This window comes from Syzygium oleosum, unplaced genomic scaffold (genome assembly GCF_021117445.2).
Source record: "Syzygium oleosum isolate NSW1041296 unplaced genomic scaffold, Sole_v2.1 Sole_v2.29, whole genome shotgun sequence".
In the NCBI taxonomy this organism is placed as follows: domain Eukaryota; kingdom Viridiplantae; phylum Streptophyta; class Magnoliopsida; order Myrtales; family Myrtaceae; genus Syzygium; species Syzygium oleosum.
Window position 1 is genome coordinate 1,314,005 of NW_026607513.1, and position 71,240 is coordinate 1,385,244.

Here is a 71,240-nt window from a genome sequence, read left to right on the forward strand (position 1 = left end):
GATCCGGTTTATTCTCGACCCTTTTCTCAGTCCTAGAAGCCTGCTGTCCAGTAGGCACATCACGTCGGAGCCCTTTCTGGGTTTTGTGATCACTCCCTATCCTCGTTGGAAGTCATTGTAATTTTCCTGAATATATCTAGTTGATAATAACAGATTTAACACTACCTATAAGTGATTAACATGTGTTATTGAGGTTCCCGGCGAGAGAGCCACCACCAGGTAGGATGCCAGATTGAAGGCGGTTTACACCCATCGGGTGCGCTCAGGAGAACCCACCTTGGGAACCCCGGTTGAAACCCTTGTTCTAGGCAAGCTGACCACACCGGAGCCGATGACAGTGTCCGCCACCCCAAGGCCAAGCTCCTAATGCACTGCATTCTAAATACTCTCTCTCTCTCTAACATCGGGTAGTTAGAGAGACTATATGAATGAGAACATGAATCTTGCTCGCGGCTTCCAAAGGAGTAGTTAGTCCCGTGGTGCACGGATTTCTTTATAGTCTACATGCATGGACGACCGGTGGGTCATTCATTATTCAAGTAAAGTTGAACTGGATCTATTCTTTAAACGAAGCGTTCGTTAGAATGCATTAGTTTATATTCTTTGTAGTATTCAATAGCCTTCAGCATATTCTTCCCAGCACACTTTCTTTGACATCACTCTTCTCCAGCTTACTTGCGTATATTTAACTTAATGGATAAGATGGGAACGAAATTGCACGCATATCAACAGGATTGAATCAACGGTTTGACATGAATGAGCCTGTCAAATCTTTGTGAAATGACCCCTCGATCAAAATACTTAAGATGGATGGTATTAAGGAGATAACGTCATGCTAGCCCAATCTAAAAAATTCTGACATCATAATAAATAAATCTATAGTAAAAGTACATGAGAGTTGGGGAATGAAGCATATGAGTTATGCGGGTCGGTTACAACTAATCAAATCGGTCCTTATATCTATATACACGTACTGGATGTAAATGTTTCTTCTTCCGAAGCAAACTATCTATGAGATTGAGAAGAAGATTCGCCACTTCCTATGGGTTGGGTCTTCAACAAACCGTGGATCGCACAAAGTTGCATGGCGTGTAGTATGCTCACCCAAAAAGGAAGGAGGTTAGGATTGCCTGATTTGAACCTATGGAACAAAGTGTTATTAGGGCGCACAATGTGGAATCTTATCATTCATCCATCTTCTTCACTTTGGAGCTCCTGGGTCCACAGTACAAAATGCAGAGGAACCCCATTTTTGCAGATGGACATGAAGGGTAGTATGGCCTAGAGTTGGCGATGTCTCCTCAAACTACGTCATGTCCTAACCCCAGTCATGTCTAATCTAAGATATTGCTGCCATGATGTCTTGGATGAACTTAGACACGAGAGTCCAGCTGTGGAGTGGTATAACTTAATATGGAGTAACGGCGTTAGCAAACACAATTTTATTGGTTGGCTAGTATGTAGGGATAGGCTTCCGACAGTAGAGATCATATCACGGTGGATGACCTCAGTCGATGTTCAATGTACCTTCTGTAGGGCAAGTATAGAGAACACGACTCACCTTTTCTTCCAATGCGAATGGACAGGTAGCATCTGGCGCAATATTCTTGCGCAACATGGGATCAGGCGTAATGTATGGGGATGGAATGAGGAGCTTCAATGGATGGTTAGAGCAACAAGAGGCAAAGATTTGACAGCGAAACTCCTCAATGTATCTTTCCTAGCGACTGTATATTGCACTTGGATGGAGCGCAACCATAGGCGGTTTCAAAACAATCCAATTGACATTCAGATTATTTTGGCGAAGGTGCGGAAAAATGTAAGAGGTAGAGCTTCGCTATACCAAAAAATCAAACCTTCGCAAGCTAATTTTGCTTTAGCTACTTTATGGAGACTTCCTACCTCCATATTCTCGAATTATTAGTACTAGTTGTAATACCGGGGAATGCCCCTAAGCTGCTGTACATCATCCGTTATATACTACTTACATTTTACACCAAAAAAAAAAAGTACATGAACATTGCATGCGAAAGGTGCAAATTTGGTGTATTGGGGAAAAAGGGCTATCATATGGAACAGCGGCAGATGAGCAAGTAGGGTTACCTCCTTAAGAAGGGCATGATCAAGTGCAAATTATCCCGCTAATTGAATCCAGATCGTCGGAAATGGACTAAATTTCTTCGATTGGGAATTAACAAAGATTTGGCTCGCAAAACATGCATTGACAAATTTAGTAGCCTTTTTTGGCCTCCATTTAGTTGACTTTTGGGTCGGAGAAATGGATAATATCAATAGCACTATGAAGTAGATAGTGTTAGTTTATAAAGTGACGGTCACTTTCGATGTGTTTGTCAGCTCATGAAATACATCGTTTTGAGCAATTGAGAGTGGCGTTATCAAAATTTTAATCCTCTCCTTCCACGCTAAAACTTGCATTAATAAATTTATTTCACACTACATCACGAGATGAGAGAATTTTCAAGAAAGAAACAAGAACTAATTTGAGATGTCGCTTTGATAATGTTAACTCAAAACATGCATGAGGCGCACATAAAAGAAACTCTCAATTTTTCATTTCTAAATCTATAACTAAATGGGAGCTGCTTTATAAAAGAGAACAACACGAATTAAATATTATAAAATTCTAAAGAAACTCGGATACGAGATAATTAGAAAACTATTCAAGAAAATAAAGAAAATCTCTAAGAATATTATCTCAAATCTAGTCGGATAACTAATGAAAAGAAAATAATAAGACATAACTAAATAAAATTTTAAATTAAGTTGATTTTAGAAAGAAAATGTCGAATAATATAATCATAAAAATGTCGGATAATGCAATAAAATATGTTCCATTCGTCACCACATCTTTGAAATTACTGAGATCCTCTTTCTTCGAGAAAACTTTCCAACCAAACTATGCAATTGATGAATCTTCAAATTTTTCAGTAATCGCAAAATCAAGTTTCATCTTCAAACCAACTTCCTCTTGAAATCCTGGCTTTCCTTCTTCAACTTCAACTATTCCATGAGAAACCTCATCCGATTTTGACTCTAGATTAACTTGAGAAAGCTTACACCCGAAATCTTCTTCTTGTTTTCATGAAAAACATCATCAACCGGAAACTAAGTCTCCGAATTCGAAATCACTATCTTTTCAAATGGAAAATGGGAACTCGTAAACAATATACTAATCTTGAAATGCAAAGCCATCAACTTTTGATTGCTGCCTTCAATAACATGTGGCACATGCATGGATTCGCTTGACCCACTAGCTTCCTTCTGTGGGTTACAGAAATGCATTCTCTCCATTATTGTATCAGTAAGAACTTAAAAAGTGTTTTATGCTAGAATAAAAGCAGAGAAACTCCGCGTGCCTTCAACATTCAATGAAAGATGGTCCGACCGTGTGGACCAATTTCAAAAGAGAAACTTCTCTTTTGATCTCTAGAGTGTTTTATATGGTTGTTCCGGGAATGGAAGCTTATAGACACAATTTCATGTCTTACTCATCAAATCTGACCATTTACTTTAGAAAGTTTGATATGGATAATTTGGATGTGATATTTTTTTTGTCAAATCCGAAGCTTCCCTGAAAACAAAAGATTGCCAAGGTAGTAGCACCAAACATCCTAGCCATATCAAGAGTCTTGAGATTTTCGTGTTTCATCTCATTATCGAGCAGAATGCTGCTGGATTAAGCCAAGAATCTTCGTGGAGGTAAAGAAGACCGCATGCCACCCCGACCATGGTCTTGTGACTTGCCGACCAGTCCATTGTCAACCTTGTTGAGGGTCTGCTTTGCCAGAATTCATGAATAGCTCCAAGTCAGTAGAGGTTGATGCTTCAAGTTTGTAACTAGCAAGAAATTGGTCATTGCGACGAGTATTTTTCTTTTAAAACTACATACTACTCTCAATGAGGTTCTACTTTTATTATTATAGAAATCATAAGTTACAATATATTTAAACGGAACTATCGTAACATTTATAAAGACCAAAAAGTAAAAAAGTAATAAATATATCGCATATTTCTTGATGATTTAGATAATGTATTGAAATGCAAATATAATTTAAAATCTAGACAATGTGTAACTATGGAAACTTATGAATAGTACCGAAGGATGACATTGAACATTTAGGAATAGTTGAGGGACTAGATCGAGTAAATTAAAAGTTTAGAGATTAAATTGAATATTCACAAATAGTTCAAATACTACATTGAACAAATTAAAAGATTAAGGATGACATTGAACATTCGGTCAAAGTTTAGAGACTATTAGTATCATTCTCCCACCTTTTGCTTAAACGTCATACACAATTCTGCTTGGTTATTAAGGATTGGAAAGAAAGAGCGAAGCAGAGAAGAATGGAATCATATTAAAGAAGATAAGAACGACGCATTTCAAATAGCAAGTGGTTGAGGCTTCCATTAGGCACGTAGTTGTAGACTAATAATGTTACTTCTCTTTCCAGGCAAAACCCTAATATCCTGACTAGGTTCTATGTGAAGCTTGGCTATCAGTTCAAATTCATTTTTGGATTCTCGAGCGCCTTGTCTGGAGCTTCGAGATGGCCTCTTTGCCGCAAGAATTTGTCCACAGATTGTTCTTTTCCGGAGTATCTAATTCATTTGCAGAAATTCTGAATCGATATTAATGGTGATCTTGGCCCATAGTCTAATTTACATCTGGTATTTTCCTATAAGAGTTCGTAAATTCTAAATGTCAGTAAGTTAAGCAAATAAAAATTAGTATTTTAGTATAAGTTGTTATTTTCAAACTGTCAAAGAAAGTTTATAGTTTCATAAAAATGTCGGCAAATTTCTAGCAAGTTACCTGGAAAAAAAGTTATCAATCCATTTTTTTTATCAACAATTCTTGACCCTTACTATCACTTAATAAAATTTACTAGTATGGAAAAGAATCTTTATTTAATATGCGGAACAATAGTATTCTGCTGTTGCAAAGAGCTATCCATTCCATTGTCTTGAAGAATAATATAAGATAAACGGTAATAAACTAAAGAGTTGAGAGAAATATGCTTCTCTAACATTCATAATTAAAGACAGAACAATGAGTTATCTACTTTATTCTTCGATTTGTTGCTATCTAAATAGTTACACTCTAATTTGGAGCTTAAAAATCTTGTTCCTTCCAAGAGAGAGCTTGCGTTCTTTGAATGATACTTGGTGTTGACCTCTTGGCTCAGGAATTGTACATTGATCAGTGGATTTCGAGTGTGCTCCATGATCTTTTCCCACTCTCTATCGAGGAGCCACATCAGTAAGACAGCCGCTGGTCACTGAACATTGCGGCGTTGTCTTGCTGCTATCGAGCTTCTCGCTAGATCGATTTGAGTTTCGATCTTGAGATTGTTGTTTGTGCTTCACACTTGTGATGGAGAATGAAGGTTCCTCGGGCACGGGAAGGCTAATGGAATCAGCACTACTAAGCATAAGAACAACTGTATCCATGGCAGGTCGGGCTTCTTTGTCGTTCTGAACGCAAAGCAAGCCAATGTGAATACATCGGATCACTTCGCTTTCCGAGCAAGATTCACTGACTGTTCGATCCACAATTTCCAACGGTGCTCCGATTCTCCAGTGTTCCCAAACCTAGAAAATATGTTGGTACTGTCATTAATTTACCAAAAATGAATGAAATTGTCGGATCAAACTGTACTCACGTAGTCGAGAAGGCCTGCGCCGTGATCTGATATGTAAGAATCCTGATTCTTCTTGCCCGTTATGATCTCAAGCATTAGCACACCAAAGCTGAACACGTCAGATTTTACTGAAAATTGTCCGTACATGGCATATTCAGGAGACATGTAGCCGCTGCGAAGTAGTTCAAAGAGGAAGACATAGTCGTGATTATCATGAATGAGCATAGTTCGCTTAAACATCAAGATGTTAAGGCTCAATATATTCTATGCATTAAAAAATCCAATTAAAGGCCGAATCTGTTAGCGTAATTATCGCAAATTATCCGGTGGGTTATTCCTACCATGAACCGAAGTAATATGAAATTGAACTTACTAAGTTCCGACGATTCTGTTTGTACTTCCTTGAGTCTGCTCAGCACCAAAAATCCTAGCCATACCAAAGTCTGAGATTTTCGGGTTCAGATTGTCATCAAGCAAAATGTTGCTAGCTTTGAGGTCACGATGGATAATTCGGAGCCGAGAATCTTCATGAAGGTAAAGAAGACCACGCGCCACCCCAATCAGGATCCTGTTGCGGGCCGACCAATCCAATTGTATGCTTTGCTGAGGGTCTGTGTAGGCCAGAATTTGCAAATGTTGTGTCAGAAGGAGCACTACACATGTCTGAACGTTATTGGCAGGTGGTCATTGTAACATGTAATTTTGTTTGAAATCATCATCAATGTGTTTAAAAAATGTTCCAAGACATACTACTCTACTACTGCTTAAATCTTGGATATATTTCTAGATCGTGACCAGGATTGGAACGAGACAACTAAACTGAGTGGAATGGAGTCACTTTTAAAGATGAAGAGAGAGGAGCGCACTGAAAAGCAACTGGTCGAGGCTTCCATTGGGAACATATTCATAGACTAGTATCGTTTCTTCTCTTTCCATGGCAAATCCTAATAGCCTCACTAAATTTCTGTGCTGAAGCTTGGCTACCAATTCGACTTCGTTTTTGAATTCCTGTAAGCCTTGTTTCGAGCTTTGAGACAACCTTTTTGCTGCGATATTTCTCCCACAAGGAAGTGTACCCTACAAAAGACAGAATATGAAAGAAATTCTCATGTTAAGACAGAATATGAATAGAGATTGAGTCTCTAGGTAGTGCTTTATGTCATATCTCTATGTTAAAAACTTCTTACCCGGTAAACTGGACCGAACCCGCCTTCGCCTAATTTATTGTAATTAGAGAAGTAAGCTGTGGCGTCTTCAATTGTGCCCACATCAAATTGCAGGGAATGTAGTTCCGTCATTTCGCTCTCAACTGTGTAGCAGTAAGCCATCAACTCTTCGATCCGAATAAACTATAAATGAAAAGACTAACGCAAGCAGTGTACACCTACACATTTCTCACCAATAGGATCTTCTTCGACATGGTTTCTCTTGTTCCTTTTTCTTTTGAGGGTAAAGCAGAGCACGATGCAAAGTAGCACAACTGCCAAAGTTGCAGAAGCGATCCCAACAACTAATCTTGATGAAGAATGCCTTTTCTTTTCGACTGTAATTTAATTAGTTGAAGGCTTCATTAGTATAATGGCATTACGTTTAGCAACTAGCAAGTATATGGTAAAGGCAATTGAGAACGGTAAAAACAGTAAAGAGAAAGGCACTATAACTAGTTAAAAAAAAGGGTCGAGTTTCTTACCTTTCGGGACGTTCAAGAGGTTTGTAGCGTTTTCATAGAACGGATACATCTCAAACCTGACGAAGCAACTCGGAAGCAAGAATCTGCCCCCGATTTTCCCGGTTTGATTTGTCAGGAGAATCGAAGTCACATTCTGCAGGCAATCCTTGCAGGGAGCCACCAAGAGATCAGGCCTGCACTGGGCAAATGTATATAGAATAGTGCCCGTTGAGTTTTCTAAGGCCTCTTTGTGAGCATACCTCTTATCGGATCGTTCAGTGGCGGTAGTTATCAACTGGTCCATTGTTTTGTTCAATAGCTCCATGAGCTCGGCGGGCTCTTTCACATTCTCTGGATTATACCCGCCCAGAAGAGGTGCTTTATCTGTGGCTGAAAAGAAGTTACGGTCCGAATACCGCAACACGCACTGGTCAAACCAGAGGATGGACTCTTTGGCCATAGGACACTTCTCTTTGATCCTGACACTAGCATCTGTCGCACATTCCATGCACACATCCTTAGTGACATCTCCCCTGCATAGGAAGCTACCGTATACGGCGTCGGCATTGCTTGGCTTCCCTTCGCTCGTGTTGAAGAATCCGTTGCTCGAGTTGGCGAGAGAGGGAAGGGACTGGAGGAGAAGGTTGATGTTTGCCTCGTAGGTGCTATTCCGAGTGAAAGTGCTTGAATTCGAGCAGTAATGCTCGCTGATAGTAACGATTGATTCGGTTTCTAGGGTGAGAAAGCTAAGCATAAAAATGAGGATTGCAAAAAGCTTTGTCATATTGTTTTTCTGGGGCTTGGCTGAAAGTGAAAGTTCTTTCCCTTTCATTTCAGCACCATGCTGTACAATGTACCTTGATATATTATTGGGGTCAAGATTAATGGTCTCCGATATATTAATTCTATGGTTATTTTATACTTCTGGTTGTTAGATAGCATCGAAATTCTCCATTAGGTATAGCCATGTCGGAAGTTTCCTTGAAAACACTAATACAAAAATTGGACGTTGGGATTATTTTTGTTGTTCTGCAAAGGGCATTGAATGCTTAAAATATAGGATAAATTTTGTCTTACATGCATGGACAACTAGCGGGTCATTTGCTATTCCAGTAAAGTTGAATTGGATGTATTCTTTAAACGATACGTTCGTTAACAAGCATTAGTTTATATCATTTGTAATAAATCAATAGCCCTGAGTATATTTTTCCCAGCACACCTTCTTTGACATCACTCTCCTCCAGCACACTCGCATATATTTAACTTGATGGACAAAATGGGAACGAAATTGCACACATAACAACAGCATTGAATCAACGGTTTGACATGAATGAGCCCGTCAAGTCTGTGTGAAATGACCCATCGATCAAGATACTTAAAATGAAAGTACATGAACATTGCATGCGAAAAGTGCAAATTTGGTGTATTGAGGTAAAAAGGGCTCTCATTTGGAAAATGGCCAGATAAGCAAGTAAGGTTACCTCCTTAAGAAGGGCATCATCAAGTGCAAAACCAAAAACTTACCTAAACCCTGGAAAACTAACTGTACATGGAAGAATCAATTTATTGGATCCGAATGTCCTCAATCTCAACAAGAGGGATCTCTTGGATGAGGTACCAATAGTCGTCATTGAGTTTTGAGTATCCATCTTTCAGAAAACTGACTTTAGTGTAGATGCACACATCAATTCATTGGATCCGAACCCGATCAATTTCGATGCTAGGGATCTCTTGGATAAGCAGCCAATAGTTGCCAAGGAGTTTTGAGCATTGATCTTTCAGAATCTCGCATCCATGTATCTCCGGATCGTCGGAAATGGATTAAATTACTTCGATTGGGAATTCATAAAAGATTTGGCTCGTAAAACATGCATTGACAAATTTAGTAGCCTTTTTTGGTATCTGTTTAATTGACTTTTGCTCTGGGCTCTTGGCAGCAGCAACTATTATTTCATACTTTTACCCGGCAAAAAGGCTTGGTCGGAGAAACGGAAAATATCGATAGCCTTTTGAAGATGAGGGTGACAGTTTATTAAGTGATAGTCTTTTTCGATGTGTTTTTCGGCTCATAAGAGACATCGTACGAGCAATCGAGAGTGGCACTATCAACGATCTGTTATCCTAGCTGATGTTTGAGAAATATGCAAGCGAAGCCACAAATGTTTGGAAGTTAGCATCCTCTAAAGCTCAATGCTCCCCTTCCGTGCTAAAACGCGAATCAACAATTTGCTTCTTACTGCACCATAAGATAAGAAAATTTTCAAGAAAGAAACAATTTCTTTTTTTGGGATTATCAACCAAATATATATCTACCAAATATAGGGATATCAGTTTTGGAAGATTTGGAATCTTATCTTTAGAAGTTAGAAAGTTTTCTATTTTATTTATTTCTTTTCTTGCTAGTAAATCTTCTAGAATGTACTCTTGGGTATTTATATACCCCAACTAAGGTTAGTAGAAATACAGAACGATTTCTTTCTCAACACAGTATCAAGAGCCATCTAGGGCTAACGCCCCATTCAACCCTAGCTTTCTTCTTCTTCTTCTTCTTCTTCTTCTTCTTCTTCTTCTTCTTCTTTTTTCATATGGTCAATATGGCCTTGGAGAATCCCCTGTGACATCCTGAAAATTGTCCATTTGGGATTTATGAAATGCTTGATTTTATGAACGTACTCGTAGTTAGTTCTCGCCCGGAACTGATCATTCCTGAGATACTAACCATTAGGGAAAGGCTAATCATGAATTTAAATTCGTCCAACTAAAGAAAATTCGATCATGAATTGATTTTCGACCATAAAATCGTCGATGTGACATTTTGAGCCACTGTTGGCCGATCCAATGATAACCAGGGGTCAGTTCGCCACTATCATAGTAGTGGATCGCAGGTGATTCCGCGGGACCACGAAATGAATTGACGAATGATCCTGAACCTATACCAAACGATCGTGCCCCTCGGATCTAGCGGTCGATCCTCGCGATTTAAATGACAACCGAAGTCGTCACGAACCGAATGAACTTGCACGTGACTCGATTTATTATCAGTCACGGGTCGAATACGTAAATTTCCCCAAAAAGCCGCCCGTTAGTCCGAGAAACGCTCGAGTTACGTTTAATAAAATTTAATTATTTATTTGAGCCCAATTTGGACATCGAAAAATTAGGAAGTCACAACGGGGCGTTAGGACGACGTTGTGGTGGGAACGTACAGCTTCGGATTTGCCCGAATCCTTCAGGAAAATTCAATTTCGACGAGAGATGAGGAAAGTGACCGTTTTACCCTTAGGAATTTGTTAAGGGCAAGTTTTAATAGGGAAGGGCATTTTGGTAATTTTGCCCTAACTTTTGAGTTGGACAATTTTGCCCTTGGAATTTTATGAAATTCCCAAAATTGCCCTTGGATATTTTTGGGAAAGATTCGATTTCGGCCGTCGGTTTCAAGATAAGATCGAATCCGAGCCATCGATTCGGATTGTGAGAGAGGGGCATGATCGTCATTTTGGCCTCTAAATTATTGGTTTGACCATTAAAAGACCAAGACCAATCTCTCTCTCCTGATTCTCTCTCTCTCATCTCACGGCTCCCTCCCCTCCCTCACCGTGAGCTCTCTCTCTCTCCCCTCTCCCTTGGCCATGACACACGGCAAGGAGGCCTTCGCCGTCCGCGCCACCGCTAAGCCTCGCCGCCGCTCGCCGCCGTCCCCGCTGATCGCCGCCGCTTTCCACTCTAGCCACGTTAGTCTAGAGTTTGGTAAGTCGCCCCCTAAACCCTATTTAGGATATCGGGTATTAACGGACTAGTTTAGACGCGGTTTAGTCGGTTTTAGGGGTTGATGGAAGTGATTATAGATGGATTAGAGGAGAGCTTGATCCCTTGTTGTGTTCATGGATGTTCATGTGTCTGTTGGATGATAGTTTGGACATGGTGGAATGAGTTTTGGTGGTTGAAATTCGGTAGAAATCAATTAGGGTTTGAATCCTTGAGGTTTGGTGTGATTCTCGGATTCGCGGTTACTGTATCCGTCGGGTTTGCTATTTTTGTGGAGAATTGTGTAGGCAGAATTTGAGGAAGTTTTCTTCATGAAGTTGCTTCCAACATCTTGAAGTATAACATATTTTAAATTTGGAATTTTTGGAGGCCATTTGGGTCGCACGAAAACCCATTTTCAAACCGTATTAAAACTGCCCGGAACACTGTTCATCCCGACCTTCTTGTCTGGTTGAATTTTTATAAAATTTTCCAGATCTATTTTCAATAAACTTCCTTCACAAAGGTTGTTGGCGACTTTCTTATCTATGACATATAAAAATTTCAAAGCTTTTCAAGATGATTTGTATGTTGAAAGAAATGTATTTTGAGGACAAAACAGTTTGTTAGAGCGAACTGATTTTGGTCTGATTTCGAGGGACAAAAAGGCATGATTATAGATTGAACCGGATTTCGTGTTCTCCGTAAGAAATGTTTATTAAGATGTTTTTTTATGATATATCCAAAATTTAGAATTTTTGGAGTTCGTTTACTATTTATTGTGATGGGATTTCGGTTACTGTGTAAACTGCCCAGATTTACCCTGATTCTATGGATGTTCATTTTTATGAGCGGAATTGTGGGGGTGTCGAGGTTGAATAGTTGCTGCCCTTGTGACTGGAATTGATGCTTGAATGTGTGTTATATGAGTTGATTTGAGGATGAAATGAGGATGTTTCGATGCTGGAGTGAGACTAAATAGAGTGTCGAATGTTGTGGGATGGAATTGACGAGCTTAGGGCTCGAGTTAAGGACAAATGGTGTCGGTTTGGTGTGTGGTAGTGTGGCTGGATTGTGGTGTTTAATATGGTTGGAAATGAGCTTGGAAATATCGAATTTATGTCTATGAACGTGGTTGTGTTTGTGGGCCCGTGAGTGGCCTTGTGTGTTTATTGTACCGTGATTTGATGGATTGAAATGTGCTTGTTATGTGCACGCTCAGGTCGAATTGAATTGATTGTCAATTGACCGTGTTGGATGCTTATTGAGCATGAGAAATGCATGGTTTGATGCGTGTACGGGCCAAGTGTGAATGGCCAATATGTTGGCATGTGAGTGTTGAGCATGTGAATGAGTAAGAAATGGTATGTGGTGTGGCATGCGTAATTGTGGAAATCCCTGAGGCGGTACCATTACGCGGGAAATTGTGCCGTCCTGAGGCGTGTACTTTAACGCGGGACGATACCCGGTATTACCGAAAGACTACCAACCTGAGGCGTGTACTTCAACGCAGGTTGTACCGTAGGTGGTAGGTGTTGAGCTTGAGGCGTGTACTGTAACGCGGGCAAGAGACATGGTCTGAGGCGTGTACTGTAACGCGGGTCACTGGCGAGAGTTGTAGAAAAGATGTGATGAGGTTGGAACAAATGCACGAAATATGATTATAACATGCATGTGAGTGAAATCGTGCTGTTATGCCTAACGTGCAGGTTGCATGCTGGAAAGGCCTAGATAAGCAGAATTGTCTGCTTGCGATGCTATGGTTGAATGTGATTGTGTGTTGTGATTGTCTGGAGGTACGTGATAGCCTAGGTGGGGTTTAGGGTGTGTGCTTATTGAGATGTGATCTCATGGTTGTTTCGACCAACATTTTCAGAACCCCGGCCTGAGCAATGAATCTTCCTCCGCCGCCGCAGTGTTTTGGGATACAGATGCACACCGACCATGACGTGGTAGAGTGCCCAACAGACGAGTCAGAGGTTCAGAGGGAATCAGATTTGGAGTGGACGCCAAGCAGAGGGCGTAGGGGCTAGTGTAGGGGTTGGGAATAGGCTTTTTGAAGCATACCATTTTTGGTGATAGGTATACCCAGGCTGCTGATCTTTTTGAACGTCTGTGATTTATAGAGTAAAAGTTCGGTGTGCTCATGTATATTATGGTGTGTAAATTGTGGATATTGTATAAGTTTGAATCAATAATAGATGTGGTTAATCTCCTCTGCTTACCCCAGTTATTATTGTCCGGGTATTGATTATGGCTTTCGCTGATTGATAAATCTCTGATAAGTTTAATTGGGTCGGCGATTTTCCGGGACGTCGCTTTATTCGACCAGAGAAGTGTGTTGCGTGCTCGATGGGGTTCGGGCCGTGACATCCCCCACCACCACCACCACCATAACCGCCATTACAAACCCATCTTCTACACTTCTTCCACTCGGATCTGCTCATCACTTTCTTTCTCTACGTCTCACGGCATCCAATTACTTGCTATGGAAAGCATAGGTTATCCCATTTCTCAAGGGACAAAACCTCTACGGTCATGTCGATGGAACCAAACCGTGTCCCTCTGATGCGGCTGAAGCAGCTCTCTAGCAAGAACAGGACACTTCCATCATGAGTCTTCTAATTGCGTCTCTCTCAGAATCAGTTTTACCTCTCATTATTGATAAATCAACCAGTAAAGCCATTTGGGATGCTCTCAATGCCTCTTTTGGCTTAGGTTCCGCTACATGTATGCTCTCTCTTCATCTCAGTCTCCAACGTCTACGACAAAAACAGGACGAATCAGTTATTGATTTCCTCCAGCGTGCTAAATCCATTGCCGATGAGATGAGTGCTATAGGCAAGCCTCTTGAACCGGAGGCTTTCAATGTCCACATCTTCCGTGATCTCCGATTTGATCTCTGAGACATTGTTCCTACATCACTTGGCTGTTCTAAACCAATCTCATTTACAGATCTTCAAGGTCTTCTCCTTAGTCACGAGAGTATTAATGCTTTCCAAAAGTTGCAGATATCTGAGCCTTCCTCTCAAGCTAATTCTACTACAGCCAACTTTGCTCAACGAAATGCCATCACCCATCCTGGTTTCTCTTTCTCTAGCCGTGGTCAGTCCAAAGGTCGTGGGGGTCATGGTGATCGCTTTGGCCGTGGTCGTGGTGCCCGTGGTGCTCAACAAGGTCAGTTATGGTGTTCCATCTATCAACATACAAATCACACTGCTGCTACATGCTACATCGCCCTCTAGGTATGCCTTATTACCCGCCCCCTATACATACCCCTTCAAATACTTCATCTTATCGACCCTCTTATTCTTCCAATGCCAACTTGAGCCATGCCTTTCCCCCTCTTTTACCTACACCTACCAACACTGTACCTTGGTACCCTGATACTGGTGCCTCCCATCATGTCACACCTGATATACAATCCCTCTCTTCCTACGAAGCCTATAATGGATTGGATCAACTATATGTAGGCAATGGTAAGGGTCTTCAAATCACTAAAATTGGTACTTCTTCTATTTCCTCTTCTATTTCAAATCTTTTGCACCAAATTTATTTGGTTTTATCCTCTTAAAGTAAAGTTAAATGTTTACTCTGTTTTTCATACATTCCAAGCTCTTGTTAAACGTCGATTTTCATGAAAAATAAAAGCCGTTCAAATGGACTGGGGTGGGGAATTTCGTGCATTCCCCTCCTTTTTCTCAAAAATTGGTATTGCTTATCGCATCTCTGCCCCTCATACTCATGAACAGCAAGGGGCGATTGAGCGTCATCATAGGCATATAGTTGAAACCGATTTAACATTATTAGTTCATGGCTCCGTCCCTCACCAATACTGGAACTACGCATTTGAAACGGCGGTCTGCCTTATCAATCGGATGCCGTCCAAGGTCACTAATCGCATCTCCCCCTTTCAAATGGTTTACAATTACCCTCCAAATTATTCCTTCTTAAAAATCTTTGGGTGTCGTTGTTTCTCATATTTAAGTCCGTATAATGCCCATAAGATGGATTTTCGCTCTGTTCCTTGTATTTTCTCGAGATATAGTTCATCTCACACAGGGTATCACTGCCTTAACCCTGGCACTAATCATTTATACATTGCTCGACATGTTCGTTTCGATGAAACTTGTTTTCCCTTTGAAACTCCTTCCATTCTTGGTCAATCACCTACTTTATCACTTCCTACACCTGTCCTGGTAACAGGGCTTCAGCCCCTATTGGTGTTCCTCCACCTACCAATATAGTGAGATCACAGATTCCTGCATCGACTCCCATAATGTCGTCTAATACCGATTCATTCATCTCCCCTACCCTAAGAACCATAACTCTCCATGAACTTTATCACTCCCCTTCCTCATCATCCTCTCCGCCTCTGCCGCCCCCACCTAGGCCACAATGCACCCACATCATGCAACTTCGCTCTCGTCCTCCTCAAATTAATATTGCCACCACCCCTCTCACCGAACCAATCTCATTCATCCAAGCCAACAAATTCCCTGAGTGGCATGCAGCTATGACCGATGAATTTAATGCCTTGTTAAAAAATGGTACGTGGTCTTTGGTGCCTCGCACTTCCTCCATGAACCCCATTGGGTGTAAGTAGGTTTATAGAGTTAAGCGCAAAGCGGATGGCAATCTTGAGTGCTACAAAGATCGTCTGGTCGCTAAAGGTTTTCATCAGCAACATGGCTTGGATTATACATAAATCTTCAGTCTAGTTGTGAAAATTACCACTATTCGCTCAATATTATCTCTAGCTGTCTCTCAAGGGTGGCAAGTGCAATAATTGGATGTGCACAACGCTTTCTTACATAGGGTTCTTTCTGAAGAGGTGTACATGGAACAACCACCTAGGTTTCAAGACCCAACTCGTCATGATTATGTTTGCAAGTTGCATCATTCTCTATATGGTCTCAAGCAGGCCCTGAGAGCCTGGTTTCAACGACTCTCACAGTTTTTACTTCATTTGGGATTCTCAACATCACAAACAGATCCCTCATATTTATCTATCGAAGAGGCACTAATGTCATTTATTTTTTGATCTATATTGATGATATTCTGGTTACAGGTAATGTATCTTCTATATCAGTGCAATATTAGAGAAATTATCTGCAGAGTTCTCCATTAAGGATCTCGGCCCGCTCCACTTCTTCCTTGGGATAGAGGCTGTCCCTCACTCTAACGAGTTGCTTCTCTCTCAAGGACGTTATATTGATGATCTTCTTCACAGGGCTAGGATGTATGAGTGCAAGCTTGTCCAAACTCCTATGGCCACGACTATAAATCATCTGCGAAAGGGGGTGCTCTGATGTCTGATCGTGCTCTGTATCGGTCTATAGTTGGTGCCTTGCAATATGTGACATTGACAAAACCAGATCTCTCCTTTGATGTTAATAAAGTTTATCAATTCATGCATGCACCTATTGAAGACCACTGGCAAATGGTGAAACGCATATTGCGCTATCTCAAACAGACAAGGTTGTTTGGTTTGCTTCTTTCCCGATCCATTGATAATCGCTTGGAAGCTTTTTCCAATGTGGATTGGGTTGGTAGCTTTGACGACAGGAAGGCAACTGGAGGGTATGCTATTTTTCTTGGTCCTAATTTGATATCTTGGAGCTCCAGAAAACAATGAACCGTAGCGTACTCTTCCACAGAGTTCGAGTATAAAGCTCTTGCCGATGCTGCAGCTGAACTCATTTAGCTTGAGTCACTATTTCAAAAGCTTGGGTTCCCTCTTCAAGGTCCTCCCATCCTTTGGTGCGATAATATTGAGGCCACTTATCTGTCTGCAAATCCGGTTTTCCATGCTTGTACCAAACATGTTGAATTGACTTCCACTTTGTTCGTAATCGCGTCACCAAACTACAACTCAATGTGCAATTTATCTCCACAGATGACCAACTAGCTGATGCTCTCACCAAAGTCCTTTCTAAAGCACGTTTTGCATTTTTACGAGACAAGTTGAAGATTCGCAGTCTCGACTCTTCCACTTGAGGGGGTGTATCAACCAAATATATATCTACCAAATATAGGGCTATTAGTTTTGGAAGATTTGGAATCTTATCTTTAGAAGTTAGAAAGTTTTCTATTTTATTTATTTCTTTTCTTGCTAGTAAATATTCTAGAATGTGCTCTTGGGTATTTATATACCCCAATTAAGGTTAATGGAAATACACAACGATTTCTGTCTCAACAAGGATGTAGCTCTGTTAATGTTAACTCGAAAACTGCACAAAGCGTAACACGCACAAAGCGCACATAAAAGAGGGATGATTACCCAATCAATTCTAAACCTATTGTATGGACGCCAATTCTGATGCACTTAGATTGGCGAGCTTGGAATGGGCTGAAATTGGAGTCGTTTAGATGGGTTTCAGGCTTTTGGGTTTTAGGCAGTTTTCATTATTTTAATGTTATTTTAATGGCGTTTTCGTAATTTTCGCGTTTTCTATTGTGATTAGGTTTAACACCATATAAAATGGTGTTTAGGGTTTCGTTTTAAAGAGAATTTGGATTTTTGATAATCACACCTGAGAGAACGAATTATTTCTCTATTAAATATTCTTGTTCAGTCAATTTTCTATCGCGATTCGGCATCATTTGGTATCAGAGCACAGGTTGCTTGAATTAATGGTCGAACAGAATCGCATTGGTCATGGACGACGGGCTCGTGGTGGCCGGGGGCGTAGAGTCGTTTCTGAAGCAGACGAACAACCGAGTCTAAGAGATCTATGAGACGTAGAAATTGAACAACAGAGAAGACGAATCTAGGATTTGGAGCGACAACTTGCGGAGGCGAGATTGGACATTCAATCCGAAGGAGCGGAATCTAAGGATCCATCCGATGATAAAGGGGAGGACATCAACCCTTTCGGGGTTCTGAACCAGGAACGGAATCGAGGAGTACGACCTAAAAATCAGCCCTTTTCTCATAATTTTGGGATGAAGATCGAGATTCATGAATTTCATGGTAAGGCTCATCCTGATGAATTTGTTGACTGGTTACATACAGTAGAGAGAATCTTTGATATTAAGGATCTGAATGAAGAGCATAAAGTTAAATTAGTGGCTATTAGGCTATGAAAACATGCCTCGATATGGTGGGAGTATGTAAAAAGGTAGCGTGCTAGAGAGGGGAAATCAAAAGTGAATCGCTGGGATAAGATGAAGAAATTGTTGCAAAAGAAATTTTTACCTACTCATTATAGACAGGAGGCGTTTATTGAGTATCACAACGTTAAGTAGGGAGATTTAATGGTCGACCAGTATACCGAGGAGTTTGATCGATTGCGGATGCGTTGTGATGTGACTGAGGAAGACGAGCAAACAATTGCTCGATATTTGGCGGGGCTGCAGTATGAAATTTCTGATGTTGTCCAATTACAGTAATATTGGACCTATGAGGATGTGTGCAGGCTGGTCTTGAAGGTGGAAGGTCAGTGTAAAAGGAAGGACGTGAGTTCCAAATTTCAGAATCGATGGTCAGGCAAAGAATCCCGAGGAAAAGCGGGAACATCTGCAACCAATTCGACATCAGCCGCAATTAAGGTTGCGAGTTCTAAACCTGCATCCAAGAAGGGGCAGAGTAGTGTTGGAACTAGCAGGGGAGGAGCTGTAGCCAAGCGATATTTCAAGTGTCAAGGACTCGGGCATTTTGCTGCTGATTGTCCTAACCGACAAATTGTGACGCTTGTTGATAATCCAGTCTTTGATGAAGGTTAAATCTATGATGAATCTGAAGGCGAACAAGAGGATGCAGAGGCGGAACAAGAAGGGATTGTCTATGCTGATTCTGGTGAGTCCTTAGTTGTTAGAAGAATCTTAAATGTTGCTGTGGCGGACGATGAATCGTGGCTTAGACATAATATTTTTCATACTAAGTACACTAGTGGAGGTAAACTATGCAGCATGATAATAGATAGGGGAAGCTGCGAGAATGTGGTGTCCACTATTATGGTGGAGAAGTTGGGGCTGAAAACAGAATATCATCCTCAATCATGCAAGCTATCGTGGCTTAGGAAAGGGAACGAGGTGAAGGTGAGCACGAGGTGTCTTATGCAATTTTCGATTGGGAAAAATTACATTGATGAAGTGTGGTGTGATGTGGTCCCAATGGATGCTTGTCATATTCTATTGGGAAGGCCGTGGCAGTTTGACAGAAAGACAGCATGATGGTTTCAGAAATACCTACACCTTCAAGAAGGATGGCCGGACTATTACCCTAGGTCCTTCAGATTTGAGAAAGGATGTGAAGAATAATCTGCTGTCCAGATCGGAATTTCAAGAAGAAACAGTGAACGCGCTTGAGCTTTTTGCCATTTTGGTGATGGAGCGGAATTCTGACAATCCCAAAATTCCTACCCATGTTCTGCCCTTGCTTGAGGAGTTTGCTGATGTCGTACCGGAAGAGATGCCACCTGGGTTGCCGCCCATGAGAGACGTTCAGCATTGTATTGGTTTCATCCCGAGAACTGTTATTCCCCATAAGGCAGCTTACAGAATGAGTCCTAAGGAACATGAGAAACTGCAGAGACAAGTGAAATAGCTGTTAGAGAAAGGCGCAATCCGAGAGAGCATGAGTCCCTGTGCAGTGTCGGCCTTGTTGGTTCCTAAGAAAGATGGGTCGTGGAGGATGTGCATAGATAGCAGAGCTGTCAACAAAATCACAATCAAGTATCGATTTCCTATCCCACGATTTGATGATTTGATTGATCAGTTACATGGGGCGACTATCTTTTCGAAGATAGACTTAAGAAGTGGTTATCATCAGATTAGGATGCGACCTGGAGATGAGTGGAAGATGGCGTTTAAGACTAGAGATGGTCTATATGAGTGGATGGTGATGCCCTTCGGGTTGTCTAACGCGCCGAGCAATTTTATGAGGCTGATGAATCAGGTTTTTCGTCCTTTTATTGGTCAATTTGTTGTCGTTTATTTTGATGATATTTTGGTTTTTAGTACTTCGATTGAGCAACACTTGCAGCACTTGAGAAAAGTATTTGAGACCTTGAGAGGGCAAAAATTGTATGCCAATACCAAGAAGTGTCACTTTTTAACTGATCATGTGACCTTTTTGGGTTATATTGTGTCGAAGGAAGGCATTCAGATGGATCCAGTTAAGGTCGAAGCCATTACGAATTGGGAGGTTTCGAAAAATATTCATGAGGTACGCAGCTTTCATGGACAAGCGTCCTTTTATAGGAGGTTTATTCGGGATTTCAGCACTATTATTGCGCCTCTTACGGATTGTCCAAAAGGAGGTAGATTTGTATGGACTAAAGAGGCAGACGCTGCGTTTCAGTTGTTGAAGGAAAAGGTGACTGAAGCCCCAGTTTTAGTGCTTCCAGATTTTGGTGAGGTTTTTGAGGTGCATTATGATGCCTCAGGCGTTGGTATTGGGGGCGTCCTGAGCCAGAAAAATAAACCTGTGGCGTTCTACAGTGAGAAGTCGAATGAAGTGAAGAGAAGATATTCGACTTATGACAAGAAGTTTTACGCCATAGTGAGGAGCTTGGAGCATTGGAGGCACTGTCTTATCTCGAAAGAATTTATTTTGTATTCTAATCATGAAGCCTTGAAGTACATTAATAAGTAGCATAAGCTGAATGCTAGGCATGCAAAGTGGGTGGAGTTTCTTCAGGTTTTCAGTTTTGCCATTAAACATACGGCAGGGGCGCTGAATAAAGTAGTAGATGCATTAAGCAGAAGATATTCTTTGCTGTCTATGATGCAGGTGAGAGTTTTGGGCTTTGATTCTTTTAAGGATTTGTATGTTGATGATCCTTTTTTTTGGGATATTTGGAGCAAGTGCAAAATAGGGCCCTTTCAACAGTTTCTAGTTGTGGAGGGTTTTCTTTTCAAAGGCAACAGGCTGTGCATCCCTCAGTGCTCTTTGAGGGAATCCATTATTACTGAGAGCCATGCAAGAGGTCTAGCTGGGCACTTTGGAGTGGATAAAATGATGGCCTTGCTATGTGAGCATTTTTATTGGCCCCGAATGAAGCGTGACGTGACTCGATTTGTAGAGAGGTGTAGAGTATGTCATGTGGCAAAAACCAGAGGTACTAATGCTAGTTTATATATGCCTCTACCTATACCCGATGCTCCCTGGGATGATGTTAGCCTTGATTTCGTCTTGGGATTGCCAAGAACACAGCGGAATAAGGACTCCATAATGGTGGTTGTCGACAGATTTTCGAAGATGGCTCACTTAATTCCCTGTAAAAAGACCTTTGATGCTTCACAGGTTGCTCGATTATTTTTGCAAGAGATTGTTAAGTTACATGGAGTCCCCAGGTCCATAACTTCAGATCGTGATGTGAAGTTTGTGAGTCACTTTTGGTGCACTCTTTGGAGGCACATGGGAACCATATTGCAGTTTAGTTCCTCTCACCACCCCCAGACTGATGGGCAGACCGAAGTTGTCAACCGAAGCTTAGGGAACTTGCTGCGAAGTTTGGTTGGAGATAGCCCGCGGCAATGGGACTTGGTGTTACCTCAGGCTGAATTTGCCTACAATAGGTCACAAAATCGAACTACAGGCAAGAGTCCTTTTGAGATAGTCTATGGAGGTAATCCAATTACTCCTTTGGATCTCACACCATTGCCAGTTCACAAGCAGTTCAGTTTAGATGCAGATGAGCATGCCAAGCAGATCAAAGAGCTACATTCATAGGTCCATAATCAGATCAACAAGCAAAACATGAAGTATAAGCAGCGAGTGGATAGGTGCAGGAAAAGAGTCGTTTTCAAAGATGGTGATCTAGTGTGGATTCACCTTAGAAAAGAGCGTTTTCCAACTAGCATGTTTGGCAAATTGCAACCTAGAGCTGAAGGACCATTCAAAGTTCTTGAGCGAATTAATGACAATGCTTATAAGATCGAGTTGCCGGGTGAGTACAATGTATCCGGGACTTTTAATGTAGCGGATTTGTCACCTTACCATGCAGATGGGGAAGAACTTGAGGAGATTGATATCAATGAAGACGAAAATGAAGCAGATTCAAGGGCGAATCTTTTTCCTAGCAGGGGAGGATGAAGCACTTAGATTGGCGAGCTTGGAATGGGCTGAAATTTGGAGTCGTTTAGATGGGTTTTCAGACTTTTGGGTTTTAGGCAATTTTCGTTATTTTAACGTTATTTTAATGGCGTTTTCGTAATTTTCGCGTTTCCTATTGTGATTAGGTTTAACACCATATAAAAGGGTGTTTAGGGTTTCGTTTTAAAGAGAATTTGGATTTTTTATAATCACACCTGAGAGAATGAATTGTTTCTCTATCAAATATTCTTGTTCAGTCAATTTTCTATCGCGATTCAGCATCAAATTCGGTCTTAAAATTTTGCCAACATAGTTCTAAATTTTTGCATGAAATTCCAACATATGTCTTTCCAGCCAATTGCAGCTAGAAATCGCTAACGTGACCCACGTCAACCCACATCAACTCGCCACATAGGATGGCTGGCGATGACTAGACACTATGTCAGCCATTTCCTGCAATAATTGGGCAAAAAGATTATCTTGAAATTTCGCTCGAAAGTTTAGGACTACGTTGGCAATATTAGATTTCTGAATCGAGCTACTAATGATATTGATTCATACTCTAATTTAGATTTGGTATTTTCCTATAAGAGTTCATAAATTTTAAATGTCGGTAAGTTAAGCAAATAAAAATTAGTATTTTAGTACAAGTATTTTCAAACTGTCAAAGAAAGTTGATAGCTTCCTAAAATGTCGGCAAATTTCTAACAATTTACCTGGAAAAAAACTTATCGATCCATTTTTCCATCAACAATTCTTGATGCTTACTATTACTTAATAAAATTTACTAGTATGGAAAAAAAATCCTTAGATTATATGTGGAACAATAGAATTCTGCTGTTACAAGAGCTATCCTTGCTATTTTCTTGAAGAAGAAAAAAAGATAAACGGCAATAAACTAAAGAGTAGAGAGAAATATGCTTCTCTAACACCTATAGTTAAAGATAGAAGAATGAGTTCTCTACTTTATTCTTCGATTTGTTGCTATTTAAATAGTTCCGGTTGCTCTCATAGAGAATGGACTTCAACGCACTCTGTAATTTGGAGCTTAAAATCTTGTTCCTTGCAAACGAGAGCTTGCATTCTTTGTCTGATACTTGGTGTTGACCTCTTGGCGCATGAATTGTACATTGATCTGTGGATTTCGAGTGTGCTCCATGATCTTTTCCCGCTCTCTATCGAGGTACCACATCAGTAAGACAGCCGCTGGTCACTGAACATTGCGGCATTATCTTGCTGCTATTGAGCTGCTTGCTGGATCGATTCGAGTTTCCATCTTGAGAATGTTGTTTGGGTTTCACATTTGGGACAGAGAATGTAGGTTGCTCAGGCACAGGGAGGCTAATGGAATCAGCACTACTAAGCATAAGAACAACCGTATCCATGGCAGGTCGGGCTTCTCTGTCGTTCTGAACGCAGAGCAAGCCAATGTGAAAACATCTGATCACTTCGTTTGCCAGGTAAGATTCACCGACCATCGGATCCACAATCTCCAATGGTGCTCCAGTTCTCCAATGTTCCCAAACCTAGAACATATGTTGGTACTGTCATTAATTTACCAAAAATGAATGAAAATGCAGGATCAAACTGTACTCACGTAGTCGAGAAGGCCGGAGTCATCATCTGATATGTGAGAATTCTGATTCATCTTGCCAGTAATGATCTCAAGCATTAACACACCGAAGCTGAACACGTCGGATTTTACTGAAAATTGTCCATACATGGCGTATTCAGGAGACATGTAGCCACTGCAAAACAGTTCAAGGAGGAAGACAAAGCCATGATTCTCATGAATGAGCATAGTTTGCTTAAACATCAAGATGTTAATGCTCAATATAATCCATGCATTAGAAAATCCAATTAAATTCCGAATCTGTTAGCATAATTATTGCAAATTATCCAATGGGTTGTTCCTACCACGAGCCGAAGTAATATGAAATTGGACTTACTAAGTTCCGACAATTCTGTTTGTTCTTCCTTGAGTCTGCTCAGCACCAAAAATCCTAGCCATACCAAAGTCTGAGATTTTCGGGTTCATATTGTCATCGAGCAGAATGTTGCTAGCTTTGAGGTCACGATGGATAATTCGGAGCCGAGAATCTTCATGAAGGTAAAGAAGACCGCGTGCCACCCCAACCATGATCTTGTGGCGTGCTGACCAATCCAACTGTATGCTTTGCTGAGGGTCTGTGTTGGCCAGAATTTGTAAATTTTAGAGTCAGAAGAGGCCCTACTGCATGTCTGAATCTAATTGACAAGTCATTGTCCGACCTAAATTTCTTTGAAACCGACATCTAATTGTATGAATAATGTCCCAAGACATAATTTTCGATGGTGACTAGAATTGGGAAGAAAGAACTAAACTGAGAGGAAAGGAATCGTTTTCAAAGAAGATGAAGAGAGAGGCGCGAACCGAAGAGCAACTGGTCGAGGCTGCCGTTGGGCACGAATTCATAGACTAGTATCGTTTCTTCTCTTTCCATGGCAAATCCTAATAGCCTCACTAGATTTCTGTGCTGCAGCTTGGCTACCAATTCGACTTCATTTTTGAATTCCTGCTCGCCTTGTTTCGAACTTTGCGACAACCTTTTTGCTGCAATTTTCCTACCACAAGGGAGTGTACCCTACAAAATACAGAATATGAACGAAAATGTCATGTTAAGGCAGAACATGCACCCAGATTGAATCTCTAGGTTATGCTTCATGTCTTATCTCTATGTTAAAAACTTCTTACCTTATAAACTGGACCGAATCCGCCTTCCCCTAATTTGTTGTGATCTGAGAAGTAAGCTGTGGCGGCTTCAATTGTGCCCACATCAAATTGTAGGGAATGCAGTTCCGAAATTTCGCTTCCAACTGTGTAGTGATAAGCCATCAACTTTGCGATACGAATAAACTGTAAATGGAAAGACTAATGCAAGCAAAGTAGATCTGTGATGTTTCTCACGGGAAAATTGCATAGGAAGTCTTAAACCTTCTGTACATAATGCAGTTAAATCTTAGACCATTCAATTTACTCAATTAATTTCTAAACCCTCTTCCAAAGTGCAATTAAGTCATTTCTATGAATAGTACCTAAAATGAGCTCTGTGTTACTCCAAAGAAGTGCTTGCGTGGCACATTAAATTGCACTTTTCCACATAACTTTAAACCTTAATTATATTTTCTAATAAATGTTAAGGACCTGATTGGAGCAAATAAAGGTTTAAGACTTGATTAAGTGAATTGAAAGGCTTCAAAATTCATTGCATTCGGTACATAAAGTTTAGGACTTGTGGTGCAATTTTCCCCATTTCTCACCATTCGGATCTTCTTCGACATCGTTTCTCTTGTTCCTTTCTCTTTTGAGGGCAAACCAGAGCGCGACGCCAAGTAGCACGACCGCCGAAGTTGCAGAAGTGATCCCAATAACTAATCTTGATGAAGAATGCCTATTCTTTTCGACTGTAATTCAATTAGTTGAATGCTTCATTAGTATAATCGCATTACGTTCAGCATCTGGCAAATATATGGCACCGACAACTAAATATTTTACGTGCCACCAAACGTGATCAAATCAGCAAATTGAAACGCGTTATAATTAGTGAAACAAAAACGTTGAGTTCATTACCTGTGTAGAAAGGGTATATTTCGAACCTGGCGAAGCAAGTTGGAAGCAAGATTCTGCCCCCGATTTTGCCGGTTTCATTTGTCAGGAGAATCGAAATCACATTCTGCAGGCAATCCTCGCAGAGAGCCGCCGAGAGATCAGGCCTGCACTGGGCAAATGTATGAAGAGCAGTGCCGCTTACTTCTTTGAAGGAGGCGTCTCTGGAAGCATACTTCTTATCGGATCTTTTAGCGGCCGGAGTAATCAAGCGGTCCATTGTTTTGTTCAATAGCTTCATGAACTCGGTGGGTTCTTCCATATTCTCCTCATTATACCCGCCCAGAAGAGGCACTTTGTCCGTGGCCGAAAAGAAGTTACGGTCTGAATACTGCAACATGCACTGGTCGAACCAGAGGATGGATTCTTTGACCATAGGACATTTCGCTTTGATACTGACACTAGCATTTCTCACGCATTCCATGCACACTTCCTTGGTGACATCTCCCCTGCATAGGAAGCTGCCATACACAGCGTTGGCGTCGCTTGGCTTCCCTGTGCTCGTGTTGAAGTATCCATTGCTCGAGTTGGCGTGTGAGGGAAGGGACGCGAGGAGAAGGTTGAGGTTCGCCTCGTAGGTGCTGTTCAGAGTGAAAGTGGTGGAATTCGAGCAGTAATGCTCGCTGATAGTAACGATTGATTCGGTTTCGAGGGTGAGAAAGCTAAGCAGGAAAATGAGGATTGCAATAAGCTTTGTCATAGTTTTCTTTGAGGGACTTGGCTACAAGTGGCAGTTCTGTCCCTTTCATGTCAGCACCATGTAGTGCGCAATGTACCTTGATATATAGCGAAGAATGAGAAAGATAAAGCTTTAAGGAGGAAAAGAAAAGGAAAATGGATAGTCAACTCTGTATATTATAGGGTGTCCAGATTAGATAACTTCGACATTCTCTATTGGGTACGGCTTCGCGGATGATTCCTTGAAACACTAATATTAAAATTGGACGGTGGGATTATCTTTATTTTTATGCAAAGTGCATTGACAAAATCACCAAAATAAAAGTATAAGAAGTCACTTACTGTGAATACTCAGCGTCCGGGATAAATTCCGCCTTACACCGATAAGGAAAGGTGACTCGCTTGACGGGCAAGTCCAATGAATGTTTAAGGTACCGACTTTAGCATCGGCCGGCCATTCTGGACTACAAACTCGGTTGCGTAGCTATATATTCATGGGTGCAAATCAGACCATTCATCGGAGATCTGGCCGACTCCGCGGGACCAGATTCTGCATCAACACTAGTAAGCTTATGTGGGAGGACTCTACTGGCCAAGTAACAAGAAGTTGAGACCGTGTGAATGAGAACTTGAATCATGATTGCGGCTTCGGAGAGTAGTTAGCGCCGTGGTGCATGGATTTCTTTATGCGCATGCACGACTCGCGTGTCATTTGTTATATAAGGAAACTCGAAACGGATGTGTCCTTTGCAGAAAACAATGGATAGAATGCACATTGTATTATTTGTAATATCCTTATGCATATCCTTTACAGCACACCTCTTTTGACATGTCTCTCCTCCGGCACACTTACATATATTTAACTAAATGATGGGAAAGCAATTCCACACATGACAAGAGGACTAAATCAATGGTTCGACATGAATGAGCCCGTCAAGTCTTTGTGAAATAACCCTTGATCGAAATACTTAAGTAAGGTCGCCTCCTTATTAAATCCGAATTGTCGGAAGATCATGTAGCTTGCTTCGATCGTGAAATAATAAAGATTTTGGCTCGCGAAACATGCATTAACGAAATTGGTAGCCTTTGGCCCTCCATTAAGTTGACTCTTGGTATGGGGTCTTCGCAGCAACAACTATTATTTCACACCGTTCGCCGGTTGAAAAGGCTTGTAGGTCGGAGAAACGGGAAATATCAGTAGCGCCTTTCAACGAGATAGTGTTAGTTTACAATATGACAGTCATTTTCAATGTCTTTGTCCGCTCATGAAATATGTCGTTCTAGCAACTGAGAGTGGCGTTATTATGAAAGTCCGGTATCCTAGCCGACGTTTGAGAAAATACAAGCGAAGCTACAAAAATGTCGGGAGCATTAACAATTTTGTTCTTACTGCACCATGAGATAAGAGAACTTTCAAGAAGGAAACAAAATTTTTCGGTGAGATGTCGCTCTGATAATGTTAACTCGCCATATATGTGAAGCGTGATGTGCGCGAAGCACATAAAAGCAACTCTAAAATTTTCATTATCAATATATGATTAAATGTAAGCCGCTTTATAAAAGAGAATAACACGAATATAAATAGTCTAAAGTCCTAAAGAAACTCTGATAAGAGATGATTAGATAAATATTCAAAAAAATAAAGAAATCTCTAAGAGTATTATCTAAATTCTGATCGGATAACTAGTGAAAAGAGGGAAAAGTGCCAAAAAAGTCCTAAACCTTTTGCATTAGTGCCAATTTAGTCCTAAACCTTTTTTTGGTGCCAATTCAGTCCTAAACCTTTTGCATTGGTGCCAGTTTAGTCCTCAACCTTTTTTTGGTGCCAATTAAGTCCTAAACCTTTTAAATTGGTGTCAATTTAGTCCTAAACCTTTTGTTTTTGTGCCAATTTAGTTCTTCTGGTCAATTTTGACCGGAATTTGCCAACGTGGACGCCTGCCGGCCGGCGGCCGGTCACCGGCGCCGACGTGGACAACTTTAATAATATTTTTATTTTTTTTGAATTTTTATTTTTTTTCCTTTTTTTTCTTTTTTTTTCCACTTTTTTTTTGGGTCCCCCCTCCTTCCTCTGGCCGGTCGCCGGTCCAATGACCGGCCAGAGGCCAGAGGCTGGCGAGCTCGACCTCGCCGACCACTGGCGAGGGCGGCGGCCTCGCCCGGCGAGGGCTCGAGCCTCGCCATGGTCGGGCGAGGCCCGACCTTGCCGGATCGCGGCGAGGTCGTTGGGCGAGGCTCGACCTCGCCGGATCCGGCGAGGTCGTTGGGCGAGGCTCGACCTCGCCGGATCCGGCGAGGTCGGGCCTCACCCGACCATGGCGAGGTTCGCCCTCGCCGCGGCCTCCGGCGAGGGCTCGAGCCTCGCCATGGTCGGGCGAGGCTCGACCTCGCCGGATTTGGCGAGGTCGAGCCTCACCCGACCAAGGCGAGGCTAGCCCTCGCCGGGCGAGGCCGCCGCCGTCGCCAGTGGCCGGCGAGGTCAGGCTCGCCGGCCTCTGGCCTCTGGCCGGTCGCCGGACGGGCGATCGGCCAGAGGAAAGGGGGGGACAAAAAAAAAGTGGAAAAAAAAAGAAAAAAAAGGAAAAAAAAATAAAAATATTATTAAAGTTGTCCACATCGGCGCCGATGACCGGCAGGCATCCACGTAGGCAAATTCCGATCAAAATTGACCGGAAGGACTAAATTGACACAAAAACAAAAGGTTTAAGACTGAATTGGCACCAATTTAAAAGGTTTAGGACTTAATTTGCACCAAAAACAGGTTTAGGACTAAATTGGCACCAATGCAAAAGGTTTAGGACTGAATTGGCACCAAAAAAAGGTTTAGGACTAAATTGGCACTAATGCAAAAGGTTTAGGACTTTTTTGGCACTTTTCCCAGTGAAAAGAAAATACAATTACACAAGTTTCCAAGATAAGTATCCAAGTTCCGCAAATTACGCTAACCAAAGAAATAAAATCAAACGATCAAACCCTAAATCAATCCAATGACATATAAAAAAAACTCTTGAGATGCCCTCCATCATTTTCCTTTTATTTGAAAAAACTCGACCTCGAGTTCTAAAATGGCGGATAATGCAATAGTGTGTTCCAAATTACTAAAAAAAAATTAATAAACTTATTTTATTTGTGCTAATTCAGTCTTGAACCTTTCAAATACGAAAGTCCTGTCCTAAACCTTTTCACGATTTGTCAATTGAGTGCTAAAATTAACGTGTAAGTTAAACAGAGAAAAGTTGATAACTCCATCACATAAAACGAAGGTAATTTCGACTAAGAAAATGAGAGTTCATTGCATAGTACATACTGCTTGAAGACTTAATTAAGGAAAAGTGCTAATTTGATAAAAACAAGTTAGTAAATTGAAACGTTGATGAGGATAATATTTGGTAAATCAATAGAATAGTTGATAGATTAATTAGAAAAAAATCCAAAAAGAAGGTAGTTTCAACTAAGAAAATGAGAGTTCATTGCATTCTTTGTATGATATTGACCTCTTGGCTGATGAATCATTCATTGATCAGTGGATTCCGAGTGCTCCATGATCTTTTCCCTTTCTCTATCTAGGACTTACATCAGTAAGATAGCCGCTATTCACTAGACATTGCAGCATCATCCTGCTGCTATTAAGCTTCTCGGTGAATCGGTTCAAGTTTAGATCTTGAGATTGTTGTTTGTGATTCACACTCGGGATGAAGGATATAGGTTGCTCAGGAACGGGGAGGCTAACGGAATCAGCACTACTAAGCATAAGAACAACTGTATGCATAGCAGGTCGGGCTTCTTTGTCATTTTGAACCAAAGCAAGCCAATGTGAATGCATCTGATCACTTCGTTTGAAGAGTAAGATTTACTCATCGTTGGATCCACGATTTCCAATGGTGCTCCGATTCTCCAGTGTTCCCAAACCTTGAACATATGTTGGCCATGTCATTAATTTGCCAAAACTGAATGAAATTGCAGGATCAAACTGTACTCACATGGTCAAGAAGGCCTGCATAGTGATCTGATATATGAGAATATTGATTCTTCTTGCCATTTATGATCTCTAGCAGTAGCACACCAAAGCTGACCACGTCAGATTTTACCGAAAATTGTCCATACATTGCGTATTCAGGAGACATGTAGCCACTGCGAAGCAGTTCAAAGAGGAAGACATAGTCATGATTATTGTGAATGAGCGTAGATCACATAAAGATCAAGATGTTAAGGCACAATACACTCTATGCATTAGAAAATCCAATTAAAAGCCGACTCTGTTTCCATAATATTGCAAATTATCCAGTGGGTTGTTCCTATCATGAACAGATGTAATGTGAATTTGAACTTACTAAGTTCCAACAATTCTGTTTGTACTTTCTTGAGTATGCTCAGCACCAAAAATCCAAGCCATCCCAAAGTCCGTGATTTTCGGGCTCATATCATCATCAAGCAGAATGTTGCTAGCTTTGAGGTCGCGATGGATAATTCGGAGCCTAGAATCTTCAGAAGACCGCGCGCCACCCCAACCATGATCTTGTGGCGCGCTGACCAATCCAACTGTCTGCTTTGCTAAGGGTCTGTTTTGGCCAGAATTTGTAAATGTTTGAGTCAGAGAAGCCTATTTCATGACTGAATCTATTGACAAGTCGCATGTAATTTTCTTTTTTCGAAACCATCAACTTGTATGAAGAATGTCCAAGAGATAAGTACTAAACATTTGCTCAAACCTAGGACATATTTCTAGATGGTGACTAGGGTTGGAATGAGTTAACTAAACTGAGTGGAATGGAATCATGTTTAAAGAAGAAGAAGAGCAGCGAGTCCCCCAACTAAACGCGGGCTTAGATTCCGGCATCGGCAAGCGTATGCATGAGAACTTGAATCCTGATGGCAGCTTGGGAGAGTAGGTAGTGCCGCGGCGCATGGATTTCTTTTAATATGCAGGGACGACAAGCGTGTCATTTGTTATTTAAGTAATGTTGAATCGGATCTCTTCTTTAATGGAAACGTTGGTAGAATGCATTATTCTATTATCTGTAAATATCGGTGCCTTTAAGCATGTTCTTCCCAGCACACTCTTTTTGACATCTCTCTCCTCCGGCACGCTTATATATATGAAAAGAAAATCCACACGTAACACGAGGATTGAATCTATGGTTTGGCGTGAATGAACCCGTTAAATCTTTGCGAAATAACTCCCCATCAAAATACTTAAGTAAAGTCACACCACCTTAAGAGCGGCGTGATCAAGTGCAAAATATTCTGCTAATTGAATCCGAATCTTCGGAAATGGATTAGTTCACTTCGATTGGGAGTTAATAAAGATTTGGCTCGCAAAACATGCATTGACGAAATTTGTAGCCTTTAGCCCTCCATTTAGTTGGCTCTTGCTATAGGGACTTTGCAACTGTTGAACAAAATCCCTAATGAGTTTTGAGGAATGACAAAACAATCTATTACTGACCAGAATTACACTTAAGTTATTTGATGCAGGTAAATGTTAAGTCATAAGACTTAGTCGATGAAAGGACTTTGTCATTAGACTCAAAATTACCATCAGATTCAATGAGTGTTATTTTTGGCATGTTTATGCAGGATAATCAAATTATTACTTTAAGATATCCAAATTGGTAATCACAAGATCGTTCCTCAAATACGAAGAACTACACTTATGGAAACCTTAATTTGATTGTATGGGCGATCAAATCACTCGGAGATAATGGTTCTTCTTCTAACGGTTATGTATCCTATTTTGGGAAGAATCTCCAACGGATTGATTTGGAGATCAATTCTCTGAAGACTGTCCAACAGATAGATTGGAAGTAGAAGTGTATAAAAGTAGTGCAAACGTCGTACAAGAAACAAGAACCAGAATCAAGAATTCCAAAGTTTGAATAGAGCTTCGATCTTACACACTTGTGATTACTGTTTTCCACGTTGTGTTTTTAGAAAGAAAATTACTTGAGTGAAGAGTGTACGTGATAGTGTTATCTATCATCTGAGAAGTACAGCTCTTGTAATCTTATGGTGATTCAATAGTGAAATACAGCCAACAGGCTACCAGCGTGGAGAGTCGATGTAGGCTCAATAAAGCCGAACCACTATAAAAATCCGTGTGCAGTATTCTCTATCTCTCAAGTTTTATTTATTATTGTTGACATTATACTGTACACATATCTGTCAAACAAGTTCGTCAGAACATCGTCTTAATCACGAGACACAATCATCTGACAATAATTTATATACAAGTTTATTATACGAATCCATCTGATACTGATCATATAAGTTGTTGACCTAGACTATATTCATTCTGCACGTTTAAATCATACAATTTTGGTAAAATCACCTATTCACCCCCCTTAGGTGATAGTACTAGCCCTAACAATTGGTATCAGAGCCTAGTGGTCATTTTTTCTTGAAGTGTTATTTTACTTATGAGCTAACGATTCTTGATGGCAAGTAATGCTGAGTCAGGTCACAACAACAGACCGCCTTACTTCAATGGAATTGAATACAGTGTCTGGAAAAACAAGATGAAGACATTCATCTTGGAATAGACCAAGACATATGGGATATCGTCGAACATGGAATCATTCCAAACGAAACAAAATCCCCAGAAACTTCAAAAGGGCAAAATGAGACACCTTCTTTTGAAGGAGTTAGAGAGCAAATTAGACCTCAAGCTTTACCTCTCTCGGCCAAGGAAATTTCCAGAAGAATCCATCTGGATGCAAAGATCAGAACGGCCATATACAATGGTATAGCAAGTGTTGAATACAAACGAATTGCAAATCTCAAAACTGCCAAAGAAATTTGGGATCGTCTCAAACTTGTCCATGAAGGAATAGAAAGGGTCAAGGAGACAAATCTCAACATTCTCCTTGGACAGTACGAGTCATTCACTCAGAAATCAAATGAAACAATCTCTGAGATGCAAAGCAGATTCACTGAGATAGTAAATGGGCTTGAATTCCAAAACAATCCCATCTCAGAACCTATGAAGGTGAACAAGCTGCTGAGAGCTCTTTCAAAAGAATGGAACAACATTAAAGTTTCTATTCGAGAAACTCAGGGGATCAGACCACTCATAGTAGATGAACTTATCGGAACTCTTCAATCCTATGAAACTAAAAAGTTCTTAGAAATTGAAGAACCCAAAGGTAAAAAGGTCCATTGCTTTAAAAGTTAACATTGATTCTAATGACACAGATATAGATTCGGATGAAGATGAAGATGAAGAGTTAGCTTTAATGGTCAAGAAACTAAGAAAGATGGCAAAGAAGGTAAAGTTGAATAAATCAAAGAAGCAATTCAAGAATTCTGAGCCATCAAAAGCCAAGAAGCTAAATTTTCAGAAGAGATCCAATGCCGAAAATGAAGAAAACAAAGATGTGATATGTTTCCACTGCAAAAAGAACGGACACATAAAGCCCAAATGTCTCCTTCTCAAGAAGAACAAAGGAAAATATAAAAGATATAAGAAGGCTTTTAAAGCTGAAACATGAAGTGATTCAGAGGATGAAGAAAGCGAACAAAAGTTTGCCAATATTTGTCTGATAGCAAAATCAGACTCAGAATCAAGTTCTGATGAAGAAAATGAGGTAAGTAATTCAAATATTCCTGAAGCAGTTGCAAATTATATTGATGAATTAATCTCTGTTAATAAAACTGCCTTCAAAAAGATTTCTATATTGAAGAAGGAAATTGTGTCTCTATGAAATACGACTTAAAACAAGGAAATTGATGAATCAATCGAATGTTTAAAAAAGGAAAATAATCTTTTAAAACAGCAAGATATTTCCCAAAAGGATAAGATTAATTTCTTGCAAAAGGAATTTAATCTTATCAAGAAAAATAAAAATTTTCTTAAAAAGGAAAATGATTCACTAAAATATTTCTAAGGAAAGTATTGATCGCATCTCTAATGAAAAAGAACTTTTGAAAAATGATATTTCTAATATAACTAAGAAATTCTCAATGGGTTCTAAAAATCTTCATCATATTTTGTCAATTCAAATTCCTTATTACAATAAATCAAGTCTGGGTTTTGATAAAAATACTGAATTGAAAAATACTTTTCCGAATGTCAAAGAAAGACTAAAGAAAAGACCCTCTAAATTTGATTATACAAATCACTTTCAAAAGCAGTTTGTAAAATTCAATGGTCAAACTTCACAAAAATGTATAAATTGCGGTGATTCAAATCACTTTAAGAGTGACTGTCCAAAGGTTTGGAGACCTATTCAGAGAGATATTATGAGAATGACTGATCCTAACCAAAATGGACTCAAGAAAATATGGGTATCAAAGGAAAAGTGAGTTACTTATCTTTTGCAGGTAGCAAAGAAAAGAAAGAACAAGTGGTACCTTGACAGTGGTTGCTCAAGACACATGATCGAAGATCCTCTAAAATTCATTAAGTTAGAAAGAATTAAAGGAGGAAGTGTATCCTTTGGAGGCAACAACAAAGGAAAAATAATTGGCAAAGGAACTGTCAGAATCGACAATCTCATCATCAATGAAGTCTCACTTGTTAAAGGTTTGAATTTCAATTTAATTAGCATTAGTCAATTATGTGATATTGGTTACAGAATTACTTTCCAAGAAAACAAATGCTCTGGGATAAGTAAAGACAACGAGCAATCATTTACGGGTCGAAGACATGGAAACATCTACCTACTAGACACAAAGTCTGATGACTTGCAATGTCTCATTTCCATAAAAGAAGAATCTGATCAGTGGCACAGGAAGCTCGGACACGTCAGTGTCAAATTAATTTCCAAAATAGCTTTCAAGAAACTTGTCAAAGGATTGCTAGAACGAAATTTTAAAAGCACAGAATTATGTTCAACTTGCTCCAAAGGTAAGCAGGTAAGAAGTTCGTTTAAATCAATAAATTATGTAAGCACTAACCGAGCCTTGCAGTTGCTTCATATGGACATTTTCGGACCTACTCAAACTCTAAGTCTTGGAGGTAAGAAATACTGTTTAGTTATTGTAGACGATTATTCAAGATATACTTGGGTATTCTTGTTGGCTCACAAAAGTGAAACATTTGAATATTTCTCAAAATTTGCCAAAAAGGTACAAAATGAAAAGGGTTATACTATTTCGAGCATTAAATCTAATCATGGAAGAGAATTTGAAAATCAAAATTTTACTTACTTCTGTGATGAAAATGGTATTCAATATATTTTTTCCTCACCTTATACTCCTGGACAAAATGCAGTAGTTGAAAGAAAGAATAGAATTTTCCAAGAAATGGCTAGATCTCTTCTATTTGAAAACAAAACTCCAGTACACTTTTGGGCTGAAGCTGTTTCAACAGCTTGTTATATTTCAAATAGAATTTTTCCAAGACAAATTCTTGAAAAGACCCCTTAAGAATTGTTCAAAGGTAAAATACCCAATGTTTCATACTTTCGGATTTTTGGATATAAATGTTTTATTCTTAAAAATCCTAATGATCGTGTTGGTAAGTTTGATCAAAAGTCAGATGAAGGAATATTTCTTGGATACTCAACAACAAGCAAAGCCTACAGAGTATATAATAAAAATACTCAAACAGTGGAAGAATCATTAAATGTCAAGTTTGAAGACACAATTCAGACTCAACAAGATGATTCTGATATTGAAAACCCAGCATCCGAAGAACCGGACATAGCATCTGATGAATTGACAGCAAGTGAAAATGATCAGATTCAAAGATCTGATGAAGCTTAAGAATCATCAAACTAACAAGACAATGAAAAATCATCAAATCTCAATGATGAAAACGATGGAAGACTTAATAGAAACTGAAAGCAAAAATCCAGTCATCCCAAGGATCTTATCATTGAAAATTTAGATGATAGAATCAAAACCAGAGCAAAAGCAAAATAAGTCATAAATACAATGGCTCTCATTTCTGAAGTTGAACCAAAGAATGTTGAAGATGCATTGAAAGATGAAAGCTGGATTGAAGCTATGCAAGAGAAGTTGTTACAATTCCAGATCAATCAAGTATGGGAACTTGTTCTAGACCCAAAAATCATTCAGTTATTGGAACAAAATGGGTATTTCGAAATAAACTGAATGATTAAGGAAAAGTCTTCAGAAACAAAGCAAGACTTATGGCCAAAGGATATTCACAAGAGGAAGGAATAGATTACGATGAAACCTATGCTCCCGTGGCCAGGTTAGAAGTAATAAGAATTTTACTGGCTTATGCTTGTTTCTGTGATTTTAAACTGTTTCAGATAGACGTAAAGAGCGCATTCTTAAATGGCTACATCAAAGAGGAGGTATATGTAGAACAACCTCCAGGTTTTGAAGATCCCCAAAGGTCTGATCAAGTATATACTCTCAAGAAAGCATTATATGGTCTCAAACAAGCACCACATGCTTGGTACGAAAGACTGAGCAGCTTTCTGGAACAAAATGGTTTCACAAAAGGTAATGTAGACACTACACTATTCATCAAAAGAAAAGGTAAAGATATTTTAATTGTTCAAATCTATGTAGACGATATCATTTTTGGTTCTACAGATGAAAAATTGTGTAAGAATTTCTCTAAAATGATGCAAAGTGAATTTGAAATGAGTATGATGGGTGAATTAACTTTCTTCCTTGGATTACAGATCAAACAAACCAAAAATGGCACCTTTCTTTGTCAAGAAAAGTATGCCAGAGAAATTACGAAAAAGTTTGGTTTGTTAAATTGCAAAAAGACTGATACTCTAATGTCATATTCCATTAAATTAGACAAGGATGAAAAAGGAAAATCAGTAGATAAAAAAGTATGTAGAAGCGTGATTGGTTCTCTCTTATATTTAACTACTTCACCATCAGATATTCTGTTCAGTGTTTATTTGTGTGCAAGATTTCAATCAGAACCAAAAGAATCTCATCTTACTGCAGTCAAAAGAATTATCAAATATGTTAGCACAAATCTTACACTTGGGTTGTAGTATCCTAAAGGATCAAACTTCACTCTTATTGGATATTCCGATGCTGATTATGCTGGTTGCAAAATAGACAAGAAAAGCACCTCAGGAACGTGTCAATTATTAAGACACATGCTTGTTTCATGGTATTCAAAGAAGCAACAAACTGTAGCTCTTTCAACAGCAGAAGCAGAATATGTCTCACTTGGTAGTTGCTGTGCTCAAATCCTTTGGATGAAACAACAACTGAAAGACTTTAATGTCAAAGACTCAACTGTGGAGATCAAGTGTGACAATACAAGTGCCATCAATCTGACCAAAAATCCTATTCTACATTCCAGAGCTAAGCATATTGATATTAAGCACCATTTTATCCGTGATCATGTTTTAAAAGGAGATATAATTGTTCAATTTATCGACACTAAACAGCAATTAGCTGACATCTTTATAAAACCTTTAGAGAAGAAAAGTTTTGAGCTTATTAGAGATAAATTAAATATCATTAACCCACTTTATTGAGATATGCAGAACAAACTCTCATTGCATCTGATGACTATTTGTTCAAGCATATATTTGAAGTGTCTGATTTTAGCGCGCAACTCATCTTATAAAAGGTATGTATATCTCATATATTTTAAATATCGTAATTGTTTGAATATCTCATATATTAGTTGCCTTGATTGATATCGTTTGAAGATTATAATTCCAAAATTTTCGGAATATAATTTCCGAAATTTCCATAACTGTCAATTGACAGTTTCCAAAAAGGTTTTATAAAATCGATATATAGTAGTCCTCGATTTAAAACCTTTTTATCTTCTCTCTCACTCTCACACTCTTTCTTCGAACACTCATTCCACTCTCTGAAACCCTAAAGATCTCCAAAAACACGATTTACCCTAAAAGATCTCATCTTTCACTTCGACAACTTAAAAATTTATTCAATGGCATCGAAATCGACCACTGAATCAAAGAAAGGAATCAAGGGTTCCAGACGATCAAACAGAATCACAGGAATGTTCACCAAAGCAGACAAAGAAGGAGAAGCAGAGAAAATTGATATCTCTGACTCGGGCTCAGAGCAAGAGTCTTCTGCAGGTAACAAATCTCCACGTATACCTGTTCAAGAACGTGATCGTTTTGTTATGTCAAGACAACTGGTAAAAACCCTTAAAGTACTTCGAGAAAATCAGAGTAACCAAAGTACGGTAAATGCCATATGTAAAACCTTAGGTTTTCTGTCTGAGCGTGAAGTTGTAGAGGAATATGAGAAGGGTATAAGGCTTCGAAGATCGCCTGTTGCTGAAAAGGGGATAGTTCTGAGAGAATCCTCTAATGAATAGGAAACCCCTGTGACTGTAAAGAAAGGAGTTCCTCGAAAAAGAAAAGAGAAAGTAGGAGAACTTTCGAATGTTGAAAGAGAAGAATTCGTTGGTGAAGAGGAACGGCAGACTTTGGAGAAAAGCAAAAACATTGATAGTAGGAAGGAGGATAATGATGAAAAACTGTTTGCTGAGTTTTAGCCCATTTCTGGAATTCCTGCTGATGACAAGAAAAGTGATAGCCTGTTTAGAAACAAAACTCATCAAGTTGCTTACAACTCTCTTCTGACAAGAGGAATAATGAACAATAGAATTGTAAACTTCAGCTTCTTTGAAAATTTCAATATCAAAATTCAGCGTCTGATTGAACATCTTGAATTTCAAAGAATATGCTCTCTCCCTCACAAAGTCTACCCAGAACTTACGGCTTACTTTTATTCAAATCTGTCATTCATTTCTCCTTCTGAAATTGAGTTCTCTGTTTTTCAACAAGATTACAAGTTATCAACCTTTGATCTCGCTGCCATTCTGGGAGTAAAACATACAGAATTCTCTCTTATTCATATTACTTCAAATTTGGCATATCAATCTCTGTCTGGTGACTCTTCTTTCATCATAGGCTCCACATCTCATGTATCTTACTCTCTTTTTCCTCTAAATTCAATTGTCCTGCACAAAATCATTATCAATTGTCTTAGACCCAAAGGTTCTTCCAAAACTGATGTCTCTCGTTATGAAGCCAAGTTGATTTGGGCAATTCAAACTTCCTTTCCTATTTCTCTATCACATATGATTCTCCCTCAAATGTATAGAACAGTTAAGAAGAGTAAAGGTCAACTCTCTTATGGAGCTTTGATCACCGCCATCTTTGAGTATTTGAAAATTTCTATTCCAACAAAACTCAAAGGTAAACATCTTCAAACTATGACCGTTGGAGAACTCATGATGACTAAAATGGGATACAAATTTGATGGTGAAAATTGGAAGGATAAGAGGGGCAAGATTATTCCTGCAGAAGTGATGAGTGCACAACACAAGGGCTCTGTCAATATTTTTCATGATTTTGATGAGGAGGAATCAATTGAACCCTTAGTAAGAAAGAGAAAAGTGCAGCCGACAGTCTCTAAAACTGACAGACCAGCCAAAAGAACTCAAGCCGTGGCCAGTGATTCTAATGAAATGCAGATTTCTAATGACCAATCTGCTGAACAGTCTCAAGCTGATGAAAGAAGCCTTGAGGAGTCAAGGTTTATACAATGGCTAATTATTCAAGATGCCAAGTACAAAGCCCGTGCAGACAGACATGCTGCCACTAAGCTTGAAATTCAGAGACTGCAAGAAGAGGAAGACCACTTGATGAATTCACTTAGTGACATCATCAACAAAGTAGTCATGGCAAATCAACAAGAGACAATGGCCACTGTTGAGAAAGATGCTGAGAAAGAACCCTCTAAGAGACAAAGGGAGTTTGAACATGATCATGAAGCTGAAATGCATGAGGAGTTTGAAGAAGAAGAAAATGCTCAATACGATAACATGCGGGAGGAGTTTGAAGAAGAAAATACTCCAGATGTTGAGGACAATGATCACGATTAGAATGCAAAAGACGCAGCTCCTTCAGTAGCAACTTCTGCAGACTTTCCTCTTGAAGGTAATAACTGTGAAAATATTCCATCTGAAACCCCACCAAGAGGCAAAAGGAAGGAAGCAGTATCTATTGATGCTCAGAACACTCATACTCCTTCTGGATACAACATCTCATCTTCCATGTCCGACCATGCAGCCATTACTGATCTAAGATGGAGACAAGCCGCAGTTCAGAATGAAGTTCGGGAACTTCGCAATGAACTCAAAGACGGAATTCAGGAAATCAAGGACTTGATGGCAGCTAGATTCAACAATTTAAAGGCTCAAGTTAGAACTGATATACAAATTGCAAGTATTAACACTGCTGGCCAGATTTATCAGCTCTCCTCACACATTAAGCAATGATTAAACCAAATTTCTAGTTTCCATCTTGTTCAAGTACCTTTCGTATTTGCACCATTTGGAACTTCATCATCTGAACCTGCCGGACCCTCAGCCCCTCCAGAAAATCAACAAAATTGATCTCATTTATTTCCAACTTATCATTTCTAAGCTCTTTGTTGATCTCACTTATGTGTTTGACTTTATGTGAACTTTGCAATGGTTGTTTGACTCTTGGTTATTATGTGAACTTTGTCTATCAACTTTGCATACTGCTCTCTTATCACATTAATTATGATGTTTATCCATTCTGCTGATGTCAAAAAGGGGGAGAAATATTATAAAGAATGGATGTGAATGGATGTGAATGCAAGTGATATGAATATGAAGTATGGGAGTGGCAGAATATGAACTGCTATATTTCAGAGCTTAACAATGTTTTATATGCTTCGAAAGTTATATCATCTAAATAGACTATATTTTGTTTACATCACATATAGATAGTTTTGTCATCATAAAAAAGGGGGAGATTGTTGAGCAAAATCCCTAATGAGTTTTGAGAAATGACAAAACAATCTATTACTGACCAGAATTACACTTAAGTTATTTGATGCAGGTAAATGCTGAGTCATAAAACTTAGTCGATGAAAGGACTTTGTCATCAGACTCAAAATTACCGTCAAATTCAATGAGTGTTATTTTTTGCATGTTTATGCAGGATAATTAAATTGATACTTTAAGATATCCAAATTGGTAATCACAATATCGTTCCTCAAATACGAAGAACTACACTTATGGAAACCTTGATTTGATTGTATGGGCGATCAAATCACTCGGAGATAATGATTCTTCTTCTAATGGCTATGCATCCTATTTCGGGAAGAATCTCCAACGGATTGATTTGGAGATCAATCCTCTGAAGACTGTCCAACGGATAGATTAGAAGTAGAGGAGTATAAAAGGAGTGCAAACGTCGTATAAGAAACAAGAACCAGAATCAAGAATTCCAAAATTTGAATAGAGCTTCGATCTTACACACTTGTTATTACTGTTTTCCACGTTGTGTTTTTAGAAAGAAAATTACTTGAGTGAAAAGTGTACGTGATAGTGTTATCTATCATCTGAGAAGCACAACTCTTGTAATCTTCTGGTGATTCAATAGTGAAATACAGCCAACGGGCTGCCAGCGTGGAGAGTGGACGTAGGGTCAATAAAGCCGAACCACTATAAAGATCTGTGTGCAGTATTCTCTATCTCTAAACTTTTATTTATTATTGCTGACATTATACTGTACACATATCTGTCAAACAAGTTCATCAGAACATCATCTTAATCATCAGACGCAATCATCTAACAACAATTTATATACAAGTTTATTATACGAATCCATCTGATACTGATCATATAAGTTGTTGACCTAGACTATATTCATTCCGCACGTTTAAATCATACAATTTTGGTAAAATCACCTATTCACCCCCCTCTAGGTGATAGCACTAGCCCTAACAGCAACAACTATTATTTCAAACTTATAGCTGGCAAGAAGGCTTGGTCGGAGAAACGGAAAGATATTAATACCACCTTGAACAAGATAGTGCTAGTTTATAAAGTGATGTTTAATTTGAATGTTGAGAATATGTCTTGAGTTTGAACATGGAAACTCGATCCAAGTAAAAATTCTAAATCTAAATAGGACTTGTGGTTCGGTGCCCAAAAAAGCAACAAATTATTGACATACTTTCCACATTGAAGTTGGATTCCTAATTTGAGTGGGTTTCTTGGATTAAGTCATTTGAAAGGAGTTCCCTATCTTGGATCCTCCTATCTTGGATCCAGATATTATATATATAAGGTGGGTTTTGGTTTAAGCACCGGAGCAAAACTAGACGAGCTTTTGGTTGTAACAATTAATTGTGCGACGTGCTTGTGAATTGCATCCTAAAGAAATTGTAGGCATTTTCAAACCAATAAATCTAATGGTAAGATTTATAAAATTGCTTTATAATATTGAGAAATTGTTTCACGAATAATAATGAGCCTAAATACTGTGTGAGTTATTAAGCGTAATTTGAATTTCAGAGACACTAAAAGTGACTCGAGTAATAATATATTCTTTGGTGTATTGCTTACTATATAGTAAAATCCTGTGCTGCTCTTTCATAGGTCCACCAATCGACCTATGTAAATCTGGTGTCTAATTTATTTTCTTGTTCTTTTTGCTTTATTGTTCAGTAGCTTGTTTTTCAAAATATTCAATGTGTTTGTGAGCAATTAAGAGCGACATAATAAAGGAAAATTGTTATCCTAGCCGATGTTTAATGCAAGCGAAGCTACAAAAAAATCGGTAGTATCCTCTAAAGCCTAATAGTCAACCTCTATGCTAAAACACACGTTAACAATTTGATTCTTACTGCACCATGTTATAAAAGAATTTCCAAGAAAGAAACAAAGTCTCCTTTTTCAAATGTCTTTATGTTAATGCTAACTCGCAAAACGTATAAAGATAGAAAAAATTACCAAAAAAGTCCTAAACATTTTGCAGTTGTGCAACTTTAGTCCTAAACATTTTGTATTTATATCAATTCAATCCATCCAATCAATTTTGGCTCGCCAGCACTGACGTAGACGTCGGCCAGTGCCAACTGTTTGGCCAACACAGACATCAACAATTTTTTACAACATTTTATTTTTTTATTTTTTCCTTTCTTTTTTTCTTTTCCTTTTCTTTTTTTCCCCACAGTGGCCAGCAAGGCTAGCTTTACCCAGATCTAGGTGAGGCTACCTCGCCCATGGCCCCTAAGCCTTGCCTAGATCCAAGCAAGGTCGAGCGAGGGCTATGACCCTCACCAACCACTATGGAGGAAAAAAAGGAAAGAAGGAAGAAAAGAAAAAAGAAAAGGAAAAGGAAAAATAAAATAAAATAAATATATTATTAAAAATTGTCCATGTCAACATCGGTCGGACGACCGGCTTCCACGTTAATGCCAATCAATCAAAATTGGCTAGATAGACTAAATTGGCACAAACGCAAAAGGTTTACAACTGAATTGACAAAAAAAAAGGTTTATGACTAAATCGGTACAATTACAATAGATTTAGGACATTTTTGGTAATTTTCCCTATAAAGATAACACGCACAATGTGCACATAAAAGAAACTCTTTAATTTTCATTGCCAATAAATAATCAAATGTAAGTTTGTAACAAGCATGAAAATGGTTGTTGTGATGGTTAATTTTCTGTCGAAACTACTTCCGATTTCTATAAAGAATGCTGAAGGCATAACATCTAAACTTTTGCTTAAAACTTCAAACATAATTCCAATTTGTTATTTAGGATTGGCAAGGAGGAACAAAGCAGAGAAGTATGGCATCATCTTAAAGAAGATAATAGCTAGTGGTCGAGGCTTCCATTAGGCACGTAGTTGGAGACTAATATTGTTTCTTCTCTTTCCATGGAAAACCCTTATAGGCTTGCTAGGTTCTATGTTGAAGCTCGGCTATTAATTGAACTTCGTCTTTGAATTCTTGTACGCCTTGTCTGGAGCTTCAAGATAGTCTCTTACTGCAATAGTCCATCGACAAGGAAGTGTGCCATTCGACAAAGTGCAGAAACAAGAGTAATAGAGAAAATTACCAAAAAAGTCATAAACCTATTACATTTGTGTCAATTTAGTCCCAAACTTTTCAATTTGGCCGTTTTAACCCTCAATTTTTAACAATTTGCCAATGTAGTTAATCTGGTCAATTTTGGCCGGAAATTGATGACATTAACACTGGCCGTTTATGTGACACGGCTAATGCTAACGTGAAATTGTTATAATTTTTTTTTCTAAGTATTTTTTTCAATTTTTTTCCTTTCCTTTTTTAGTTTTAGGGATAATACCACAAAAAACCCCCAAACTGGTATATTTATGACAAATTTACTCCAAACTAAGTTTTGGCCGACCAAAAATCCCAAACTCTTATACTTGTGACAAATTTACCCTCTGTTATTTTCCGTTAAATTTTATTGTCAAATTGCTGAGTTTGATTATACGTGGCAGTTGATAAGTGTATTAGTTTAGGGTTTTACCCCACAGTTTGTCATAGATTTATCAGTTTATGGTTCTTTCATGATTTTAATCCAATTTAATGGAGGGTATATTTGTCACAAGTGTACCAGTTTGGGGTTTTTAGTGGTCAAAAAATTAGTTTGAGATAAATTTATCACAAGTGTACTAGTTTGGGATTTTTTGTGGTATTAACCCTTAGTTTTAATGTTAAGGGCAGGCAAGGGGCCGTCGGCCACTAGGCGAGGGCTTGCGTCCCTCACTCAGAGTTAGAAGAGGGCCGCGACCCTTGCCTATGGCTAGCGAGGGTTCATTGGCCCTCGTCTAGTGACCTGCTGGGGTCATCGGGTCTTGGCCGATGGCTAGCGGCCCCATGCCGGCCTTAAAAATATAAACAAAAAAGACAAAAATTAATAAAAATTCAAAAATTTTCCACATCAGTGTCGACTATGTAACGTAGGACAGTCAATATCCACGTCATCAATTTCCGGCCAAAATTGGCCAGATAGATTATATTGGCAAACTATTAAAAGATTTAGGACTGAATTGACACAACATCAATAGGTTTAGGACTTTTTTGGTTATTTTCCTAGAGCAAATATTGTCAAAACAATGAGAATAACCTTGATAAATCTGTATCTTGAAAGACAACATTAACGGCACATTATTGTTCTGTTTTGGATTATCTAATTCATTTGCAGAAATTCTGAATTGATGTTAAGGGTGATCGTGGAGCGTACTCTAATTTAGATTGGTAATTTCATATAAAAATTCGTAAATAGGAAGTGTTAATAAGCTATGCATATAAAAATTGGTATGTTCAAGTCAAATTGATAGTTTCACCAAAATATATAATTAATTTCTAACAAGATACCTGGAAAAAAAGTTATCAATATTTTTTGGCACTTACTAGCACTTAATAAAATTTACTAGTATAGAATGAAAATATCCTTATTTTGACTATGTAACGATAAAATTTTGCGCTTACAAGAGCTATCCTTTCTATTGTCTTGAAAAATAAAAGAAGATAAACCATAACAAACCAAAGAGTTTGGTGCTATCTAAATAGTTCCTGTTGCTCTCAGAGGGAGACTGGACTTCCACATAGTTTGCAATTTGGAGCATAAAATCTTGTTCCTTGCAAAAGAGAGCTTGCATACTTTGTATGATACTTGGTTTTGACGTACACTGATCAGTGGATTCCGAGTGTGCTCCATGATCTTTTCCCTTTCTTTATCAAAGAGACACATCGGTAAGACAGCCGCTGATCACTGGACATTGCGGCATTGTCTTGCAGCTATTTAGCATCTCGCTGGATCGATCTGAGTTTTGATCTTGAGATGGTTGTTTGTGCGTCACACTTGGGATGAATCCAGGTTGCTCGGGCACTGGGAGGCTAACGGAATCGGCACTACTAAGCATAAGAACAACTGTATCCATAGTAGGTCGGGCTTCATTGTCATTCTGGACGCAGAGCAAGCCAATGTGAATACATCTGATCACTTCGTTTGCTGAGTTAGATCCACTCAATGTCGGATCCACAATTTGCGCCAATGCTCCGATTCTCCAGTGTTCCCAAATCTAGAAATTATGTTTGTACTGTCACCAATTTAACAAAAATTGAATGAGATTACATGATCGAATTGTACTCACATAGTCTAGAAGGCCCGCATAGTGATCTGATACATAAGAATACCGATTCTTCTTGCCAGTTATGATCTCTAGCATCAGCACACCAAAGCTAAACACGTCGGATTTTACTGAGAATTGTCCATACATGACATATTCAGGAGACATGTAGCCACTGCGAATCAATTCAAAGAGACAGAGTCGTGATTCTCGTGAATGAGCATAGTTTGCTTAAAGATCAAGATGTTAAGGCACAAGATACTCTATGCAATAGAAAACCCAATTAAAGGACGAATCTAGTAGCATAATTATTGCAAATTATCTGGTGGGTTGTCCCAAAGTAATGTGATTTTGAACTTACAAAGTTCCAACGATTCTGTTTGTTCTTCCTTGAGTTTGCTGAGTACCAAAAATCCTAGCCATACCAAAGTCTGAGATTTTTGGGTTCATATCATCATCAAGTAGAATGTTGCTAGCTTTGAGATCGCGATGGATAATTCGGAGCCGAGAATCTTCATGAAGATAAAGAAGACCGCGCGCCACCCCAACCATGATCTTGTGGCGTGCTGACCAATCCAACTGTCTGTTTTGCTGAGGGTCTGTGTTGGCCAGAATTTGTATATTTTAGAGTCAAAGAATCTCTACTTCATGTCTGAATCTAATTGACAAGTGGTCATTGTCACATGTAATTTTCTCTTGAAACCATCATCAACTTGTTTGAAGAATGTCCCAAGGCATAACTACTAAACTTTTGCTTAATGTTTGGACATATTTCTAGATCATGACTAGGATTAGAAAGAAAGATGTAAACAGAGTGGAACGGAATCATTTTCAAAGAAGATGAAGAGCGAGGCACCAACCGAAGAGCAATTGGTCGAGGCTTCCATTGGGCATGTGTTCATAGACTAGTATCGTTTCTTCTCTTTCCACGGAAAAACCTAATAGCCTCACTAGGTTTCTGTGCTGAAGCTTGGCTACCAATTCGACTTCGTTTTTGAATTCCTCCACGCCTTGTTTCGAGCTTTGAGACAACCTTTTTGCTGCAATTGTCTTCCCACAAGGAAGTATACCCTACAAAAGACAGAATATGAATGAAAATGTCTTGTTGAGACGGAAGATGAATAGAGATTAAATCCCTAAGTAGCGCTTTATGTCACATCTCTGTGTTGAAGCTTCGCACCCTGTAAACTGGTCCGAACCCGCCTTCCCCTAATTTGTTGTGATTCGAGAAGTAAGCTGTGGCGGCTTCAATCACATCAAATTGCAGGGAACGTAGTTCTGAAATTTCGCTTCCAACTGTGTAGCAATAAGCCATCAATTTTGTGAAACGAATAAACTGGGAATGGAAAGACTAGTTGAAGCATTGTAGATCTATGACGTTTCTCACGGGAAAATTGCAAACGAAGTCTTAAACATCATGTACGGAATGCAATTGAGTATTAAATATTTTAATTGGTTGCATCAATTTCTAAACCTTCTTTCAAAAGTGCAATCAAGTTATTTCTATGAATAGTACCTAGAATTAACTCTCAAAAAGTGCTTCTATGGCATCCATAAATTGCACTTTTCCACACAATTTTAGGAAATAATTGTATTTTCTGACAAAAGTTAAGGACTTAATTGGAGCAATTAAAAGGTTTAAAACTCGATTGTACTTTTTCATAAAGGTTTAAGACTTGATTAAATGAATCAAAAGGCTTTGAACCTCCTTGCGTTCCGTACATAAAGTTTAGGACTTGTGGTGCAAATTTCCGTATTTCTCACCAATCGGATCTTCTTCGACATTGTTTCTCTTGTTCCTTTCTCTTTTGAGGGTAAACCAGAGAATGATGCAAAGTAGCACGACCGCCGAAGTTGCAGAAGTGATCCCGATAACTAATCTTGATGAAGAATGACTTTTCTTTTCGACTGCAATTTGATTAGTTGAAGGCTTCATTAGTATAGTGGCAATTTCCTTTAGCATCTACCGGATATATGGTACAGGCAATTAAATATTCGACGTGCCACCGAACATGGTGGAAACAGTACAGAGAAAAGCATTATAACCAGTTTAAAAAAAAAACCGTTGTGTTCATTACCTGTGTAGAACAGGTATATCTCGAACCTGGCGAAGCAAGTAGGAAGCAAGATTCTGCCCCCAATTTTCCCGGTTTCATTTGTCAGGAGAATGGAAATCACGTTCTGCAGGCAATCCTCGCAGTCAGCCGCCGATAGATCAGGCCTGCACTGGGCAAATGTATAGAGAGTAGTGTCTCCTAATTTTTTGAAGGTAGCCTCTTTGGACGCATACTTCTTATCGGATCTTTTAGCGGCCCTAGTAATCAACTGCTTCATTGTTTTGCTCAATAGCTTCATGAACTCGGTGGGTTCTTCCATATTCTCCCTATTATACCCGCCCAGAAGAGGCGCTTCGTCCGCGGCTGAAAGGGAGTTAAGGTCCGAATACTGCAACATGCACTTGTCGAACCAGAGGACGGATTCTTTGACCATAGAACATTTTGCTTTGATACTGACACTAGCATTTCTCACGCATTCCATGCACACTTCCGTGGTGACATCTCCCCTGCATAGGAAGCTGCCATACACAGCGTCCGCGTCGCTTGGCTTCCCTGTGCTCATGTTGAAGAATCCTTTGCTCGAGTTGGTATGAGAGGGAAGGGACTCAAGGAGAAGGTTGAGGTTCCCCCCGTAGGTGCTATTCAGAGCGAAAGTGCTCGAATTCGAGCAGTGATGCTCGCTGATCGTATTGGTTGATTCAGTTCGGAGGGTGGGAAACCTAAGCATGAAGATGAGGATTGCAAAAAGCTTTGTCATATTTTTTTGTTGGGGACTTGGCTGAAAGGGGCTGTTCTTTCCCTGAAAATGTATCTTGATATATAGACAAGAATCGGAAAGATCAGGATTTAAAGGGAAAAAAAAAGAATGGGAAATGATTAGTCAACCCTTTATATTATAAGGTGTCAAGATTAATGATCTCCGATTTCTAAATTCTTTGGTTATTCTATACTCCAGGTTTTCCATTCGAGTTAGATAACTTCGACTGTCGTTGTCATGTACAGCAATGTAGGATGATTCCTGGGAACACCAACACAAAAATTGGACGGTGGGATTATCATTATTGTTATGCAAAGTGCATTGACTAAAATCACCAAAACAAAAAGTGGGGACAAGCGTACAAAAAATCATAAATTTTGTCAAGGAAGTGCAGTCGAACTCTAAAATTATCATGGAAGTGCAATCAAATCTTCAAACTTTTAGATAATACAATCAAGTCTTAAAATTTTTAGATAATACAATTAAGTCATAAAATTTATCAATTTAATACAATAAAGTCCCTCCGAAAACTCTATCTGATTTGACTTTTATTATTATTTAATCTCTCCTACGTGATTATTAATGTTAACTCAAGTGTGCACGAATGTCCAAAACGCCTTCGTTTTCCCCCAAATGTTATTTTTTCCCTCAAACCTTTGTTAAACCTTAAACCTTAATGAAGTGAGATTAAAATAAAAAAATGATAAAAAATAAGAAATAAAAAGTGAAAAAGGCTCAACTAGTGCTCTAGGGGGGCAACGGCAATTAACTGGCAAGGCCCGGCAACTGGCAAGGGCCTACGAGCCCCACCCAAATCAAGGCGAGGGCTTGCAGGCTCTCCCCATGTCATCCAGTGACGGCGATGGTGGTGCCACCACCATGTGATGCAAATATCCACAAATTTTTTTGTGTCACCAAAAATTCTAAATTTGCCTACTGTGAAACAATACCCTCAACTTTTTTTGTGCGATGAAAAAACCCAAACTTATACATGTGAAACATAGATACCCTCTATTAAAGTTCTATCCAAGGTATATTTGTCACACTAATATAAGTTCGGCGGTTTTATGACATAAAAAAAGTTTGGGATATTTATGTCACAGTGGGCATAGTTTAGGGTTTTTTGTGGTATTAACTCTACTATAAATAGAGAGTTTTGGGGATTAATCTAGAAACCTAGGAAAATGGATCATGTTTTTGCCAAAAACACATATCTAAATAATATGATTTACATAAGCATATGTAGTACTATTACATAGTGTGGGAATGATCGAAGTGAGTGCTGTTGATGTTTTCAGTTGGAGGCTCTATGAGTCTATAGTACCATTACTTTAACATATATCGAATGTATATACAGGCAAATGATACATCTCATATATAATAGCAAAGATACACGCGTGTTGCACGTGAATGTAAGTTGCATTAATTTCGAGTCAAAGTGAGGAATTGCATGGTTTTCTAAGTTTTAAGGTGTGTCCTTCATCTTCAGCAAGAAAAGGAACTTATATATGTGAGAAATTTATTCTGCATCGTTGTAGCTGCTTAATTATTACTAACCATAATGACTAAACTCGTTGAGCTCTTTTAACTCAAAAATAATATTAGCCAATATCAATTTTATAAGTTAATTTTTTCCATAAAAAACTATGTCTTTTTTACCATTCCATCTTATATGCTTACATGAATCTTCGTTCATGCCCAAAAAAGGGAAAATTGTCCAAAAAGTTCTAAATTTATTGCGTTTTTGTCAATTCAGTTCTAAACATTTTAATTATGCTAATTGAGTCATATACATTTTTCATGTTTTGCCAATTGAATCCATTAGGCCAATTTTGGTCAGAAATCATTGACGTGGACGCCGACGTCCTACGTGGTACGTCCGGCGCTGACGTAGATAATTTTTAACAATGCTTTAATATTTTATATTTTTCGTTTCTTTTTTCTTTTCTTTTCTTTTCTTTCTTTTTCTTTCTCTTTTTTTTTGGGGTTAAGGCTAGCAAGGGTCCGCCAACCACCAGCCACTGGGCGAGGGCCTGCAAGCCATCATTGGCTGTGGGCGAGGTCCGCTAAGCCCTAGCGAGGGCTCACGGCCCTTGCTAATAGCTGGGCGACAGCCGCGAGCCCTCGCCGGCTGCCAGCGAGGGTAGCGAACCCTGGCCCACTAGCCGACAGGGTTAGCTGGGCCTTGGTCGGTGGCCGGTAGCCCCATACTGGCCTTAATCATAAAAAAAAGATTAAAAAAATTAAGGAAGGAAAAAGAAAATAAAAGAAAAAAGAAAATATAAATATAAAAAATTCAAAAATATTAAAATATTATTTAAAATTGTCAATATTAGCGACGGCCGTGCCACGTAGGATGATCGACACCATCCACATTCGCGATTGCAGGTCAAAATTGGCCGGATGAACTCAAGTTACAGACAATTGACCATGGTCATGACATCAAATATATTAGTAATGTTTTTGTAGCAATAGTCTTTCTTCTTTCGTAAACAATATGTTTTGCCTCAAGTTAGAGACAACTGACCATAGTGTAGGCAAGACATATATGGAGAGATTTTTCTTCGATAGTGAACGTTGAATTTTTCATTGTGTCAAATTCAATGTTCAAAGTCAGCTTAAATTACATCAGGAATACCTCAAAAAGATTTCCACACTTAGAGTATTATATAGTATGGTGAAGTATATATTCAGAGATTAGTCCTGCAGGTTGTCGGGGCTTCACTGATAGATTAGTCCTATAGAAAAGGAGGTGTCTGATATAATGCGACAGAATTCCCTTTATTTAATTATTGCCGTGTTGGTCGACTCACTTTAACTCCGACGAAAAGATAAGAAGGTAGATTACGTGGATCTTCTTAGATTGGCTCTAAACTGTGGGCGGAATTGGTAGCTGGAGTTCTAGAAGGTTGTCCTTTGCTGCAAGGCTATAGCCGATAAGTTATGTCCTTCACAATACCTTTCCTTTTCTGTGCGGAGTTCTCTATACATGCCTAAGAAGTTGTGAAGAAGATTTAGAGCTGCCGTAATTCCTTCTTGCGGTCTGGATATGATGGCAAAGCCACTGGTGTGGGTTAATTTGGAATAAGGCTGTTGCTATGAAACTTGTAAAAGAATAAGTGGTGCTCCAGTGGAGGATAAGATTAGAGAAGCTCATTTGAAATGGTTTAGAGAATAAGTTCAGGTGCTCTAGTTAGATGATGTGATCAAGAAATGGAGGCTTGGGGCCAAGTGGTTTGGATGAATAATTTCGTATATACGTTGAATAAATATCTTATCTAACAAGTGACCATAAGGATTTGTTCCAAAGTATGCTCCATGGAGTGCTGTTCTATGTAGGAATAACTTAAGATTGGCGGTGGAATCTGGATTATCTTTGTTCGAATATAATGCGTTCGGGAGTTTCGACCACGGTGGGCTCAAAACGATTTATATATAATTGATGAATTAATGGGATAAGGCTTAATTATTGATTGTTGTGCTATATTAGAAGACACAGGCATAACATCCATACTCGCGTGAATATATGATGCATTGTTTCTATATCATATGCATAATCTTAAGCTATGGGATAATGCTTGGGAAGGGTTTTTTCAGTTCTGTTAACGTGTTAAATCCTTAAATATGTCCTAAATCCTTAAATTAACAATGAAAAATATTGGTCACTCAACTCTTTACTAATCGTATCCGATCAAAAAAAAAAAAACTCTTTACTAATCGTCACAGGACTAATTGCATGAACAAGTTCGATCTTATATGTGAAACAAAATATGTGGGTTGGGAGACATCATACACAACATCAGGCATCATCATTGCTCTGGCCAAGACATGATAGCCCAAAAAAATAGTAATAAAAAGATAAAAAAATAAAAAATAAAAACCCTGGGGAGGAGTGTTCTGATTCAAATTGCTAAAGTTCTGTATCGCTTTAACAAGGGATTAAAATAAGCTTCATATACACGCACGCTTACATCACGTAAATGGCTTGAACTTTTAGATTGTGAATTATCCAAATGCCAGAGCATTGTAAGAGATAGGAACTGGAGCTATAAGTATCCGACGTGGTTTAAGCAAAGGTTACTTTTCCTTCATAAACTAAAGGGCCCGGGAAAGGCGAGCAACACTACAGCCTCTTTTAGTCGGTTCTATACCCGCTATGATAATTTCAATTTAAGCTATAGTCATGCGCCCCACCCTTGATCTAAAACTCCAAGATTGGTGTTCCGTCACCCAACTCTCACCTGGGCGCGTGCTAGCGGTCTGAAAATATTTCCGCATGTCATAACTAAGCCATGTAACCGAGCCGTTTGAAGATGTGCTCACAAAGTGAATCAAACTCGTGACCTTATAAAAATGCGTCCCCTTTACCGCTAAGCAAACCACTTCAATGGTTAAGAACGAGTTGGTTAATGCAGGTTTTGTACTTATATGTAGTTTAACATAGTATATGATAACTGAGTGGACAATCCCATAGAGTTGCTGGAGTAGTTAGGTGCAATTTCAGCCATACAGTTGGTGCGAGTTCCAACCCTCTGAGACAATGATTTGATCTTCACTTGAGTGGTGGGGAGGAGTCCACCTTATGCTCACCGGAGAAGATTACGCGTCACGGATTCCCCTTATGGTTATTAAAAAGAAAAGATAAGTTAGTCAACAAGTAGCAAGATAAAATAATAAGAATGGAAGATTAAAAAAATGAAAAAGAGAGAGAGATCCAAATGGAGATGATGAACGAGAATGACCTGGAGGAGGTAAGTCCATGAAATTCAGAAAAGGAGTTTGTTGTAGGCTATAACTAGTGAAGGTTCGACCATATTTTCTTTTATAAATGATTGAGGACACTTCATATCAAATTTGTCAATTCAAGCAACAGTTTTAAAGACACTTTTGACGGGTCCACGACCAAGGACCGGCGCTTCGGCGCACCATTCCAAAGTATGCCCTGAACAAGCCACGAAAGAACGTACAGAAAAAGCTTAGGAGAAATTATAGAACTCATTATGAGACCGAACTCAATTTTACTCTCTGTACTATGTTTCCGACACACTTCGTCTCCCAAAATTTAATAGATTTACAAACGTTGCTTTACGTGTGTGGACACACCAGAATAAGTCTTTGAGGACTTAGGACTGACTAGTAACAAAGTATTTAACCACCTTCTTGATTAAGGAACTCTATTAGATATGGAAAAATGCGTCTCTTTGGTGGTAGGATCTGCCACGATTCTTTGATTCGTGGGAAGAAGAAAAGACCAACATTTTCACCACCGACATTGGAAAACATCCCTACCTTTAATTGAGAAAGGATAATATAACATGACATAATATAATATAATATAATATAATATAACAGAAAAAATATTGCCTATAAGCTACAAGAATATACTCGTGCAAATTCCGGTATCGCCTTTTCACCACAGTCATTTCAACCATTCCTGCCCCTTTTAATCGAGAAGAGGATAATATTATGGGACCGAATAGAGGAAGTTGGAGGATAATGCATAGTGACTTGTATGAGCTTTAAGGTGAGATAGTGACAACATTCGCTGTGGATATGTTGGAAGCATCTGTTCGAGAGTTTGATTTGTGGCACATGCATTTGGGGCATGTCAGCAAGAGAAACCTAAAGGTCCTAAGTGAAAGGAATTGGCTATGTGATTATATTGCTGATGAACTGAATGTATGCACGTGCTATAACTTAGATAAATGATGAAAAGTATAGTTCAATATGACTATCAAAGAAACTATGAGAAGTATAGACTTAATACACTTGGATATTCGCAGGTTGTTGCAATTTCCTTCTAGGAAGAGTGCTAGATTTATGCTAACAGTTGTTGATGACTACTCGAAGAAGACATGGGTGTTTATACTAGGGTACAAGTTTGATACTGTTATTAGAATTAGGTAGTTAAGAGCTTTGATTGAAAATGAGACTGATAAAACGATCAAGCATGTATAGACGGATAATAGCTTGGAGTTTTGCTTGAAGCTCTTAAACGAATTCTACACGAAAAAAGGCATATTGAGACATCGCACTAGTGCTAGTGAACCACAATAGGTTGCAGAGTTGATGAGCAGAACATTACTAGAGATAGCCCATAAAATTCTATCGAATGCTGGTACGGTTAGAAGGTTCATAGCTGATGTACTTAGTACGGTGAGTTACCTGGTGAATAGGTCCCCATTGACTACAATTGGATATCGGACTCTTGAAGAAATGTGGTCATGTAACATTGTTGATTATACTATTTTTAGAATATTTGATTGCTAGTGTTATGGTCGAGTGAGTGATGGTAAGGTCGATGCGAGAACAAGAAAGTACATGTTCCTAGGATATGCACAAGGTGAGCGAGGCTATAAGTTGTGGTACCCGGAATTAAATTCACCCGTTGTCAGCAAAAAAGTTACTTTGAACGAGTCTTAGGAGTGCTTGTGATAGTGTTTATACAAATCTGGATGGTGTTCAACTCAAGGTGGAGTTACAACCAGAAACTTCTGAGATAACAAATGCTAGCGCAATAATCGACACAAATGGTGCTTGTAGCGAGCTGGAGCCTGTAAAGTCAACAGTTGCAAGATGCATATTCGATTTCCTAACATATATGGTGGCAACAATGGTTTTTCTTTATCTGTAGTGAAAGAGGTTATGTCGGAAAATCCTTATGAAGCAGTTAAAAGTACATGTAGAGTTGATGTTCTCATAAGGTTCACAGTCATGGAGAAACTCAAGCGTAGGTTGGACTCAAAAGATATCCATGGCGGTTGAGCCTATTGGAGCTGTGGGAGAGTAGAAGTGAAATTCATATTTTAGCCAAGGTGGAAATTATTAGAATATGTTCCGAGTTTGACCCCGAAGCAAAAATATGAATTTCAGAAATAAATAAATAAAAAGGAGAAAAAGGAAATATGTAGGAAATTTACTTTCCTTTTGTGCTCCTGATTGTCGGCCACGCAAATATGAAAGGAAAGCAAATCGGCCACGGAAAGAAATTAAAAAAAAAAAAGGAAAGTCAACGTGGACTTGAGTTTGACCAAATTGCCTTATTTCCCTTTCAGATTGACTTGGCCATGTGAGCGTCTTTTTCTTGGGCATACATATATATAATATTGTATCGTGGGATTTTAAGGCACACCGTTGTGGATGAAAGGTAGCGTGGCCTTCGTGCCGTCTATGTCCATAGAAAGAGAGAAAAGTCTTGAAGCGCCGTTCTCAATGATTAATTGATGTGGGTTTCTCTTTGTGATTTTCTGGGTGGAATTATATCAACGATTCAATTGTTGAAGCTGATTAGATCTTGTGGTAAGATTTGCTAATTCTTTCGTAAGGTTGAGATATTATTTCGAGAGGAATTGTGGACTAAATACTGTGTGGATTATTGAATGTAATTAAAACTTGAAAAATACTAATAGTGTTTGAATGACTCAAGTGTGATTATAATCTCTTTTGTATTACTTGATCTATAGTGGAATTCGTTATTGTTCTTCCCATATATATGAGTCACTACAACTGAATCACGTAAATTTAGTGTCCAATTAATTTTCTTATTATGTCAATTTTATTATTCAATCGCTTACTTTCACAACACATACAGTTGATGCGAGTTCGAACCCCCCGAGACAATGATCCGATCTCACTTGAGTGGTGGGGAGGAGGCGACCTTAAACTCACCGGAGAAGTTTACCCGTCCCGGATTCTCCTTTGTGGTTATTAAAAAGAAAAAGATAAGTGAGTCAACAAGTAGCAAGACAAAATGATAAGAATGGAGGATTAAAAAAAAAGAAAAATAAAAAGAGAGAGATCCAAATGGAGATGATGAACGAGAATGACATGGAGGAGGTAAGTCCATGAAATTCAGAAAAGGAGTTTGTTGTAGGCTAACTAGTGAAGGTTCAACCACATTTTCTTTTATAAATAAATCCATTTGAAATGTGGCAACTGAAATGATTGACTGACACATCACATCAAATTTGTCGGTTCATGCAACAGTTTTAGAGACACTTTCGATGGGTCCACGACCAAGGACGGGCGCTTCGGCGCACCATTCCAAAGTGTGCCCTGAACGAGCCAAGAATGGACGTACATAAAAAGCTTAGGAGAAATTATGGAAGTCATTACGTGGCCAATTCTATTTTGATCTCTATTCAATGTTTCCGACAAACTTCGTCTCCCAAAGTTTAATAGATTTGCAAACGTTGCTTTACGTGTGTGAACACACCAGGATAAGTCTTTGAGGACTTAGGACTGACTAGCAACAATGTATTTGACCACCTTCTTGATTAAGGAACTCTATTAGATATGGAAAAATGCGTCTCTTTGATTCGTAAGAATGAAGAAACGACCCACCCGTTCACCACCGACATTGGAAAACATCCCTACCTTTAATTGAGAAAGGACAATATAATATAATAGAAAAAATATTACCTATAAGCTACAAGAATTGACTCATGACTATTTCAGAACCAGAATGAAAAAAGACAATTAGCATTTCGCTTATGATTTTGTAGAAGAGTGTTGCTATGCTAACGGTACTGTTATTCCTTGTGAACAACAGTGCCTTTTTTTTACCACAATATGCTACTAAGGATTAATTGACAACAGGAAGTGGCACTCAATTGATTGATTTTACTTCGATGTGGCACTTAAGTGAGCCAAAATATAATTATGACACTTAAATGAGCACCATACGAAAGTTATGACACTCTTGTTGTTCTTATACCTATATATGTCCGATCTTACATGTGAAAGAAAACATCTAGGTTGGGAGACATTATACACAACACCGGGCATCATCATAGCTATAGTCATGAGATGATAGCCAAAAAAAAATTAAAAAAAGAAGGAAAAAAATTTGAGGAGTGTTGATATGATTCAAATTATTAGAGGGAAAAATTATAAAAAAAGTCTTAAACCTGTAGCAATTGCACCAATTCAGTTCTAACTTTTATTTTGTCAATTGAGTCCTAAACTATTTGTATTTATGCCAATTAAGTCCATCCGGCCAAATTTTGACCGACTGGCACTATGTACGTGGACGTCGGCCTTCCTATGTAGCACGGCCAGTGCTGACATAGTTCTAATAATATTTTAATATTTTATCAAAATTTTTATTTTTTTTTTCTTTTCCTTTTTTTCTTTCTTTCTCTTTTTTTCTTTCCTTCTTCATCTGGCCAATCGCCGGACCTCGACAACTAGCCACTGGCGAGGCTTGCCCTCACCATCGTTGGGCAAGGGCGAGCCTTGCTCAGACATGGCCTCGAGCCTCGTCGGCGAGAGGAAGAAGGAAAAAAAGAGAAAGAGAAAAAAAGACAAGAAAAAAGAAATAATAAAAAATCAAAAAGTATTAAAATATTATTAAAAATTATTCACATCAGCGTCAATTGTGCCACGTAGGATGGCCATCGTCAATGTCACGTAGATTCCTTTCGCAATTCTTTAAAAAAAGAAAAAAGATAAGTGAGTGGACAATTACTAACGAGACAACATGATAACAACGAAAGACTGAAAAAAGTAAAAAGGAGATGATTAAAACATTAACGAGGTTAGCCAATGAAATTCTAGAAAGAGTTTTTTATAGGCAATAATGTAACTAGTGAAGGGTCAACCGCATTTTTCGGCGCGCCTAACACTTTCCACGAGTCGTAAACGTAATTTTTTTTTATTTATGAATCGATGTGAAGTATCACAATTAAATAATCAACAACACTTTGTCAATTCAAGCAACGAATTATAGCATTCCAAATACTGTTTCTTGCAAGTTTGCCCTGAAAAAGCCAAGAAGGTCGTACATAATAAAGTTTGGGGAAATTATAAAACTCATCCTCGTACTATCACCAAAAGTTGATTACGATGCCATGCTATATAAAAAGTTACTCCTTAATTTCCTCGAAGTTCTTTACGGAGGCCTTGTTTCTCCCTCCATTAGAAGTAGAGGAAGAAAATTTGTCCAACAGGCCTAATCTTTGCGAATCATAATCCTTAAAGGAAATTAAGGAAATAAATAAAAGTAGACGAAGAAGATTAGTCCTACAAGTTGACGGGTCTTAATTGATAATCGAGATTAGTTTACTTGAATTGCGAATCGAAATAAAGACTTGGTTCCCCGGCTTTGTTTATAACAATAAAAACTCGCTTACGGAGAAAAAACATAATGATATCCCTTTTTCTATGATTGTCACGATCCTATAGCGCTGAAGTGAATGAAACATAAGCACACGTTATATACCAAACCCTCAAATTTCTTAGCTGAGTGTAAGTTATGATCAAGAGATGAAAGCTTGGGACCAAAGGGTTATTTGTTGCAAAGCATGCTTCTTGGAGTGTTGCTCCATGTTGGAATAACTTTGGTGGTTGGAATCTGGGTACATTTTGTTCTTGTTCGAAATAATCGCGGAAAAATAAATACAGAACACAAGGATTTACGTGATTCGATCACAAAGTGATCTACGTCCACGGACGAGGCAAAACAATATTCCACTATAATCAAAGAGAGTACAATTTCTAGAAGTCGAAAAACGACTTAACAAAACCTCACAGCTCACAGATCTCTCTCAAAACGAAAATCTCTCTTAATCAATGAAAAAACCTAGCCGCAGTATAAATAGGGCTCCCCAAAAAATTTCCTCAGGGGCTAAGCCCCCGAACCCCCCGAGACATTTGTACGCTTGCTCCAACTTAGGCGGACCGCCATAGAAATTTGTTCACTTGCTCCAGGTTAGGCCTATCGGCCCAACCCTTCGCGTCACGAACTAAATCTCAATTTTTTCTCCACTTTTGGGTTGCACAAAAAATATGTCGGGTTGGGTGATGAACCGGACCGAGTACATAAAATTCAAGACATATTTAACAGCTCTAATAGAATGCTTTCGGGAGTTTTGACTAATAATGGGTTCAAAGGCAGTTTATATATAACTGATTACTTAATGATATAAGGTTTGATTTGGGATTGTTGTGCTAAATTAGCAGACGAGGCATAGCAACCATATACCTCAGGAAGATAGATGATGCATTTTTTTCTATATGCATTCTGTTAGTGTTTACATGTCCCAAAAACTTATATAGAAAAAATAAAAACACCATTTGTTTCGCTGGAATTCTTCTTGTTACGAATATGTTTCACCGAAATTCATTCTTCAGCTTTTAATTAAGGAAACAGGGTTCTGCGCAACTTTAGACAGAAAATATCATAGGCACAAGCTAAAGAAATCACCACCTTCAAATTGGAACTGCATTGTACAAATTTAAACCGTGCCGAAATTTAATCAATGACAAGGTTTGGAAAGTACAAACTAATTTAGTAACCAGGCGTAATCATACTCTATCAGAATTTAATCAACGACACAACATGAAAATGTAAAAACATTATGCTGGAATTTAATCAACAACGTAGCACTTACGATAAAGATACACGCCAGAATTTAATCGACGACAAGAATCGAAAAACTACAACTAGGAAATTTAAAGTACTATACAGGAAAGCTAAAGATAATTGAAAAATAACATTGAGTTTGAGTTGCTTTGTATGCGGGGGGGCGTCTCTAATGGACGACTAGCAGTATTTATAATGGTTTTGAAATAACTGCCTTATGACGGTTTTCAGTGGTTGCATTTCTTCAAGTAACTCCCGTTAATAGCCTTCATGCTCCTATATCTCCACAAGTCTCGCACCCGTGTTCTCAAATGGTTGCCCTTGTCGTATGTGAACTACTCCATGATCTTTTTCTTGTATCGACGGTTGTCGCACTATCCTCTTTCCAAGTGATAATTGTTCCCTCCAAAATGTGTCCTTGACCCAATTGTTTTGCCGATTTTAAGTTTCAAAATGGCGTCTCAATTTTCCTCCAAAAATCATTCACCGCTGATACTCATCATCGGCTATCAACTATCCGTCATCGTATTTCTATATTTGGAAATGTGACATTGATGATTACCATTATTGATCAACACATGTTAATCTTTATGTATGTCGATAAGTTGGCATATGTGCAGTGGTGCTCATTTGCTGTGCACGTGATTGTCCATATTCACGTGTTGTTCGCGTGCTTGTTCTCATACGCATTCTAGGCATGTACTTATCGATGATTAGATTATTTTTTGTGTCAACATATGCCTCATTTTTACAAGTGTTAAAAGAACTTTTAATTATTTTAAAATAGTACCTCGATCACACAAGTTTTTCTTTTGCAGGTAATCCCGACATGCGTGTTGTCTCTCTAACGCTTCGTACTCTACGCACACCGGCCAGCTCATGATACCTAGTAGCATTTGGATATGTTGTGTTGATCGCCTATGATCTACAAATCATTGTCATTATGGATCATATCTTTTGAATTATCATCCTCTTGATTGCTATTTATCTTGGGAAAACGTATATACGCAGAAATATTTCATTTTTACGCTTTCCTCCATCTCTTTCTTTAAGCCCTAGTCTTCTCTTTTGGTCTTAAACCCTAGGTTTCCTCTCTGTTTTTCGCTTCGTCATTATTCATGGCACCCAATCCTCCTCAGTACTCTTCCACGGATTATATTGCCAATTCCAACGGCTTAAAGAGAGATGAGCACTCCAATAATTGTTGTTTTCGTCTTCTGAAACTGATCGAAAAATACCCTGCACGTCTTGTTCTTGGCCCCCGTCTTCAAAGTCATCTTCGAATTTCAGCCTCCCTTAAACCCTGTTTTCCTCAACGGCATGGGGAACTGATTCATATTCAGAGGTCTTCTATCATGGATATCTACACTACCGACCCCTTTCGATGCTGAGGTTTCCCTTCTTCGAATATAACTTGCTTGGAAAAGGACTGGGATCGAGACTACTCTACAACTTAGCAGTCTTATTTGTGACTTAGACTTGAACTTTTAGGTGCTACTATCAGTTTTTAGTCTCCATCAACTAACTGCTTCTTTTTCCCTTGGGGCCCCATGTTGATCCCTCTTATAGACACTTACCCTATAGTTAGTTTTCTCCCCAATTACGTACCTGTAAATGATATAGACTCTCTTGAATCTCTTATAGCCTACCGATTTCACCGACAATGTCCTTGCTTACGGTAAGTTTTTCGATAGGTTTTACCGAATATCTGGTCCGATCGCTGCTAATGAGCTCTTGGCTTTCCTTCTTTTCTGGCTTTCCAGGTATATCTTTTTCAATCCATCTCTCAAAGTATCTAAGGATTTCTTGCTTATCACTTCTAGTCTCGCAGAAGTTATGTCAATCACCATAGGTCCACTTATTCTTGCTACATTGTCTCGAGGCTTTACCCATGCTTCTTTAGCGATGTGGTTCAAAGAAAATGGTACCGTGTTTGGTCCGTTTTGGCTTCTTCAATCCTAGATGGCTTTGTATTTACCATCCCTTTCCAGTGATGAGCCTTGTGTTTTGCCATGTCACAATCAACCCCAGTTTCTAACATCATGTGTCTTATTTCTTAGGGTACTGACTGTTGAGTCGCTCTTCTTTGCATGTGCCGAAAGATGTTTCCTCTTTCAAATATTAACTTCAGCTACTTTTGGAAATTGACTTGGGGATTTCAAATTCTTCCCTTATGCTTCCAGCGAACATTTTTATTTACAAGATTTTTCCTTTGAAGAAGAGTCTTTCAACTTCTGGATTTGTGTGCTTACTCCAATTGACCTTCTCTTGAGATTGTCGAAGAAATGGAGATTCTATCACGAATTTAAAGTATATTCCCCTAAATATTGTGCTAGGCAATTTAGCTTGACGCAAGTCGTGCCCATGCCAATTCAGTATTCTTTTGAGTTTCCTTTCATGAATAAGAAAAAATATAAACTGTCAGAGAATGGCCCTTTCCATTGTAGGTTTGAAATACCGATATAATACGTGCTTGGTATTTCCATGATATTGATGTATTTAATCCTAATCCTGTCTATACTTCCGAATGGACTACGTGGTGGATCTCTTTTGCCTTTGAGAGTCCTTCCTTATGAAGATGCCCTTAAGTCTGCCCTGAACTGAATAAAATCATGTACTTCTCACTCGAAATCGACAGAACCAATAGAAAGGGGAAGAAGATCATCGATTCTGAACATTCAACAGGGCCCTCCGTTCAAACAGAACCGCAGCTTGTTGTTTACCAAGAGATCCTTCTGGACAATATTCAGACTCGCCAATAGGTGAAGAAACTGTGAGGGTTCAAACCCGAACTTCTAAATCACGTGCGCTAGAGAATATCAAAGGGAAGGCTGTAAAAGGTGACACTTTTGATTTTCATTTTTGACCTATCTCTATGTCTCTTTTCTGATGTATACTTGTCCTTGACAGATACTTCTCTAGTGACTAGGGTCAACCTTCCTTTATTCTCGATTGGCTGAGCTTCAAGTTTCTCAAAAAAAAGAGAAGGTAGATATCGACATGCTCCTGACCAGGAAGAGGAAGAGAACTCTCATAACACATGGACTCTCGAGTCCATTTCCTGCCTGTCTACTTCTGATACAATTGGGGCTTCGGATATTTCCCCTTGTTCGGAAAATCAAGTTCTTTTTGTTGATGATTTTTCTACTAGTGATGGCGATGACGGATTTGCTAGAGCAAGCTGTAATTTCCGCCCTTCTTCCTTAGTAACGTATGGTGAGTTCTCCCAACACATCAGTGAGCATTCATTTGACATGACACTGACACGACAAGAAATTGATCTATGTGTACGCCCCTCGATAGAGATAATCAGAATTCATCAAGTGCACCCACTGGCATACCTCAGTGACCTTTGTTGACCAAGCTAAATAAGCTTACCTTTTGACTCCATCAGGTGTTACGGAGGCTCCATTGTCGATTCCATCATCTACTCTGAATCAATATGTCGATTTGGGATCCTCTTCTGGTGAACCAAATAGAGGCATTGGCTCCGCTGCTTTAGCCACCTGCAATTTTCCATCGAGTTCTAATCTTGCCGAGAATCCATCTAGCACTCCTTTACCATCTTCTCCTTTGATGCAGCAAACACATCAAACTGGTAATGAGGGTTCTTCGAATTCTCTTGTCAAAGCCTGACACATGTTGGAAGAAGCCTCTCAAGTCTTAGCTGTCAAACCTAATGACTTAACTTCTGGAATTTCAACCCCGTGTGAAGCTATCATCGAAAGTATAAGAATCAACTTGCTGGAGTTCCTCGATCTCTCAACCGATGGCTTTGCAATGATCATGAACAATGGGCCAATTTTCGACAGTCTCACTACTGGGCGAATTGTGTGAAGATAGTATTAGCTCTACCTTGCCTCGTGAATTCAAAGAAAAGTGTGAGGACTTCTCAAAGGGGCTTTCCACTAGAGTAGAAATTTATCAACGCAACCATGAAATGATCATCTCCTTGACCGTTTCACAGGAAAATCATGCAGACTCCAGCCATTCTATTGAGTAAGCCATTCAAAACATGAGGACTAGCAAAGCTACTTTAACTGATCTCGATGAGGAGGAAACACTCCTTTAACAATAGCTGGCTGAAATCGAAAGGAAACCGTATGATGTACATCATCGACAACAACTTAAACATGCCTAAAGGGTCTAAGCAGAAGGAGTTTTGGGCCGACATACTACCTTTCTCAAAGAACTGAAGAAGGATGAATACCGCCTATCGGTGATGAGGCTGAAAGACAATAAACGGAATAGAGAAATTGATCGGACATCAAATTAATGTGGCTCGGTCGATAGGACCTACTCTATAGTGAGAGCAAACATGATTCCACTATAGATCAAGCGATACAATAAAGAATACAATCATACTCGAGTTATTCAAACACTCTCAATATTTATCGGCCCCAAATATACACAATAACTCGCACAATGTTTAGCCCTTGTAATTCCTCACTAAACAATATCTCAATCTCACAAAGGACTTCCCAAAATCTTAACACAAGATTTTCACAACTTCAAATGCTTGAGACGTAATCCACGATCATGCCACACAAATAATTGTCACAGCCAGAAACTCCTTTTGGATGCAATTAATGAAAAGAGACTCACTTCTTATATAAAAAAGATTTAGACCCAAAATAGAAATTTTTTTGAAAAACCTATTCAATTTAGGAAGACACTCAGAATAGGAGACCATAACTAGAAAACTTCCTCAAACTAAAAAATCTTCCTAGATCGGGTTTCGTTGATGGGCTCAAACTCGAAACATATTCTTACATAACAATAACGGAAGAAATAAGATTTCTCAATAGATATAAAAGTGTTTCTCCTTTCAAATGTTCCCTTTCTAAGAACCATTATCGTAGGTCTAAGTTACGTAATAAATAATTTTTTATAGCATGGAAATTGCAAATGAAATTGATTAAATTCAAGCATAAGCAAATACAGGGATGGAGCCGGTACATCTAGCCAGTGGAGTTAATCATGTAGAAGCATTATGTTATAAAGTTCTTAACACAGGTGATCATTGAGTGGGTTCGACCTAGGCCCAAAAATCGGACCTAATGTGTTGCCCAACTCACATTAAACATAAATAGCGTCTACCAGGCCGGACCGGGCTCAGGAGCATTACTCAAGCACACCCATTTAACTTCATGGTCTGAGCTGGCCGCCCTGTTGATCACCTGTGGTTCCTAGGTGCATTTGGAGACGCAGCTCCATGGGCCGTGGAGCATTAGCAGAAGAAAAGAGCATGCGCGAACAAAAAGAACCATGTAGCAGAATTTGAGTGTAGTGGGATGATGCATGCAGTGACAGAATCCTTCATTTCTCTAATATTCCGAAGTTGTCATATTTGTGTCTGTCGAGAGGATGAGCCAAGAAATCGTCAACACTTGCTTCTGAAACTCCCCGAGATTAGACAGGGACAGGATGCCACGCCTCCTTGTATTAGGGCAAAACGGACATGGACATGAGTTTGGTACCGATATCTCCTCTCCCGTCTCATACATTTTGTGACAGTTTAGCAGGATGTGTTTAGTCCATGCAGCGTTTTTCTCATACTGGTATGTGAGGCACACAGATTTATATTTGCAAAGCAAGAGTAGGTGGTCATGGGTGGGAGGGAGGGAGGGAGGGAGGGGGGGAGAGAGATGTTATGGTAGTGGCGTAGAGGATCATGCAATTGGCAAACTGACCATCAATTGCATTATCGAAGTGATTTCGGCAATGGAATTTGGTTTCTGCAATATTAGGCAACATATAAAGTGTGTGTACATTTATATAGATACATACATACATATATGTAAATCATATCTCAACATGCAAGCCCTCGCCAAGTTACCGACAAGGGTGTGGAGGCTCTCGCCGACCATTGTTGAGGCCTCAGCGACCTTTGCCGGCCCTTCTGTGAAGATGAACGATGGAAAAAAAAACATAAAAAAAGTAAAAAAATAAAAAAAATTACATATAATATTTTAAAAAAATTTTAAAAACACTGAAAAATCATCTACATTAGCGCCAGTCATGCCACATAGGATAGCCAACGGTCATGTCATAATTTTCCGGCCAAAATTGGCCAAAAGGGTTATATTGAAAAATCATCAAAAAGTTTAAGACTAAAATTAGCCAAATCGAAAAATTTAGAACTCAATTGGTCGCCATACAATAAGTTTAAGACTTTTGGACAATTTGCCCAAGTATTTGCATTTTCTGTCATGCACTTAATCCATACACACTTGTTTATTCCATAGTCCATGCTCTCGGTTGTCGTGCCTTGGTACCATTTACGTGATTTTGAGCTGAACCACATGGACCAAGCACATTATTATCTGTTATCAGTATATCATGGATATTATAATTAGAATATAATAGATGAAACTTGTGAAGTTATGGACCGTGCCGGAATCCTCTGGACAAGATCCAAGCCCTTACCAATGAATGACAAGCAGTTGAGATAGGTGCTTGGATAAATGACTCGTTAACAATGCACCACCTCCTCATGGGCCTAAAGGAGGAGAATTCTAATTCTTACAGACGCCTTAAATTTATCGACTTTTATATAAACTTATCATATTTTATTTGTCTGACTTGGTCGAATTTTCTCTCATGAAATTATTCACTTATTTTGGTGTACCAACTATAATAAACAATGTCATGTCAGCATTTTCCGTCATCAAGCGGAGTTAATAGAGGTCATTGCTTGCACTAATTGGACAAGTTTTAAGAATTGAGTAACTATTTATAAAATTAAAACTTGATTACATTTTCTCAATAAGTTTTAGGATTTCGGGAGCACTTGTCCTAGCAAATATATGTTAGTAACAAAATCAAAAATCAAAAAAGATATGGTAACCTAATACTTTTTAGTAGCTTAATGGGAGAAGATAGTAAGTCACACTAATTCATATTGGTAATTTCTCAAAAGAGTTACTACATATAAGTGGTTACTAACCACGTCAAATGAAAGTATATAACTCAATAAAGATTGTCAACTAAAGAAAAACCAAACAAATATTGATAAGCTAATTCAAATGAAAGTTGACGACCCAAAATTAGTTGGTAATATAATCTAACAAAAGTTGGTATTTGACTCTAATTTAGGTTTGTAATTTCATGTAAGGGTTACTAAATTCGAAGTGTAAGTGATCTAAGAAAAAATAATTGCTGTGTTAGTACAAATCTGTCAAAAAAAGCTGATAAATTTTTAGGATTGTCAGTAAATTTATAATAAGGTACCTAGAAAAGCAATTAAAGGTTAGTTTTTTTTTTTCAACAGTTCTTGACACTAAATAGATCTTAATAAAAGTTACTAGTACGGGAAACATAAGTCCTTTTTGGTACAGAACACTAGAATTTTGTCTTTGCTAGAGCTATCCTTTCTATTGTCACAAGAATATAAGAAGATAAACCATTGCAAACTAAAGTGTTCAGAGAAATATGCTTCTCTAACATTCTCAATTAAAGAGGGGGAGCTCTCTAATTTATTCTTCAATTAGTTACTACAGATAGTTCCAGTTGCTCTCATGAATAATGGACTTCCACAAACTTGTAATTTGGAGCTTAAAATCTTGTTCCTAGGAAAAGAGAGCTTGCATTCTTTTTATAATGCTTGGTTTTGACCTCTTGGCACCAGAATTGGACATTGATCAGTTGATTTCGAGTGTGCACCATGATCTTTTCTCTTTCTCTATCGAGGAGCTACATCAGCAAGACAGCTGCTCATCACTGAACATTGCTATCTTGCTGCCATTGAGCTTCTCGCTGGATTGATTCGAGTTTAGGTCTTGAGATTGTTGTTCTAGCTTCATACTTGAGATGTCGAATGTAGGTTGCTTGGGCATGGCGAGGCTAACGAAATCCGCTCTACTAAGCATAAAAACAACTTGTTCCATGGTAGGTCGGGCTTCATCGTTGTTCTGAACGCAGAGCAAGCCAATGTGAATACATCTGATCACTTCGTGTGCAGAGTAAGATTCACTCAGTATCGGATCCACAATTTCCAACAGTGCCCCAGTTCTCCAGTGTTGCCAAACCTAGAACATTTGTTGTTCCCGTCATTAATTAACCCAAAATGAATGAAATTGCAGAGTTAAATTCTACTCACATAGTCTAGAAGGCCTACATCACGATTTGATAAGTAAGAACACCAACTCTTCTTGCCAGTTATGATCTCTAGCATTAGCACACCAAAGCTGAACACGTCGGATTTTACTGAAAATTGTCCATATATTGCATACTCAGGAGGCATGTAGCCACTACAAAGCAGTTCAAAGAGAAAGACATCGTCATGATTCTCGGGAATTAGCATAGTTTGCTTACAGATCAAGATGTTAATGCACAATACACTCTATGCATTAGAAAATCTAATTAAAGGCTGAATGTGTTAGTATTATTATTGCAAAATATCTGGTGGGTCTTCTACCATGAATGGAAGTAATATGAATTTGAACGTACAAAGTTCCGATGATTCTGTCCGTACTTCCGTGAGTCTGCTCAGTACCAAAAATTGTAGCCATACCGAAGTCCGAGATTTTCGGGTTCATATCATCATCGAGCAGAATGTTGCTAGCTTTGAGGTCTCGATGGATAATTCGGGGCCAAGAATCATCATGAAGGTAATGTAGACCACGCGCTACCCCAACCATGATCTTGTGGCGGGTCGACCAATCCAACTGTCTGCTTTGCTGAGGGTCTGTGTTGGCCAGAATTTGTAAATGTTTCACTCAGAAGAAGCTCAACTACATATCTAAATCTAATTGACAAGTGGTCATTGGCACATTTAATTTCTTTGGAAACCATCATTAACTTGCGTGAAGAATGTCCCAAGACCTAACTAGTAAACTTTTGCTTAAACCACGGACACATTTTTAGATGGTGCTTAGGATTGAAAGGAAAGAATTAAACAGAGTGGAATGGAAACAATTGTAAAGAAGACGAAGGACGAGGCGCAAACCGAAGAGCAACTGGTCAAGGCTTCCATTGGGCAGGTATTCGTAGATTAGGATCATTTCTTCTCTTTCCATGGAAAATCCTAATAGCTTCACTAGGTTTCTGTGCTGAAGCTTGGCTATCAATTCGACTTCGTTTTTGAATTCCCGCAAGCCTTGTTTTGAGCTTCCAGACAACCTTTTTGCTGCAATTTTGCTTCCACATGGAAAAGTACCCTACAAAAGACAGAATATGAACTGAGTCTCCAGGTAGATGAATAGAGATTGAGTCTCTAGGTAGATGTGAAAGCTTCTTACCCTGTAAACAGGAACGAACCCACCTTGACCCAATATGTTGTGATCTGAGAAGTGATCTGTGGCGACTTCAATTGCGCACAAATCAAATTGCGGGGTATGTAGTGGCGGAATTTCAATCCCCACTGAGTAGCAGAAGGCCATCAACTTTTCAATACGAATATACTGTAAATGAAAAGACTAATGCAAGCAGTGTAGATCTACGATATTTCTCACCAATTGGAACGTCTTTGATATGGTTTCTCTTGTTACGTTCTCTTTTAAGGGTAAAGAGCACGACGCTAAGTAGCACGACCGCTGAAGTTGCAGAAGTGAGCCCGACAACTAATCTTGATGAAGAATGCCTTTTCTTTTCGACTGTAACATAATTAGTTGAAGGCTTCATTAGTATAGTGCAATCACCTTTTAGCATCTACTAACTACATGGTACAGGCTAAACATTCTACGTGCCATGCAACGTGGTCAAAACAGTAAAGAAAGCACGTTATAACTAGTAAAAAATAAAACGTACCTTTCGAGAAGTGTTCGTAAAACGGGTACATCTCGTACCTGACGAAGCAACTCGGAAGCAAGATTCTGCCCCCAACTTTCCCGGTTTGGATGGTCAGGAGACTTGAAGTTGCATTCTGCAGACAATCGTCGCAGCTAGCCGCCAAGATATCAGGCCTGCACTGGACAAACGTATATAGAGTAGTGCCCCTTGGTTTGAAGAAGGCCTCTTTGTAAGCATACTTCTTATCTGGTCGTTCAGCCGCGGAGGTAATCAACTGGTCCGTTGTTTTGCTCAATAGCTTCATGAACTCCGCAGGCTCTTTCACATTCTCCCCATTATACTCATACAGAAGAGGTGCCTTGTCCGTGGCTGAAAAGAAGTTACGGTCGGAATACCGTAACATGCACTTGTCGAACCAGAGGATGGACACTTTGGCCATAGGACAGATCTCTTTGATCCTGGCACTAGCATTTGTCACACATTCTATACAAACATCCTCGGTGACGTCTCCCCTGCATAGAAAGCTGCCATACACAGCGTTGGCATCGCTTGACTTCCCTTCACTCTCATTGAAATATCCGCCGCTCAATTCAGCGCGAGAAGAGAGGGAGTGAAGGAGAAGGTTGAGGTTGGCCTCGTAGGTGCTTTTTGGAGTGAAAGTGCTTGAATTCGAGCAGTAATGCCTGCTGATTGTAATGATCGAATCGGTTTCGAGGGTGAGAAAGCTAAGCATGAAAATGAGGATCGCAGATGGCTTTGCCATATTATCTTTAGGGGTCTTGGCTGAAAGCGGCAGTTCTTTCCCTTTCATTTCAGCACCAAGCAGTACGATGTATCTTGATATATATAGCGAAGAATGAGAAATATCAAGATTTAAGGGAAAAAAAAGAATGGAAAATGTTTAGTCAACCTTGTGTATCGTAGGGTTTCAAGATTAACGATCTCCGATATCTTAATTCTTTGGTGATTTTTATTCTTCAAATTTCTAGTCAAGATAGATAACTTT

The 71,240-nt window shown here is 39.0% G+C and overlaps 5 protein-coding genes and 2 pseudogenes across 5 annotated transcripts; all 7 read right to left on the minus strand.

Annotated features, from left to right (window-relative positions):
• Positions 1-5,265: 5,265 nt before the first annotated feature.
• On the minus strand, positions 5,266-8,119 carry LOC115677764 (cysteine-rich receptor-like protein kinase 44). The gene is made up of 7 exons (XM_056303748.1): positions 7,392-8,119; positions 7,066-7,214; positions 6,854-6,975; positions 6,533-6,743; positions 6,040-6,277; positions 5,688-5,838; positions 5,266-5,616 (listed from the first exon to the last, which is right to left on the minus strand). Exons 1-7 carry the CDS (start codon positions 8,117-8,119, stop codon positions 5,266-5,268), a joined length of 1,950 nt encoding a protein of 649 aa, XP_056159723.1.
• A 15,179-nt stretch (positions 8,120-23,298) lies between these two features.
• On the minus strand, positions 23,299-23,864 carry LOC130134549 (putative cysteine-rich receptor-like protein kinase 33). The gene is made up of 2 exons (XM_056303749.1): positions 23,721-23,864; positions 23,299-23,649 (listed from the first exon to the last, which is right to left on the minus strand). The coding sequence occupies exons 1-2, from the start codon at positions 23,862-23,864 to the stop codon at positions 23,299-23,301; spliced, it is 495 nt and encodes a 164-aa protein (XP_056159724.1).
• A 643-nt stretch (positions 23,865-24,507) lies between these two features.
• Positions 24,508-26,469, minus strand: LOC115677770 (cysteine-rich receptor-like protein kinase 25). Its single transcript, XM_056303885.1, has 4 exons — positions 25,734-26,469; positions 25,424-25,567; positions 24,858-24,979; positions 24,508-24,747 (listed from the first exon to the last, which is right to left on the minus strand). Exons 1-4 carry the CDS (start codon positions 26,467-26,469, stop codon positions 24,508-24,510), a joined length of 1,242 nt encoding a protein of 413 aa, XP_056159860.1.
• A 3,537-nt stretch (positions 26,470-30,006) lies between these two features.
• Positions 30,007-30,571, minus strand: LOC130135198 (putative cysteine-rich receptor-like protein kinase 33; annotated as a pseudogene).
• A 15,359-nt stretch (positions 30,572-45,930) lies between these two features.
• Positions 45,931-46,875, minus strand: LOC130135199 (cysteine-rich receptor-like protein kinase 10). Its single transcript, XM_056303750.1, has 3 exons — positions 46,685-46,875; positions 46,348-46,498; positions 45,931-46,158 (listed from the first exon to the last, which is right to left on the minus strand). Exons 1-3 carry the CDS (start codon positions 46,873-46,875, stop codon positions 45,931-45,933), a joined length of 570 nt encoding a protein of 189 aa, XP_056159725.1.
• A 279-nt stretch (positions 46,876-47,154) lies between these two features.
• Positions 47,155-49,137, minus strand: LOC130134652 (cysteine-rich receptor-like protein kinase 25). Its single transcript, XM_056303728.1, has 4 exons — positions 48,402-49,137; positions 48,088-48,231; positions 47,504-47,619; positions 47,155-47,394 (listed from the first exon to the last, which is right to left on the minus strand). Exons 1-4 carry the CDS (start codon positions 49,135-49,137, stop codon positions 47,155-47,157), a joined length of 1,236 nt encoding a protein of 411 aa, XP_056159703.1.
• A 19,049-nt stretch (positions 49,138-68,186) lies between these two features.
• Positions 68,187-71,045, minus strand: LOC115677769 (cysteine-rich receptor-like protein kinase 19; annotated as a pseudogene).
• Positions 71,046-71,240: the final 195 nt, after the last annotated feature.

Excerpts from the sequence above, each read along its gene's own strand:
- LOC130134549 (XM_056303749.1), bottom strand. The coding sequence starts at position 23,864 with ATGTCTCCTGAATACGCCATGTATGGACAATTTTCAGTAAAATCCGAC. Across the intron at positions 23,650-23,720 it reads ACTCCGGCCTTCTCGACTAC|GTTTGGGAACATTGGAGAAC; the intron begins GTGAGTACAGTT and ends CATATGTTCTAG.
- LOC130134652 (XM_056303728.1), bottom strand. The coding sequence starts at position 49,137 with ATGACAAAGCTTTTTGCAATCCTCATCTTCATGCTTAGGTTTCCCACC. Across the intron at positions 48,232-48,401 it reads GATATACCTGTTCTACACAG|TCGAAAAGAAAAGTCATTCT; the intron begins GTAATGAACACA and ends ATCAAATTGCAG. Across the intron at positions 47,620-48,087 it reads TGTCGAAGAAGATCCGATTG|TTGGAAGCGAAATTTCAGAA; the intron begins GTGAGAAATACG and ends ATTGCTACACAG.
- LOC115677770 (XM_056303885.1), bottom strand. The coding sequence starts at position 26,469 with ATGACAAAGCTTATTGCAATCCTCATTTTCCTGCTTAGCTTTCTCACC. Across the intron at positions 25,568-25,733 it reads AATATACCCTTTCTACACAG|TCGAAAAGAATAGGCATTCT; the intron begins GTAATGAACTCA and ends ATTGAATTACAG. Across the intron at positions 24,748-24,857 it reads GATTCGGTCCAGTTTATAAG|GGTACACTCCCTTGTGGTAG; the intron begins GTAAGAAGTTTT and ends TGTATTTTGTAG.
- LOC130135199 (XM_056303750.1), bottom strand. The coding sequence starts at position 46,875 with ATGGTTGGGGTGGCGCGCGGTCTTCTTTATCTTCATGAAGATTCTCGG. Across the intron at positions 46,499-46,684 it reads AACAGAATCGTTGGAACTTT|TGGCTACATGTCTCCTGAAT; the intron begins GTAAGTTCAAAA and ends ATTGATTCGCAG. Across the intron at positions 46,159-46,347 it reads ATGCGGGCCTTCTAGACTAT|AATGACAATGAAGCCCGACC; the intron begins GTGAGTACAATT and ends CTCTGCGTCCAG.
- LOC115677764 (XM_056303748.1), bottom strand. The coding sequence starts at position 8,119 with ATGACAAAGCTTTTTGCAATCCTCATTTTTATGCTTAGCTTTCTCACC. Across the intron at positions 6,278-6,532 it reads CCTCGACCAGTTGCTTTTCA|ACCCTCAGCAAAGCATACAA; the intron begins GTGCGCTCCTCT and ends TGGCCTACACAG. Across the intron at positions 5,617-5,687 it reads GCGCAGGCCTTCTCGACTAC|GTTTGGGAACACTGGAGAAT; the intron begins GTGAGTACAGTT and ends CATATTTTCTAG.